Raw genomic sequence first — 72,089 nt, forward strand, 5'->3', positions numbered from 1 at the left:
AGATGGAAAATTGTTCCTGGAATGCTACATATTTCAGTGCAGCTCTTGGATGTGTTACTAGTTCCTTCTTCCGTTGTCTACCCAAAATATTCCAAATCCTCATCACATCCAAAGAAATAATGCCTTTCATTCTACAATTATTTTGAAGAATAGATGATTAAAAAAAAAAAGTATAATGTTTGTAGGAATTGTTAACTTTCAACATCCAAATTATTTTACTCAGACCAAAAGCAGGACACTTTAGAGCCACCCATGAGCAGGTTTCTTTTCTGTTTAGACCTGTGAAGAGGAAATGCTTAAGTAAGAAAAAGCCTGGAGGTGGCTCATATTATTTTGATAAACTCCCAAAATGCATAAATAGCTTTTATAAACCAGAGTTCTTGTGGCAGGTATCTCCCATAGACTGCTTTCACCTACATCTAAAGCCACTGATCTTGATTCTCATTACCTATTTTCAGAAGGATGCATAACCATGGCCGACTACAGTGGTGTATCACAAAACTTCTACTCGCATTGCAAAAATTCACCACCTCTCTTGTCACAGATTATAGAAACTTTGTTGAGCTGTCTGGGGAGAGAAAATAAGTGAAACATGAATGTAGGCAGTATAGAGAAACATTTAGATCCATTGTAAATAATGGCATGAGAATAAGCATGTCTTATATGGTTATGTAGGAATAATATATAAAAAGAAATATAGTAAGAGACTCATTGACAAGTCCCTAGGTGGCAATGCCTTCCTACATGTAGAAAGAAAGTTTGGTCAGAGGACTTCCTAAGGAGCAGCAATAGAAGAAAAGTAATTTCTTTTTTTATTTAGTATTGTTATTGTTGGGTCAGCTTTATGGACATTCTAGACTAATGTGCCTGATTTGTCTCCTAAATGCAATATAGTCCCAGACCTCTGCAATACTTGGGTGATAGATCTTGTAGGTAAATTTTCTTCCTGCACTCTGCATAAAGCTGAAAAGTCACGGCTGGATGCAAGAAAACACTGCATCTGAAAGTTAAATAAATGAAGAAAAAAAAAAACAACAAAAAAACACGATCCAAATTTCAACCTACTGTCACATGCTGAGAAGGTAGGCACACTTACTTCTTATTCTACATGTTGTTTCATTCACATTTAAAGAGAACTTGTACTCCAAGCAGCTTACAAAGGTCAGAGACTGGCGAAGCAGTGGAACAGAGACAACAAATTCTTTAACTCTATGACAAAGAGGGCAATCGAAAAGAGAAGACAAACTCATGTTTACATACCTAGGTGAAATGTAGACATTGATATTTGAAGCTCTAGAGATGAACTTTGGAACTGAAAGTCAACATGGCAGCGCACTTTCTCTAGAAAACCCACAATACCAGTTCTCGCATCACAGCTAGAAACCCATACAGAAATCCTAGAAGTGTCAACCTGCCTATGTATGAAATAGGCTCTCACTTTGTATCTTAATACTTGCATGTCTTCATCTATTTATAACACCATCAGAAGGTTTTCCTGCTATCTCATTAACATTCTTCATTATCACAGAAGCATACACTCTATGTTTAGATCAGAAGACCAAATAAGCTACTTAGAATTCTAAAAAGAAAAGTATTTCTAGTAAAACTACTGCTTAAAGTTGCCCTCTGCTACAATTTAAAGAGTAACACATAAGCATTTTTTTGTTATTGTAATAAACATTACAATAGACTGTTAATTTAAGGTTAGTAGTACACCCTGCATCCAAGTAGCAAGAAGAATAAGATGTGAATAACAATTTAAATAAATGAAGCCAGGAGGCCATCTGACTCTGTCACTCTAGGAAATTATAGGATTTCCAAAAAGAAATATCTGATTTCAGGATAAGAAAGTTATTATCATCAAGCTTAAGGATATTTGAAGATATCCACGGCTTTCCTGTCTCCTATGTAAAACCATAACCAGTTCATAAGTTAGATCACACAATGCTAATTAGGAAAATGGAAAATTTCCAGGTCTCCCATAATTGTGTTAGTTATGCCAATCAACCCTATGTATTTCATAGAACTATGTAATACCCTGAGGACAATCGTTTTTGGCAAGTTGTATGGTGCTATTTCATCATGGTGGCTAGCCACTGCTCTTTCCCTTAAGAAAAGAAAGCTATGTCATTTGATCCATTTGCAGATATAAGTCTGGTTTCTTGAGAGGATTGTGATTTTATCCTGTTCATCAAACACTGTCAGCACCTTAATTTCCCTAGAGTTTGACACAAGTAGCAGCAGGCAGGCAGTGAGAGTTTTGATTCATTAAACTCATTAGCATTTTGGGGACGTTCTGTTGAGCCTGAGCAATTACTAATAAAAGCAGAATAACTCTCCTTGACCAAAATTGTCTTGAAATACTGATGAAGCGAAGAAATGAATCGCATGGATTCTATAATGGCATTACATACAAATAGTCTATTCTGCTCACTTATTAAAATACTTCCCATAGTTATTGTTTTGGAAACAGTTTTGTGTGAGACATTTTTGGAGATTGTCTTAAAAACCATATACATAGGTTAAAATATCTCTATATTTGAATAAAAAAATAAAAATAAGAAAATCACAAGAATACTAAATTCAATCAATCAGTAAGTAGATATTCCATTTGAAAATAAATTCCAGAAAGTTTGACTTCTGTGAGGTTTAAACCAATTCATAAACTGAAAATGAAAGATACTTTCTTGAAATAGCTTTTTCATGAGCAAGAGACAAACATTTCTTGAATTTGGTAGGGAAAACCGGACAAGATCTACCATGTCTTGAAATTTGTGTAAATAACTCCTACATGTGAATTTGCTTCTTTGGGAAGGGGCTAGCATATCTCACAATCCTTTAAAGATTTATTAAAGTATATGGCACTGTACTGGCAGCTCTTAACCAAGCAAAGACTTCTAGCTTTAGCAGGATTGCCTTCTTACATAAGGTGTGAAGGACCAAGGCTTTTTAGTTCTGGTAGACTTCAGGGCACAATAAGGTATACTACCTCAGACTGATGTCTAGCCTTAGACTTGAACAAGTTCAGAGTTCAGTGATGGAAATCCTGCCCAACTTCCCTTGAGAGCATCGTACGTTGTCCTGATTATTTTTCTACCCAAAGTATTTCCTAATGTTAAACTGACATTTTCCCTGCAACATCCTAAATCCATTACTCTTGTTCTGCCCTTGATGACTTGAGAGAATAATTGGTCCCTGTTCTTTCTGTAATATCCCTATATGTATGTGTAGACAGTTATGTCTCCTCTAAGTGCTAGATGGTCAATCTTCTTTATCACCACTGCAATTTCCATTTTCCAAGTATTTTATCATTTTTCTGTCATTCCCCTCTGGACTGCCCTCCATTTGTCTGCAAGGACCCTAGTAATCCAGCATGTAGAAAAGAGCAGCCCTGACACATGGTTCTCATATCAAGTGATGGCTACAGGAACGCGCAGTCTTTCCCTTGCAAGATGGATACCCCTCTCAAGTGTGTGTATATCCACATTCTTTTTACAAGCCATAAAGATAGTCCTGTGCAAAATAGAAGCAACAACTCTACCCCAAACAAAAGAAACCTGTTGAGCAGGTTTACTGATTTTTGCCTTGTCAAATGGAGATACTGTGACCAGTATTTCCATTGTGACACTGAAATGGTACATTGTGAAAAGGAGATACTGTGAACAGACTATGTCCAGGCAAGTCAGCTCAGGTACACAAGCCCTCCTATTTCAAAGTGTCCAAGATAAAGCTTTACAGTAAACAAGAAAAGAACAGGAGCAACTCTCGCCCATTGAAAACAGAAAACTAAAAACAAATATGCACTAAAACCAGAGTAGCAATTCTCTTCTGTTTGTGGGTGGTTAACGCTGAATTTTAGTGCCACTCTTTTCCAGATCTGAAGTTCAAAGTCTTTGGCTGAAATCGTCACAATGGAGAAGGGCAAGTAAATGCATTAACCCATATAAATGAGTTAAGTTGTTCAAATCATATTTCATAATCATACCATAATGCAAAGCAACAGGATTTCAATCTTAAACTATTACTATTCTAGCAGAATTTCCACAATTTTCTCTAAAATAATTCTAATCTTAGGAAGACATTAACATCTAATTCCTCCCCAGTGTGAAATGCAAGTATTTATTTGCCATAAAATTAACAAAAATAAAACTTTTTATGAATTGACAGTGGTTTAACTACTGAACAAAATATGCAGAATGGTGCATATTTACAAGGTATTCTTTAATTTCAGTGAACCATGCACTAACAGCAATTAGAAGGAGTAGTAGCAACCACCTATTTGTGGCAAAGTTATGCCAGCATGAAATGCACTGGTTTATTCCTTGCATTCTTATACCAGATCTCAGAACACAGCCTCCTTATTTTCCAAGACGTGTTTCAGTTCAAATGTCATGGGATCTAAACTACTCCAGTATTATATTTGGTTATGTTAGAAAGGCAACCATTTGGAGCAAATCTTTTTGAAGAATCACTGTATCAGTGAAAGCATCCAAAGCACTTAGTGAACAATCAACCAAGACACAGAAATCTATTTAAAAACATTCTGCTATTTTCCTCTGTGCGGTGCTTCCCCCCAACACCCTGATTTGCATTGTTATTTTTTTGTGCTTTCTGCTGTAAGCAGTGATTGCCCACCCCAAGGGTTGCTTTTAGCAGTTTTTCAGATGTAAAGTTGCAGCAAAAAGAATTTTTAGAGGTATAAATCAAAGTCTGTAGGGCCTTTCAGCATTCCTTGAATATGTTCACCAAACTTCTCAAACCTTATTTCAGTGTGCATTCAAGGAGAATATCATTCCCTAAAATTCATGTATTTGTTCACTAATGACATATCTTTACGTTTCCCTTTCTACTACCACCCCCAGAGGGGCCAACTGCTTCTTGGTATTTTCCAAGTGCAAAATGTGAAAAAGGCTGAGTAAGTGAAACTTGCTGTACTTCAAGGTGCTGAAAATAGCCCTGACAAGCAATTTGAATGTCCACCACTGCTGCTGTCAGATTTTCTATCCCTAGCTTAGTCCAAAGAGACATGAACTGCTTGCAAGGAGGAAAAGCTGCTATCTGGTTATGGAACTCAGGGAAGATAAACTGAAAGTCCACCTCCATCCCCAAAGTCTTGTAGCAATGACACTATCTCATATCTCAGGCAGGAGGGCTGAGCATTTTGTTCATCGGGTTTACAGATTCCCAGAGGCTCTGAAAACCAGTGTTTTATCATGTGTGAGGAAGAACCGCTAATCTCAGCCTCCTGTTCAGCTACAGTGATCATTGCTACTGTGGTACATGGGCAACAGAATAACAATGATGGGACTGAAGCATAGAAGATGAATAGCACTTGCCAAACCACACAGCTTCTCTAGTCCCTGTTGGACAGTGAATTCAACAATCACACAAGGAAAGATCTGCAAAGCTATAAATCAATGGAAGCTATATTTTGTTAAAAGAAAGAGATTTGCCTTCCAGCCACAAGGAAAAAATGGAGGTTGTCTATACAATTTCCTTTATATTTTATAAAAGACATTTGATGATATAAATAATACATTTGCAGTATTCTGAAACTAGCCAGTATTCACACTTATTGCAATAGGCTGTGGCAGGACATTAAACATGGTTTAGCAAACTACAGGCTTGCAGTGGGATATAGTATTAAGAAACTTGGTCCCTAGGTGGCTTTGCTCATCATATCTCTATTAAAATCAGTGGAACTGCTACCATTTTTACCAGCTGAGACTCAGACCAATGCAAATATTTCCAATGTGGTTTTCAGAGTAAATGGTCAACGAAATTGACACTAATATTGAAGTATTCGGAGAAATGCTAGCTGTGATAACTGACATTTACTCTCATAGCACTAGTAAAAAAAGAAATTCAGCCATTTAAAGTTGTAAATTGGTAAACTCCTCATTCATGTTAGACGAGACTAACAAAGAAGATTCTCAGAAGCAGCTGTGGAGTAGCTACACTTTACAGTTGCCTTATCTTCAACTTTTTCTTCCTCATAAGCTCTGCAGAGATTCCACACCTCAGTATCAACCTTGCACCTATACGGCGACCCGAGCTGAGAAAGTATTCAACCTGCATGCCGCAAAATAGGGTGATTGGAGTTTCAGTGTTCCAAGTTCCTTTCCTTGTTAAGAACAGCAACCAAAAAAAATCTAGGTAATTCTTATTTTAAACACAATTATAACCCTCAATTATGTAGGATTTTTTTTGTTTTTAATAGAGTCCCTCAAAATAAAGGCAGTATCTAACGATTTTTTTCAGACAATTTCAGAGCTAAAATTTATTCCAAAGGGCTTAATGTAATATAATTAAAGAAACTAGATTTTACACTCTGTACTTTACTTACCAACTTGGTCTTTCCACAGTTTTATGGGTCCCTGTTTTCTTAACTTTCTATATCTGTAAGCAAAAAGTAGTGGAAAATACAATGTCTCTAAGTTATACATACGAGCAAAAACAACTTGGTCTAAATAGATTTAGTAACTGATAAACACTTGTGCAAGGCCCTCTGAAGACTACATCTATGATGTGTTTGCCTTGTGTTTCCAGAGGTGGCAATGTGGCCTCCGAGGCTCAGGTTTTACCTGCTTCTTTCCAGTTAAATGGGTTTTGTTCCAGATTTAAGTATACAAAGTAAAAAAAACCCCAAGGTCAATATAGCCTGTATTTTATATAGTCAACTCAGAATGTCAGACTTTCAACATAAGTTTCTGCATGTCTGACCTTCATATTATTATTCATATTCACTCTACCTGGACTTGTGCAAAGCATTCGACACTGTCCCACACAACAACCCTGTCTCTAAAGTGGAGAGACATCAATTTGATGGATGGACCACTCGGTGGATAAAGAACTGGATGGATGGCCGCACACAAAGAGTTGTGGTCAATGGCTCAATGTCCAGCTGGAGACCAGTAACAAGTGGTGTCCCTCAGGGATCGGTGTTGGGACCGGTCTTGTTTGACATCTTTGTCACTGACATGGACAGTGGGATTAAGTGCGCCCTCAGCAAGTTTGCCGATGACACCAAGCTGTGTGGTTCGGTTGATACCCTGGAGGGAAGGAATGCCATCCAGAGGGACCTTGACACGCTTGTGAGGTGGGCTGATGCCAACCTCATGAAGTTTAACCATGCCAAGTGCAAGGTCCTACACCTGGGTCGGAGCAATCCCAGGCACAGCTACAGGTTGGGCAGAGAAGAGATTCAGAGCAGCCCTGCGGAGAAGGACTTGGGGGTGTTGGTTGATGAGAAAATGAACATGAGCCGGCTTCAGTGTGAGCTCACAGCCTGGAAAGCCAACTGTATCCTGGGCTGCATCAAAAGGAGCGTGACCAGCAGGTCAAAGGAGGTGATCCTGCCCCTTCACTCTGCTCTCATGAGACCTCACCTGGAGTATTGTGTGCAGTTCAAGGGGTAACGGGTTAAAACTTAAGCAGGGGATGTTTTGATTGGATATAAGGAGGAAATTCTTTCCTGTTAGGGTGGTGAGGTACTGGAATGGGTTGCCCAAGGAGGTTGCGAATGCTCCATCCCTGGCACTGTTCAAGACCAAGTTGGATGAATCCTTGGGTGACATGGTTTAGTGTGAGGTGTCCCTGCCCATGGCAGGGAGGTTGGAACTAGATGATCTTAAGGTCCTTTCCAACCTTAACCATTCTATGATTCTATGATTCTATTAATGTTACTTGCATTAAGGCAGCAGGACAATTGAAGTTATTTCTGTGTGTATTGACAGTTTGAGGCAAGGTAAAGTGCTTCAAAAAAATACAGGCCATATTTTATTTTGACAAGTTGCTTTGGCAGAAGGAAAAAAAGAGCTGTTAAAGTAATAGCAGAACTTATGAACCTTGCCAAAGATTGCTCCTTGAGTGAGAGTTTGTTTCTTTGGGGACATGTGTATATTTTCTTTGTTGCAAGTGTGGCAATAAATCATTTTACACTGAATTCATTTAGACACTTGTGAAATAGCTCATTAACAAGACACTTTGTCAGAGGCAAAGAAATGAATTTTTTTAGCACATTAGATTGGTAATAATATTTCATATTTGTAATAACCCCTTTCCTGCCAGAATCTTCATCTGTGTTGCAAATATTTATTAAGCTTAACACCACATGTGGGAGTCAGGCACAGTATTTTGTATTCCTTCAGGGTAATCCACTACAGACTACAGAGTATTCCTGTCCCCAGTGAGTGCTTGCTGAGGATGCTTAGACTATTATTGCTAAGCAAGATATAAGTGCAGTTTATCCTGCTGTCTATACAAAGTTACCTCAGTTACATTAGGATGTGGATTTGTGTTTTTCAGTCTTCCCTCCTATTCCTCCAAATAATTTGGTCATAAGCAAGGCAGCACTGCCAAGTGGCATATGCGTGATAGAGACTGCAGTCACTTTGTTTCCCTCCCATGTGAAATTTTAGCTGTGAAAAACTAATGAAAATGGAGAAAATTATTACATGGACATCTGCCAAACCTAAACACACAAGATAAACCCCAGAAACTCTTGAGTTTAAACACAGAGGAAATTAGTATGATTATGTACTTACAAAATGGGTATTACACAGTCTCTCTATTTCTGCATATCCCCTCAGTAATAAAGGAAATAGAATGAAGATTCCCAAGGTTCTGCCAGATACAACCAGATACTAGCAAGAATAAAAAGGCTCTTCAAAGAATCGTGCCTCATGTACTAGAAATATACTTGCTAGGGCTTGAGAACCAGTCCTTAACCCCTCCTTAGAGAGAAATATTCCTAGCAAAGATCCCTGACGGTCCTCTTTTGAAAAAGAGGCTGCAAGAAGAGAAAAAAATATGTACCAGTAGAAAGAATCAGTGATGAATATTTCAACTCTCTAATCATAGAGATCTTTTCCTAAGATGTGAATACCAATTCTTGACCAATCACAGCTGTAGCCTCACTACAAGTATCAACCATCTCTTTATAGGAAGTTGGGAGAAACCTGAATCATCACCTTTCCTGCAGTAGACTTCCTCTGAGGAAAATAGGCAACATCAGTAGTCTCTAAAGATAAGGTTATGGACTACCCTGCTGCTAAGTGAAACACTTTTCAAGTACTAATAATTATACAGGTAAACTCTAGTCTAAATCATAAAATTTTAAAAATAAGTTACCATTTATGAAAACACTTGATACCCTAAAAACAAAAAAAATAAGCTCTTCTGAGTTACTCATCTCTTAACATCTTACAGCTGGACTAAATAGCTACTAGCTCTTTTTCTTTCCACCATCCCTTAGCTTTCTCCCTTCAGCATTTTTTTAATGTCTCACTTGTCTGAAGTACTGAAAATTAAAGGATGCTACAAAACTTGCTGCAGGCTTAATGCCAAAACAACACATACCCTTCATTTAAACATGTCTTTCTGAATAAAAACAGAGAAGTGCTTCAGAAATTAGGCTTATATAGGTTCCTTACCTTGTGTACCAGTGCATTCTGGGAGCCTATAAGTTTCAGGTATTGCTAGCTAAGGTCTTTTGTGTTTGACTACAAAGGAGGAAAGGAAGGACCAAGAAGGTAAGCATGGTAGGTACAAGATAACTGTTCATAAATCTACCTTGACAGAGAGATATATCTCTCTTTGAGAACTGAGGTTCTAAACTAAGTGAGATGGGTAAGGAAGTACATTTGATAAATAACAAATATTCATGTAAAAGGACAACAGGGGTTTGCGTGCAATATCAGGGGACTATTTGATCTCTTATTTTTGTTTGCAAGCTCATGTTTCAATTTACTGTAGAGATTTAGGAATAGTCTTACCAATACTCTTCAGTACTGCAAATCTTTGAAAATAGATGGATTAACTTAAGTATCGGGGCCATAAAAGAAATGCGTAGATGTCACTTATACAACCTCAGCTGTAGCTCACAGAAGCTAGAATGCTTTCCTTCTCAAAAGAGGTTTTCTTATAATGAATGTTGAGGAAGCTATCTTAAGGAGTTTACTTCTATGTGTCTTGCTCTGAGTTCTAGCTAGATGTGGAGCTTAGTTCTTCACTTTCTCAACTATGCGTTTTTTACCTTAACTTTTCTGTTTATACAATGTAGGGAACAGTATGTTTATCTCTGAGGACCAGCTCTCAGGTGCCTGATGACTGCTGCACCCAAAGCATATGTTTTGTGTTACTGCATTTTAATCAAGAAGAAAGCTCATTTACAGCAGTGTGTTGACTGGACTGTTTTCTTTCTTTAGAATAGCTAGCTGTGCACAGACATTGTACATACAGATAAACTTCATAAAGTGTGTATATGCTTGCCACAACTCAGCTTGAACCGGTAGTCTTTCTTTCCTGTGTGGAAATTAGTGCTTAATGTTATCGTAATACAAAACTGCTTGTCAGCTGAGATGTATCCTTTGAACGGTTGGTTTGATCAGGATCCCTCTAAATGTACCTTTAATAACCTGTTCATTAGGCAAACATGCAAAAATTTGGGAAGAATTGAAAGGAAAAAGGCAAAATCCTCAATTCAGGGCTCAGAGAAACAACATTTACTGTGTTCCTAGCGTAACGAGTGGTGCTGCAGAAGAGTGAAAAGGCTCCAAGAAAACAGCTTCAATACAGAGTCCCCCATATTTTCTCCAGGATAATTTCACTTGTTACACCCATTGCACTTGAAGCATGTTATCCTGTTCCACAACCCATAATCAATACTTTTTACAATTCAAGAATCAACAAACTGTAAATGCTCCGTTATGCTGTCATGCAAGGTACTGTAACTTCTGCCTTCACCTAACAAGCCACCCTGCATCACCCTTGTTAACTACCTGCTTAGCCTTGTGACAGAAAGAGAGCATGAAGGAAGCAGCAGGATGATGAAGTGCCAGGTGAGAAAAGAAACCTCCTGTGATGGCAAGAACCTGTCAATTTATAAGCGCTGGTGGTGATTTTTAGCTTTGAAGCAATATATTTCTGCAGTAGTTTATTACTACCTGTATCTATACAACCTTTCTATTGTCACACTTCTAGGTGGTTACCCTCTGTATAGGTGAACAGTGTTTTTTTGCAGGAAAGAGCCACCTGCTAGTGCTAGGAACAATCTAACCTTGTTACGAGAAACTACATGCTGCTTAGAAAATGTGCATTCAAACATGCTTTCTATGTCTTAAGAAAGGCCTTTCTGCGACGCTTAGATATTTTCTGCTGTATTTCCTACTTGCTGTCTCTTTGACCTTTGGATTGCAAACCCTTGGGGTTAAGAATATACCATGGTTTGTTGAGTTTGCACCAGCTAGTTCAAGGGAGTCTAGTCTTTCACTGAGAGTCAGATGTGATGCAGAAACATAGGTATATAAATACCTGGCCTGTTTCTTTTTTAGATATGTGACTGAATTCAGAGCTAGTACCTGATGACTTTGACAGAATAATAATTATGTGTGAATAGATTAATTTTCAGACAGGAGCAAAGGTGAATGAGCTTTAGTGTAAATGGAGGGGTTAAGTTACTCTTCCTGGAAGCACAACAAAAGGGAAAGATTGATGTGTTCCAAACTCCCTCTGTCAGTAAGCAACGAAGCAGGACCCCCAGAGCTTTCTCAAATCAGCTTTTTCTTTGCTGTCTTTGTGATGGATCTTGATCCTCCTTTCTCATCCACTTTCTTCTGCTAAAATAAGGATATACAATTTGAATGTTGTTTTCAATATCTGTTTTTAGAATAAATCCATTATTATATAAGCTCTAAACCTGAGCTGTTTCTTTAACATGCTATATATTCCACTTTCTTTGAAAATCTAGCTGCAGGTATTGAGATATGATGTGCAGCCTATTGTTTGTGGTAAATGAAAATTTAGTCTTTCTATGCTACAGAAAAGAATCAGTTCATTTTTGCAATTTTTTTTTTTATGGTGTTGGGGGCAAAAACAAAACCTCACGAGAATTTGACTTTATTCTGATCATAAAAAACAAGGTTATCGAGAGAGTGACTGAAGCGATGTGTTTTAGCACTCCATCTGCCCTAATCTGAAGCAAAATTGTGATTTCCCTGAGAAGCTCTTGGATTCAGGCATATGTCCCCGAGATCCATTTTTCTGAACAGCAGTGACAGAATGCAAAGATTGTTGGGGTCACTCAGTGGAAGAACGAGGCTCTGGTATATATTGTAGATCTCCATAACTACCGATAAACTGGATTTTTAACATTCTGGAATGTGAATCTTTACTGTCTGACTTGTCAAAGTTAGAAGCTCTTTCCCAGAAACATAAATGAAACATTAACAGAAATGTTAATGTACATAAGTGAAACATAAGTGAAACATTAACAGAAATGTTAATGTAGGGGATCGGAATAGCAGGGCCATTGCTGGAGAGATGCACAGGAGGTACAGCTCTGAGACCAGCCATCAGGAGTAATTTCTGCAGCATCAAATGATTGCTGTGAAATATTTTCTTGTAGGATCCCCAGGGTGTAACTGTAATAGCAAACAGTTTAGCACAAGAGGTGTTGCAGAGCAAAGCAGTACAGTTCAAGGGCCTGTCATCCCTAGTGATCATTTGTGTCACCTAGGGCTAGGCTGGTAATCTTACTTCAATGTCTGATTTTTACAAACTAGGGTTTGGAATATTGCATTCATGATCTTTGCCTGACTGACATGTTTGCTGGTGTGTAGCTTCCACATAGGATTCTCTGTGGTAGGTCCAGCTGGGGGAACTGCAAAGCACAATCTAAAGTACTTCAACAGTAGATACCAAGGAGCTTTGCATCAGAAAAGCACTGACACTACACAATAAATTGCTAAGGAATATGTACCCTCATTCTAATGTTTTGGTTATTTCCTGGTATGCTGTAAGAAAAGTATTTTATTTCATGGGTTTTGGGGCCATGTGGGAGGCCATTCAGTTGATGTGGTAGCTGAAACTGCAGCTATTTTCTCAAAAGCCTTTTAAATGTTGCTTACTGCATGCAGTATGCTTGCTGCTTTGACAGATGCTCTGGAGCTGTGTCAGCTTCTTTTATGCTACCAGTTCTCCCACTCAGGTATTTTCAGGCCCAGGAAAGCCTGTTCCTCCCTTCCATGAGTGTGAAAGGGTAAAACCCTACCCAGTAGTGATGCAGTTGGCTATAGCACCTTGATGAACCTGGACTTTATTTAGCAAATAATTAATTTAATTAACTTGTCATTGTCACTTAGATTAGAAAAAAGGTATGGACTAAACAGACGACTGATATTTTTTTTGTTTGTTTGTTTTTTGTTTTGTTTCCAACCAATTATCTATGCAGTGATGAGCTGTGTCTCTAGATACTTGGATGTTTGCTGGGTAACTGACATGTCAGCCTCCTGTTCTGCTTATGGGTGCAGATCTGTACTGCCACGTTGCACACAGATCAGCAAATGCTGCTATCATATCACAGTTCAGTCAAAGGAAATATTCACAACTGCTTTTTAATTTGTAGATTTACAAGCTGCTGCTTATGCAGGGATGGGTTACCTGTTACTCTGAGAGCAGGGGCAGGGTGATGTGGGATGTGCAGAGCTGCATGTCAGAAAATGTTGGGCTGTGGTGATGTCTGGCTGGTCACTGGGGGACCAGATGGGTAGTGCTGTGCTGATGAGCCCATGTATCACCCAGTTTGAGCTGCTGGATGAAACCCACATCTTGCTTTTAGCTGCCCTGACAAACTTTTCTTAATTGCATACTTGGTCTGATTCCTTCCTGAGTGGACGTATTAACACACCTTCAAACAGGACATTGGGTGGTCTGTTATTTTGTCATGGCCTTTTTGAGATTTATAGCTCTGAACCTGTACTTTATTGGGCTGACTGCAGCACAAACAGACTAAAGGAAATTATCCATACCTCAATTTATGGATTGCACACGAAACAGGATGCCCCTTGAGTATGTATATAACATGAAAATGCAATTGCAAGTTCAGAGGTTGAGGATTAAAAAGAATGGTTTGTCTTGTACACCTATTCTGTGTAGCTTGTCCTCCACAAAAAGAGCTGATGTATCTTTAAAGTGCAGTTTATTTTACCACTACAAGTTTTTGACCCTGTCCCTTTATAAGCACAAAGTGCTTTCATATCCTGTGCTTGGCATTTGAAAATATTAATCCCTAATGTTAATGAGAAGAGCTACTCCACAATGCTTACCTGAATTCTGGTTGTAGAAGCTGAAGGTAGCAGGAAGCATGGAAAAAAACAAATATAAATCATGTCATGAAGAATTGCCTTCTGGCTTTAGCAACTTCTTCCCTTTCTGGTCCTTCCATCCCTCCCTTTCCCTGATATCTCCTATGCTTCATTGAGCCAACCTGGAAAACTGGGTCAGTTGTATGTGATCAAAAGGCAGATTTTGCTTAAGTATGGGTAGATCAGACGAGCTCTTGCTTAATAGGCCTGACAGCGTGCACAGGTGCTGTGAAGCTCCGAAAAAATGCTTGTTTTGGTCTGCCTGTGCCTCACCCCTTGTATACGTAATTCCCTGATGTGGCTGAGTGCTGTTCTAAGGCCAGACCTGGCTGCTCTGACTCGAAAGCCATAGCACAAGTGAAGTCCGCAAGACTGCGATGGGCTGTGCTTACTCCAGCTGCTTCCTCATACCTGTCTGTAGGGAAACATGCAGCAGTTTGGTTTTGCTATTGTTTAGGAAGGAGTGTCAATCTGTGTCTAATATTACCTGCTGTGGTGCTGTTGCTTTGAGTTACACAATTGGTTTGAAACTTGTTTAAATGAAGCTATCCCACAAAATTTTCCTTTCGCAGCGGCAAGCTTTGCTAGGAAACAATGATCTTTTATCTCCAGTGCTTGACAGTGCTTTTGGTTCTTGCTTTTCTCATTGGGGGGGGAGGTGATTGCAGTTATATTTTTTAAAAAATATGGTTTGAAATTACAAAGCGGGGTGGTTTTAATGACATTCCTTGCCAGGAGTAAGCAGACTCCCAGATCAAAGTTATCTAGCTAACCATGTCTTTTTAATAGCTAACTATAACCACTTTAATTCTTCCCTGAGCATTGATTAGATGTGGTATAAACTGCTGTGACAGCCTCCTGCCTTGTAACCACTGGCAGAAAACACAGTTTTAAGGATTCACATAGGATTTGTCTCTAGGACTCTGCAAGATGAACTGAAAAGAGTAATATTCCACTCTTTCCATATTTGGAAATATATTTGCATATACTGAATATGCAAATACTAACTTTGCAAGCCAACATAGCTATTTCCAAGCAGAAATACAGACCAAACTTCGACCTCAGTACCTCAAGTAACCCCCAGTTAGGTCTGGAAATAGGTGACCGGATGTTGCCTTTACAAATCCCGAGAGCTGGTGGCTGCTGGACATTTCAAAATCTGCTCTGATGTAATCTGAGAACTGTTTCTTCACTTCTACCTCCCAAGGGCTGTGGGATTTCTTTTTTACTCTCCATAGTCTCTGTTTGTTACTTATGTCAGTGATAGTGAGGCTTAAACTAGTGCAGAAAGCTCAGAAATAAAGTCACAGCATGAATGTTGCTTTTTCAGTGTAACAAAAAATATTCCTGAGCACCTTGTTTTGAAAGATGAAACATTTTTAAATACTCGCATAAAAAGAAGGCTAAGCAGTACTGAGAAAATAACTGAAATCAGCTACTTCGTGTATAATTCATCTCCAGGACTGGGATACAATTAAAAAGATTATGCTTTAGTATTTGGAATAGTTTGACTAAATTTTTCAGCTTTGAAAATCTGTTTTGACTATGCCAGTTTTTCAAATTCTGGGTTTCTGGATCTAAGATTTGGAAAACTGATTTGCTAAAGTGAGGTGCAGAGGTGTAACAGCAGTTAATATACCCTCCCCAGCAATAATGAAATCCATGAGTGATGGGGATGCTCTAGTGAATGTTTTCAAGGACTGAAGGAAGAAAGATGTTCTTTTCTGTCCTGTTAACAAGACTACTCCCTGGCTTGCATTTGCAGAGTACATGTAAGGTCAGGCAGACTGCTATTCACTAAGCAGAATAAAATGTGCAGTTAAATAAATAAAATCTGTAAGTGAATTTTTATACTGACTGCATAAACAACATGAAGTCGATTTATGTAGTAAAGGATTCATCGTAGCCAGATCAGCATTTGTCATATGTGGTTTCCTTCTCAGTCGCTTGAGTCAGTAGAAAAGCCATCTATCCTGACTCCCCTTTTAACAAGGGTTTGCAATGCACTTTGAAAGCTCTTACATTGAAGACCTAAGGAGAGAGAGGAGAGGTAATTGCACTACACTGCCAATAAAATAATCAGCTAAGCATTTCTGACATTTGAGTTCATGAGCTTTTCATTGCCTTTGAGACTGGGAGGGGTGGTAAAAAACAGAGGCAGAGTACTGTTCCCACAGTGGCTATTCATAGTTATGGCAATCTTTGATTATGTGCTTGGTGTGCCTGTACTACAGGGTTGGAAATGCTTTGCTGATCTTAGCCTAGTCTTTCAACCAGGTTAAGTCTGAGGGCTGGAGGGTCTGTGCTGTGCAATCAAAGTGCAATGGCTGCACCCTGCAAGAGTATGGTGTCTTGTAAAACAGGCTGAAGAAAGAGGACTAGGGATCTGGAGCATCTGTTTTATGAAGAGAAATGGTGGGAGCTGGGTCTGTTTAGTCTAGAGAAGAGGAGACTGAGAGGGGATCTCATGAATGCATATAAATATCTCAAAGGCAGGTGCAAAGAGGATGATGCTGGACTCTTTTAAGTGGTGCCCAACAACAGGACAAGGAGCAATGGTCATAAACTAAAACACAAGAGGTTCCACCTCAACCTGAGGAAGAAATTATTTATGTTGAGGGTTAGGGTTAGGTTCTCCAGAGAACCCTTCTAGCCCTAACAGTTCTCTGATTCTCTGACTTCAGAGCTGACTAAATTCTGGCCTCAGATCTAATATTTTTTCTTCAGATAAAAATTCCTGTTGTGTTCAATAGTCAGCTTGTACTGTTTTAAATACTGTGCTCTAAGTTAGTCAATTTTATTGAAGAGGAAAGAAATAGAGACTTTTAAGAAGTATTCTGTTGCTGATCCCAAATCTCCTAGAGATCAATTTCTGAAAGCATAACTTTGCCTGCAATTATTGTGCTACATGGAAATTTCACATAATGGCATTTTTATGGACTTTTCCTTCAAAGACAAAGAACTAAATTATGTAAGTAAATTACTTGGATCACTAAAACCTGCCAGTTAGGATGATTCACAAAGATTAATCTATTGCTTTAAACCACCAAGCAGCCAATTAAAATTTTCATTCGCTTATAAGCTGCTGAAAAACTAAAATTCAACAATCCTAATTCTGTGGATAGTCTGATCAGAAAATAATCAAACAATTAAGAGTGTGTCATGACCAACATTGTGTTAAAACAAACAAAGAAGTTCTCTTTAGCTGCCTTTTTCTCCTGCACCCCTCACAAAGTAGGGAAGCTAAAAATTATGCAGGACTGTAAGTTTAAGGAGTAAGTAGCTTAACAGATGCCTGAAGGAAATATACTAGGCCAATTATCAGAACCTTCCTTCCAGTGAAAAGAACATTCCTTTTAATATTGAAGCAAAATGGATTGTGTCTATTTACTGGAAGCTTAAATGTGCTCCATATTTTAGCTGACAGAGAAGTATGTTTTCTACTGATGTAAATAAGTTCCACTCCTCTGGTTAAGTAAGAGTAAAGAAAAGAAATCATTGTTATGTTGGAAAGGAATGAAAATCGGGACTGGATTAGAAGTGGACCAAAAATGCCGACTGAACTCCATGGAAAACACAGAGGTTTCAGATATTCCTGTTAGATGCAGAATGAAAATGAATGACAGTGTCCTTAAAAATGAAAAAAAAAAGTAAGCTCTGCCTCAACATGAAAGTTTGATGTTTAGGTCACTCTTCAGAGGTGAGAGATTTTAGTCAAGTCACGAATAAGTTCTTGAAAAGTGACTAAGGTTTCATTTACTTGAGGTAAAGCTTTAGACTTGAAAGGAGGACTCCTTCAGCCTGGTTTGGGCAAGTTTGTATAGATGGACAACTTGTTACATAGTTAATTTCATACTGTTTATTAAGTATAAACTCCTACCAAATTCTGGGAACAAAAGCTCTGTCATGGGATCTGTGCTTTTTGCTTTAAATATAAAGGCTCCAGAATGTTAAGTAACAGCAGGAGTCCATTATTTTTCAGCAGTATTTTTATCCTACTGACAAGTACATGTCTCTGATCATGCCTGAAGTACCAGTTTAGCTGCCTTTGGTGCTGTCTTCCTGTGCATGAAGTCTAGTGACATGATTGTGGCCATGTTTCAGCTCCCCATGTCAGACAGCATGACAGGATGGGGCTGAACATCAGACCTTTCATGAGTTCTGGTGACTGAGGATGTGGAGGAAAGCAAGCAAGTGCTTGTGTTAGCTGGTGGTAGAGCTGTCTGATACAGGCATGGGGCTGACCCAGAGAGGTCAGGAGTTAGCCATGGCTTCACCCTTCCTACCATAGAAGTCTCTTAAAGGGTTTGCTGTACTTAACAAGCTGCAACACTAAACCTGTCTTCTGAATAAACTCTTTTTCCTAATGCTTTGAATTATTTAAATATTGAAGAACAATTGTGCATTCCTGCCCTTGTGCATTAGTCCTTAGTGGGGATTTCTCTGGTCACCTCAAGCTCACAGATGTGAACAGGTTTGTGTCAAAAAGTGTAGGAATCTTAGTCTTTTGCAACGTAATGATGTGCTTTACAGTTTTGTTTTTTTATGTTGTCATCCCCATTCCACCCCCATGCACAGCAACTAAATGTTCTCATTTCATTAGGCTTGTCTTTATAATGAATAGATTTTTTTGTGCAATAACATTCTTTCAAATCTGTTGTGCTCCCTGCCGCCCACAAACATGCAAAATTTTCTGTTTAGATCTTCAGCAGACAAAATAAAAAAGGTAGGACTTGCCACTACCTGTGAGTTTATGTATTCTTCAGTGATACCATGTCAGTTGTTACAGACAGATTGCATGTTTTCTGCATGGTAAAGAGAAGGTATCTGAATCTATTCTAGTATTGTCCCCTTGAAATGTCTGGAACCTTGCAATGGATTTAATATATATTTTTTTTTCCTAACAACTAGTTGTTAAATTTATCTATTTTGGATTTTCTTATAGCAGTTATTTCCAGTCCTATTTAACTGGTAAAATAACTTTTTGTTGGGTGATTGGCACAGTTTGGGTTTGGTCTGTTACTTGTGCTGGGAGCCTTTACCAAAGGTCATTTCTATGCTTATCAAAATCCACTGTGTATTTTTTCCACTGAGTTCTCAGTGACTTATCTCCTTCATTGCAAAAACATATTTAATTCTGACTTCAAAAGCTGACTGCAGAGATCAAAATCAATGTCGGCATTTGTGGTAGTTGGCCTATGTAAGTATGTCCTGGGTTCAGCAGTAGCAGTCATTTTTCTCCTTCTTGGTAGCTGGTGCAGTGCTGTGTTTTGACTTTTGGCCTGGGAACAGAGCTGATAACAAGGATGTTTTGGTTTGGCCAAGGACTTTGTGAGCCTCATGCTCTGCCAGGGAGGAGGGGGAGCCAGGAGGGAGCAGAGACAGGACACCTGACCCAAACTGACCAAAGAGGTATTCCATACCACAGCACGTAATGCCCAGGATGTAACTGGGAGTTACCCGGAAGGGCTGGGAGACTGCAGGGTTGGAGGAGGTATCGGTCGGTGCTTGGTTGGGCTTGGGGGGCGAGTTATCGGTCAGCTGGTGCTGAGGTGTTGTATTCTCTTCCCTTGTTATTTCCTTTATCATTATTATCACTGGTGGTAGCAGTAGTGATTTGTGTTATACCTTAGTTACTAAACTGTTCTTATCTCAACCCGTGGGAGTTGCATTCTTTTCGATTCTCCTCTCTGTCCCTCCGGGAGCAGGGGGAGGGCAAGAAAAGGGGGGGAAGTGAGCGAACGAATTACCTGACTGGGTTTAAACCACGACAAAGTATAAAATGGCATATTATGGTGGGGGAAGATTGGCTGGCGAAAATGACTGTAAAGTACTCTGTTTTTCAGACTAGGGTGGGGTAGGTTGGGGTGGAAACAATTTTTCAAAATGTTTCTAATTTTTCCCTTTGTCCTGCTTAAAAAGAAAAATTGTAAGGAAGCTAAAGAGAAAGGGAGGATTTTTCTAGGGAAACACTGCTTTTTTATTTCAAAATAATATTTACTTTCCAAAGGCTGAGAATTGCACATGGTTTAGAGATGTTTCCTACCTCCCAGAATGTTTGACCCAACACTGAGAATATTGTTTCTGGGTTGTTTTGTTTTTTTTTGTGTTTCGCTGCATTGATTAGAAGAGCAAAGAAAAGTGTTTTCCTTGAAATGCTCTGACACAGAGCAGTGCGGGGAACCACACCAGGACTTAGTTGCTTTGCTTTTCTAAAGAAAAGTCTTCCTTTTTTTTTATTTCTTTTTTTCTGAACAGGGAGTTGATGCAAGCAAAAACTGCTTCTGCTGCTGGGAAAGATTTCTTGATTGTTTTTCTGCCTTTTTGTCCTACAGAATGTGACCTTCCTGCTCTTACCATGGAAATAAAAGCCAGGACCCTCTCCTGTCACTGTTTCCCTTGCTTTTAAGATATTCACTAGAGATTGTAAAATTCAGTTTGTAGAGCTCCCAAAAATCTTTGCAGTGATCTTCATTTTGCCTTTGAGCCATCCTTCATGTCTTTGGCATATGCTGTCTTTGCAGGCTTGCATATGCTATTTATCACTCTGGGAATACCCTTATGTACAACAGAGACAGACTCTAGGTGGACATAATTGTTTGACTCCAGCTGCAGTGGAGCAATGCAGAGCTGCTGTCTTTAGGAAACAGCACCTTACTGTCTTTGGGTGGAGGGGGGGATGTGTTCTGAGTTGTGGCTCCTTTGGTACCCCTATCAGACAATGAACAAAATTTACTATGGATTTGTGAAACCTGTTGCTCTTGTTGTTGTTTTTTTGCACACCAGGACTTTTTGCCTAAGGTCCAAGAATTAAACGTTTCTACTCAGTAGTTAATACTTGATAAGAGCTCTTTTAAATGATTCTGGAAACCAAATAGGCCAAAGGCTGCAGTCCATCCAGAAATGACTCAGTATGTTACTTAGAAATGCCTTTGCAGGTGCAAAATCCTCACAGGATCAATGTTGTGTGGTGGCTGAGGAGAAAATAGAACTGAGTTATGAACACCAGGATTCAGCTATAAAATGAATTAGTCTAAACCACTGCACAGTATTCAATCTTAGTTATTGAAAAGTGCTGTATGAACAAGGCAAATCCATTTTTATTTTGGCAAAATATCTTTTTTTTTTCCTCTTCTGTATGGAGGACTTTGACACACAGTACTTCTCCCCATGCAGATGCATTTTTAGCTGACAGCTCCACTCTGATCTGTTCCTAGTAGACTTCACCCTCATGTTCTTATTTGGGTTGTGTGCATGGCATAGGCAATCTAAAGAAGATGGAGACATCATCATAGCTGATGTAATGTTGAGTGGTGGAATAAAGGGGGTTTAGTCTTTCCACTTCGACTGTGATTTTGGGGAATCAAGAAGGTAATTAACTTCTACTTGCTCCCCCTTGAGACAAGGTGGAGAAAGAGCAAAATCTGAAACCCCTTCCTGCAGTCCCAGGAGCTGGTGAGGTGTGCAAGAGGTAGAAAGTCTGCTTCAGGACCAGGTAATAATGTCAATATTACATGACTGGATGCATCTGTGGCATCAGTTTGACAATTCCTTCTTTGCTCTTTTTCTGGGGTAATGCAGAGACTTGCATTCTCCGTACTCATGGTAGCTTTCAGCTCAGTTCATCACCACATCAAATGATAAAAAAAGTGATGGTATGCAGAACTCTTTAGCATCCAAATCACTTTTTTTGAAAGTAAACTCTGTTGATGTCTCCTCAAGGAAAACAGATATTTTGAGGAGAATAATGTGCTGGGAATTTTTTTCAGAATGCTGTTTGATCCTTCACCCAATTCTCCATAGACATTTATGAGTATGCACTCCCAGGCCAGAAAGCCAACCATATACTGCATCAAAAGAAGTGTGACCAGCAGGTCGAAGGAGGTGATCTGGACTCTCTGCTCTGCTCTCGTGAGACCTCACTTGGAGTATTGTGTGCAGTTCTGGTGTCCTCAGCATAAAAAAGACATGGAACCGTTGGAGCAAACCCAGAGGAGACCACGAGGACGATCACGGGCTTGAGTATGAAGACAGGCTGAGAAAGTTGAGGCTGTTCAGCCTGGAGAAGGGTAGGCTGCGTGGAGACCCCATAGCAGCTTTCTAGTAAGGGAAGGGGGCCTACAAGGATGCTGGAGAAGGACTCTTCAATAAGGACTGTAGTGATAGGACAAGGGGTAATAGATTTGAACTTAGATAGGAGAAGTTCAGGTTAGATATAAGGATTGAAGTTCTTTACTGTGAGGGTGGTGAGGCACTGGAATGGGTTGCCCACAGAAGTTGTGAATGCTCCATCCCTGGCGGTGCTCAAGGCCAGGCTGGACAGAGCCTTGGGTGACATGGTTTAGTGTGAGGTGTCCCTGCCCATGGCAGGGGGGTTGGACCTGCATGATCTTGAGGTCCTTTCCAACCCTAATTATCCTATGATTTTTAGTTGGATTGTGCCTGCAAGAAATCTCTTGTGTCAAAGGCTGTTTTTCCTTCCTCAGAACTGTTGCTGTCATTTCACAGAGAATAGGAAACTTTTAAAATCTGTATGACTTTGATAAACCGATTATCAGGTGGAAGGATTCCATTTTTTCATTTTGGTGTTTCCTGGGTTTATGATGTTTCAAGAGCCAGCATGTTCTTACCAAAGCTACTGTAGTGAACAGAGCTCTGCTTTAACCATGGAATGTACTAGGAATAAACAGCCCTTTACTGATATTCTAGATAGCAGACCAATTATTCTTTTTAAACTCAAGACTGCAATTTTAGTCAAGAAAAAAACAATAGGTAGTTTTTCTTGTCACACAAAAATAATTGCAAAGTGTATATATATTTATAATATGGTTTGTTCTGTAAAAATGTACAATTAATTGGCAAAATGTTTATTTTTTTCTTGCACTTTGTGTATGCATAATTCCTATTATCCAGTAATTGATATATGCTTATATTTGATAGAGCTGATTCCCAATGAAAGTAATATAATTTATTTTTCATTGGACTTTCAGGTGTTTGGTTTTTTTTAATAAGATACATTTATTTAGCATGTGTCACCAACAGGTCTGACTAATCAAGACATTCCTCACCGACGAACTTCCAGATCACTTCTGAAATTGCTGAAAATGGAACTTACCTTGAATAACTGAGAAGGAAGAAGCTATGAGAGTACCGAAGTCATTATCAGCTCAGAGGATATCCACAGCTCTGCTCAGAAAAAGGCAGCAGGTATTAACAACAGTCTTATTCACCAAATAGTTCCAGCTTTCTTTGAGCTTTATTAAGGGGAATTACTGTTTCTACTACGTCTTCTCACCACTGCTTGAGGTACCTGTAATTCTCTATAGTACTCACTACACCTACTTCATTTTTTTTCCTGAGGCATAGGTACAAAAGCAATCCTGGCAGCCATACTGGTTCTCATTAACAGCTTTTTATTTTCCCTATAACAGCAAAATTTTCCATGCTGGAATGAAGATTTGAATGCATGGATAGTTCATAAAGCAGTACTAATTCTGACTTTCCTGGCCAAATGCAAGATAGCATTTGAGAAACTGGATTAACCTTTCTGTGTCACTCACAGATCCACAGTGCTTACAGCAGGGAACAATTAATAATCTGATATCAGTGAGCATGCTTAAATCAACAGATAGGATTTTGGCAAGACTATAGGTCTGACATATCACTACCTGGTCTAATTTAGCCAGTAAGCTGTATTCCTTTTTTGGAAATGCTGTTTATGGGAGACAGAAATTAGAATTAAAAAGCAAAGGCTTTTCCTGAGCTTTGCTCATAATTTTTTTTTTTTTTTTTAATTTTTGTCTCTTTGGATTTTTTTAACACTTAAAATGCTAGAAATGCATCATTTCCACATATAATGTTGTTTATGCAAGTGAATGAGATCAAAGTAATTGGAACAGGTATTTGTTTTAAAATTTGACATCCTCTTTTTCTGAGGTTGTTACCAAAAGCAGCCAGAAATATGAAAGCTAATGTGATTTGATTTTGAATCCTGAATCTTGAAATTTCAAGAACATGCTGCTTAAGCTGAATCTTAGAACCCTGTTGCTGTGGGTTCATGACTGAGGTTTTTGTCAAAAGGATTTAGGAGTCCAAGAGATTGGTGCTTTTGTCTATCGAGATTTTTCCAATTGCAAAAAATTTTTGTGCTTTTCAGCAAGAAAATGGGTGTTTGCGACATAATAAACTCTCATGGAAACATTTCAAAGAATTTGAAAGACGACTGCCCCAGCATGGGACAAGACCAAACTGATGTTTCTAAACTGGCATCATTTGGGCTACCCGGAGTTTTTCATGAACTTCTCAACATCTTGGCTTTACTGATGACTCTTCTTTCAGAACTCTTTTTGTACCATTTTGCGTAAACTACTCTTGGGGAAGTGTCAGCGCAGCAAATGAAATATAAGGCTGAATGAAAAACAGGCTGTATTAAATGCAGTAGATTTTGTTTATTAATTAATGAGCACCACAAAAAGAACTACAAAACAGCCTGTGAAAGGTAAATGGATTTATGTTTGAGTCAGAAATATTTGAAAGACAGTTTACCCCAGTAGAGAAAGTCTCTTTTTTTAATATATAACTAATCCTTTCTAAAGTGCTGGAAGGACTTTTCATAAGAAGAGAAGAAAATTGCAGAGATTTGAATTGCAAATATTTGCTACAGTCATTGTTTACCCTAAATATATGTTAAGGTGTTTTCAGATTTTGACTGCTATTTATTTCCAGGTATGATGTGTAAGCCTACTCCTTCCCTTACAAAGTCTAAACAATGCAAAAAATGTTTGATTTTTTTTTTTTTTGGTTTTTTTTTTTTTGTTGTTGGGCTGTTTTTCTGTTTATTTTTTTCTCCCCCCACAAAACTTTTATGCTCTGATGTCCTAAGCTATTGAGATCAGAAAACCCAAGGGATGTGGTTGCAGGAACTCAGTTATAAATTAGCTCACAGTAGCCAGGAGAAGACAAAACACTTTTTTTCAAAACTAATGATACTTTATTTGTTCTCACATATACATTTTTATCACAATTTACATTTCTTACGCTTGTTCCAAGAATAAAACCTAATGTTCTGCTCCTGGATTTTTGGTTTTGCCAGTGGACTAGATGTGGTTGATGTTTTCTTCTATCTGAACCCAGCAATTTCAGTTATGTTCAAGGGATATCATCTTTATTTTTGTGATAAACAAGATTGCTAATTTAATCAAGGCAACCAGACTTTGCTACAGGGGAGCTGAAGTGAGCTTGCTACATCCAGTTTTATTTTGTCAATGTCAATGGGCAATCATGAAATAAATGGGAGATTAATTTAATTAATCCCTTACAGGTGATTATGTTATTTTAGTTAGTACTATTCACAGCCCAGTTGTGTTCACTTAAATAACTAGTGATTGAGGCTTAATGGGCTGTTACACTGGAGAACAAGGCTCACAGGTGTAGGAGCTGGCATTCCAGAGGAGGAACAGGGATGTGGGTATTCAGCTCAGAATCTTCAGTCTGTGTCTTCATGAGTATTTTAAGTTGGAGCAGGAAGGTGTTTTGAGGAAGTGGCTGCTCTACCTTGATGCAATATTGAACCATAGTGCCAGCAGGGACCATCAGCAAATTCTAGTCCACCTAGATGCCAGTAACCACCAAATCTTACCAGGCTTAGATTACTAGGAGAGAGAATGGGGAGGTACCCATAGTTTTGTGAAGAGAAAGGTATGAGCAGTGATCTGGAAGCTGGAGAACAGGTATGGGTTTATTCTACAAGCTGGATTTATGTGATGAGCCTGGTGCCAATGCATTTTCACTACTTGGCTATTTACACTTCGGTGACATGAAATCTTCATTTCCATACTAAAGATAAAGTCCACAAACCATTGAGATCATAACCAAAGAAAAAGTAAATATTTGTCAGCAATTTAAATATTTTCTCAGTGTTAATATCGGGAGTAGTAAAGGCTCTTTCATTTAGATGGCAATGTTAATCCAGCTTCCCAGCCCATACAGTAATTATATGTTTCTTATAACTGAGTCTATTACATAATTGCACTTAAATCATGAAGTTAAATACAAACCAGCTATTTAACCTATAACAAGATGCAACTTAAAATATATATTCCTGCTATTAAACAGGCAACAGTTATTCTCTGTATGAACACTTTTATATGTAACTTTTTATGAAGACTTTAATATATTTAAAGACTGGGCTGGGCACAGCCTTGGGTGACATGGTCTAGTGTGAAGAATCCCTGCCCATGGCAGGGGGGCTGGAAGTAGATGATCTTAAGGTCTTTTCCAACCCTAGCTATTCTATGATTCTGTATACTGATAAAATGTAATTTTAATGCATTACCGTTTCATTGTTATGCCCTTAATTTTTAGGGACTTTGACAATGGATGTGAATGTTAACTAAAGTCCTGTTTTCAGTGGCAGTACAGAAGATTTTGGACTCCTGCTACAGATTGTCTCTGCTCCTTTCAGAATACTTGTGCTAAACTTGAAGAAACTGTGCCCTAATCCAGTGAAAACAGAATGTCCTCAGCTGCTTTATGGATCTTTTAGCCCACAGCTAATTTTTCATTAAAGGTAGCCATATAACTACCTCTCAGCATGCAGTGATTTTTCAGACCTTATTGACTTAAATTGGTATTTATTTAAGGGAGATGAAATCTACTGGTAATTTGTCTTCTGAATGTAATTGGTAATCTGCTGCTGTATACCAGCTATTGAGTTGAAATAGCTTTAGTTGTTATTTTATGTACTACCCTCAGTATCCCAATTAGATTGCTAACAGACTGGTGAAAATAACAGAAAAATTGTTCATAGTTGCTTAATCAGAGTAAAAGTCATCATATTTAAAACCAAATAAACAATTGGGGAATTATTAAATGTTGTATTATCTAATTTTATCTAAAAGCATAACCTCATTTTTAGAGAGAAGGCATATAACAGATTCATTGTACCAGTATTACTTTATGAAACTGTCTGAATGCACAACTGTAATTTCTCAGATAACAACATCACTGATATTTAGAGACACAATCACTGTCATTAGCAACATATTAGGAGAATTAAAACCCCCGGTGTTAGTCTCCTCTTTTATATAGTTACTTTGTATGTGCCAACATGTTAATATCTGAAGTGGTGTGGACTTAACTCTGTTACACTTGTGTTCTTAGAAATTTTAGTTTCATTACCTTAGTTGCAACTCAATCTCTGATAGCCAGGGTTAATACTTTTCTTTGTTAAGTCAGCTACCAAGAATATTTTCTCCTTAAGTTTTTTAATCCTTTAGTACTTCAAATATATATGTGCAGTCACCGATAATGGAAAATGCTGATTTCTACCATGCATAAAAGCCAGACTGAAGCTTTTGCTCGGCAAAGGGACATTGAGTTAAGGCAATTGGTGTTAACAGTCAAATATTAACAGTTAAGAGCATTCTCATTAGGTACTGAAAATGATTGACTTGAGATAGGGAACTACCACGTGTTTACTGGAATGTGTGAAGGTTTATTAACATTGGCACAGGGATGGTCCTATTTGTCTAGACATTTGCAAAATCTAGTGTGTCTGGACTGTGATTTGTGGGAACCTTTCCCCTCTGTAAACAGTATTTTGCTCTAAGTGATAGACATGGCCCTAACTACAGGCGAAATTGGCCTAGAGCGTCAATTGGTTTTGACAGAAACCTGCTAATCGCAAACAACAGGGTAAAACTATTGCCTTTTTAATTCCCTTCGAGCTAGAGTTCTAGAATGAGGTTTTGGAAATCTGCTATCTCCTTTGTTCTTTATAAAACATTTCTGATACTACCATTTCAGATTTATTTTATTTTTTTTTTAGGACATCTGCAAGAAAAGGATGTGAATATGTGAGTGAAGAGCATTTCCTAAATTACTGCAGAATGCTTTGTGTCCTGGGTGTCCTGGGAACACATGTTTCTAAATCTATCTCTTTCACAAAGTCATATAATGGTTAATAAATACAGAGTGCAGAAAATGTCCAGAACCCCTTGTTCTTTGCTGTTCATCTTCTTCCTTGCTTTAAGTTCTTTATGCATTCTCTCACTAGTCTGTATCTAAAAATGACTGCTTTCAAAACTTCTGTAAACAAAAGACTACAAACATATACTCTCACTTGCTATGTAGGTATTTAATGCTGTTACTCTCTTCTAAGTCAGACAATGGGACAAGTGCTTTCCAGCTTAAATATAGTATTCATGATTGATGAATGCATTGCCGGTGCCTCTTAAAGTCAAGTCATAATGTCATGGCAATTTTGTCACAAACCGGTGTGGCTCAGTTGTAAGAAAACCTTTGACTGTGGAAAGCTGCTGTGCGGGTTTAAACCAGGCTTGTACACAGCTTAAAGGGGATAGTCCAGTAATAAAGCAATGTAGTCATCATTCTAGGAGATGTGCCCCAAAACAGGACAATATCTCAAATAATGGGCTATGCTTGTTGCTTGCTTTCCACTTTGGAATCAGCATGGAGATATGTAGCAATACTAGTTTAGCTGTATTTAAATATACATACAGCAGAAAAACAAGAAGCAATTTTCCTGACATAAATGAAGTCCTTTCAGAGCTGTGGAATACCTATTGCTCGTCTTACCTTTTGCTGCACTCGGGTGGAACAAAAAAAGATTTTACTAGGTACCCTATTGCATTAATTTGATAAACAGACAAACCTGAACAACACAGAAAAAACCCAGCCCTTAGATGATTTAACAGATAAATCTCATTAAATGATAAGAATAGGCTATCTTATATTTTTCATAAGCTCCCAGAAACAGAAGTGGAAGCTGCTGCTGATTTGTGTTGGTTTTGTTTTGTTTCTGAAAAGATTATTTTTTTTTTTATGCAAATAAATAGAATTTTCTCTGAAACAAAAACCAGGTTTCAGGGAATTGGATATTTTCTGCCAGATTCTACCTCCCTATAGAACTGGACCCCTTTGTTCATTAGAAGTGTTTTCAGTTGTTGTATTTCAACCAGCCCTACTCACCAGTTTTTCCATCATGCATAAGCAGGAGAGTGCTCCTGGGCCAGTGGGAGACTTTGGCAAGCTTTGGATAGGCCTTATGTCATGGCGAGTTTCTTTTGCTGTAACGAAAGCTGATAGTTAGGAAAGATCATCAGAGACTTCTTTTTTTTTAAATGGCTACTTCATTACAGCATCCATTCTTTGAATGACACCTGGTAACACATTGTGCTTTTGCAATTTTGCTGTCAAAATGGATGGAGGCTTATGGATAGTATATCTCATGGAAATAGATTGCATAGCTCTCTGTAGAAGCAGTTAGTCAACAAAATGCACTCTGGCACTTGGTGTAGAGGCTATAATTATTTGACTGGTGGCCAGCCTAGGTAGCACTTGGGAGTCATAAATAGTATTTAGAGGTTGCTGTAAAAGCTTTTTAATTTGTTACACTGGAGTTCATTTACATTGTACACCATATGTCATGGCAAAAGCAACCTCTCTTTGTAGAACATTATGCACAACACAATATGTTATAAACACTACTTTTTAATGGCATCCAGAGTAGCTGTAGATAGCTCATCCAAAAGTCTGTTTAAAGATGAATCTTACATGGCTGGAAATCTGAGGTCACTTCATTTTGGTTAATGAAATGAGTCAAGATTTGCTCTGCATTTGAGATGAGAACATGGCCCACCAGCAGTTTAATCTCAATAATGTGAAGTCATTCATTACAGATTAATGCAGGAGTTGTTACTTTAATCAGAGTACACATCCTCTGAAAGCAAAGGAGAAAGTCTCTAGATGAACTTGAAGCCACTGCTGGGCAGCTGAAAGAAACAAGAGAAATGTAACTCCAGCGATGTACTGGGGAGAGGTTACCAGCACATATAAGGTAATTAGCTGTTGTCCAAGGCTACGTGAATGTACTCTATAATTCTGTCACTGAAGTTCAAGAAGCTGAAATGGGGAGAAGGGCAAAGAAAGACTACCAAAGAACGGAGTGTGTGTTTTCAGAAGATGAAAAGAGCGTAGATGGCTTAGCCTGCAAATTGAAGTCTGAGAGGAGGTAGGATTATTCTAAATAAGTGCATAAGAGAGGATTAAACATGAGGGAGGAAGAAGAACTATATAAACTGAAGGACAATGATGGTAGGGGAAAAAAAAGTTTAGACACTGTACATTAGCAAACCTAGTCAGTTGAATGACTCCTAACCCTTAGAGGAGTAATTTTCACCCACCCATCTGCATCATCTCAAGCTAATTAAGGAAAGAAAGAGGAGACTTCACTCTGGAAATTTGATCCTTTTTCTTTTTTAGGATCTTGCATTGTTTTTGTGACTTTTTTGTTTTCCCTTTCCCTTTCTGCTCAGTTATTTCTAAGCTTCTACTGGAAAAAAAAGAAACAAACAAACAATAATTTCTTTTTTTTTTTTTTTTTCTTTGATATAGTGGTGCAGGACCCAGGCTTGGTTGGGGGTTACCGTAATGCTAATAAGCATTCTTCTTTGCTGTCAGTATATTTCTATGTATTTGTATTTGTCTTCATCTTTGTTATATTTTCTTATTCTCAAGGCAACTTGAATTTCAGAACATTGGTAACCTTCTAAAGCACTGAGGGTAGAAAGAGATATTGTTGTGTTTTGTTTTTTTTTTTAAATAAGTATTTCTTTATCAGCATAATTCTGCTGTGGCCTTTGTTAGAGAGAGAATTATCCTGTTTGGGTCTGCCAAATCAGACATCAGAGATCTAAAACATAAAATTATGGCCAGTTTACATAGAATCTCACCCCTCCATGAGCTTTAGTGGTTTTGCGGTTCTTGTAAATGAATTGCAATTAGACTTGCGAAGCTTGTAAACATGCCTTATGAAACATGCAAACATAAAACCTCTTTCTGAAGTCAACCTGCTTGGGTTTCAGTGCCTTTTACTTTGTGTTTTAGCCTTTCTGTCACTATTCAGCCTCAAATTTGAGTGTTTGCTGCATTCTTCTAATAGTGAGAATTGCCATTGTTGGCACTGGGCAGTATCTCCATGTGAATGGAACTGGAGAAGCTGTCTCCCTGCCACTAGCCTTACATGTCTCCATGCATATATGTCTTGCTGCCAAAACTCTTGCTATCTCTTGAGGTGAGGTGAAACCCCAAGGACTTTCTCCTACCAGGGCAGTGGGAATCACAGAAGTGCGCACTGCAGGCACAGGATGAGGCCCTGCTCAATAAAAGAGAGGGGAATGTACAGATATGAGACAGTGACAGTAAACCCACTAAAGGACACATGCTTGCTATTCTACTGTCTCCTACATTCCATGAATCTTCCCCTTAGAGGCACTGTCTACCTTTCCAGAGCTGAATGGAAGGCAACAAAACAAAGGTTGTTTCTATCAGCCTTGGTGTATTCCTATGGCTAGAGGTGACTTTGCATATGACTTATCTTCTATTGAAGAGTGTATGTTACAGCCACTATAGCTTTGAGTTTGGATCTTTCTCAAAAAACATTTACTAGGTGGAAGAATGAGGAGTTATCCCATAATGCCTTGCAAAGACTGACAGTGCCTTCAAAGGTAGAAGTGGCTCTGATCATCCAGGTACATTAACCAATTTACGCTCGCAAAACTTCTCTGCCTGTAGAAAAGGCCTTTTTGTTTGAAATGTAAGGACTCCCTCCAGGGATGTGTGGTGCTTTTCTGCCAAGGCAGGGAAGTAATTAACTGCCATGATCTCTCACCCATGCTGTGCTTCTCACAACACTTTGAAAGAGCTTGTGAGATGCATATAACTTACCGTGCTCATCCCATGTTAAACCCATCAAGTGCTAAATCCACTTTCCCAAGCTTGGGCCAGAGCCAGAGAAATGAGTCAGTGATGTGGAGCAGGTGTGGCTTCCTGATTTCATTAATTTAGATAATTGCAGGTCCTCTTCAACAGCATCAATCTCGTCTGTGTCTTATGCGGTAAGTCCCTGGTTTATAAATCTGATTGCTGGGGCTGCTTGATGATCAGTTTCAAAAATTCTTCACTTTCCCTCACGCATGTTGACTCTGTCTGGCTGCCCACTCGACCAATCAAGTCCAATTTCTGTTTTAATGAGCTTTTGGAGATGTGATGAAGTTTGAATGCCAAGGGCTGGCAAGGAATTACAGTATTGCCCATCTTTACTCTCTGATTCTTTCGTTCCCTGAAGCCTTTGTTGCTGCAGCACTGCAAGTGGGGTCAGCTCTGAAGAGATTTTGATTGTGTAAGGGGGAAACATGCAATTTGTAAAAGTAAATAAATAATTACATGGGGAATATGAATGTTAGGTTGAATAACAGTGGTAAAAAGAGAATGCTGTGGTTCTGATTTGGAAAAAGGAGACTGATATATTCAGGGGCTTACTTCTTTTAGACTGGGTTTACAGATTCTCAGATAGCTACCTCTGTTTTCATACAACACCTTTGTACCTTGTTTTTTCTAACAACTTCAGCAGTCTTCAAAATGCAAAGACATGAAGGCTTTTGATGGATTTTTTTTTTTTCTTTTTCCCCAAATACTGATAAAGTACTGAAAGTCTATGCTTACCCCAAGTATTCACATCTGTAAATAAAAATTCTGAGCTGGAAACCCCATAAAGTCAAGAGTTGAAATCTAGCTGTTGAAGTCAAAGGATTTGTGTATGCATAACCCAAATGTGTGTTTGCTTGTGTATGTAACATCAAACAGTGCAGAAAGAAAATATTACTTTATGTGAAATTTTTTGAAGTGGTGCTGTTTTTTTTTTCACCTTGGAACTCCGGACTGGCATACAAACACGTTCATTCTAACAGATTTATCATTTTTCACTGCCACTGTTTAATTTTGGACTTCTTTCTTAGCCTTTGTATGGCTTTCAAATCTCCTTTTAGATTTTAGAAATGAATGCTTTTAGAGCATTTTCAGAAGTATGCCTACATTATCTGTGTGTTTCGAATCAGGAAAATCTGTTACATAAATATAATTCCTAAGTTTACTTGAAGAAATTTAAGAATAACAATAAAGCAAATAGATATATGGAACATTGTTTGTATCTTATTGAATTATTTCTTTCAGTCACTTTATTATTTATCTCTTTTAAGGGTATTGTATCATGCTGTAGCAATAACAGCCATTCTGGAATTCAGCCTTTATTCTGTTTAAAGATGAATCTTGCAACCTCTCTGAAAACGCACAGATATAATCAGAGGAGCTTTAATCTGGTGAACCAAGTAACAGACCTAGGGATATTTTAATCAATATGATTAGTTATTCCCAGAATAAATAAATGATAAGGAATTAACTGTCACCTGTCTTTGCTAAGTGTCAATTTCCAAGAAGGTGATTTTAGAGGTAAGCACAGTGTTCAAAAGTCTGCAGACTTGCTTTCTACAAGAAGCATTCCTTCTCCTTTTTTATGGATCAAATTCTATATACACTGAAAGTGCCTGCAGTGGTCCCATTTTAGCATAGTGGATCTTGCCTTATGAGGCCATAGGAAAACTTCAGCTGGCTTTGTGGGGTCTAATCCAGGCAATGATGAGTAGTGTGGCTCAATGAACTGCACTCTTATTGTGAGAAATAACAAATCCACTCAGATGCTTGATCAGCCAGTGTTCAACTCGGGGGTGATTTCATAAATGGAGGCCAAGGCCTTTTGCAGGCTGTATGACAGGAAGCGAGATAATGTAATGTGGCAGATTCTGCATGGAGGAGAATTGGGGTCATTTGGTATGCCCATGTATAATGCAACCTTATGCCATAATTAAGGCGCTGGATAGAAGCTGTTGAGAAGGATTAGCTACTGATCCATACATTTTATGTTTCTGTTTATTTAAGATAAAGCCTTATGCTAGAGAACTTTTTTTATATATATATTAAGCCCCTTTAAGGCTTTAATATCCTTTATTTTCTTTGTAGATGTTTAGGTTTTTGTTTTTTTTTTTTGTCTTTATCTCTGTTTAGGTTAAAAGAAGGATTTCTAAAAGTAGGTCTGTCTTTAGAAGGTGACCTATAAAGCAGGACAGAGATCTATAGAATTGAACCAAAACTCCCATGATTCATTGCAGCACAATACCCAAAAGGAAGTATGTCACTTATTTTCAGGGAAAAGTGGAGAAATCTCATTTTTCACGTATGCAGAAGTGATTGTGTGTGCTTTCTTTTTAAATAGTGAAATTTCCCATAAAAACTGGGCACTCCCACTGAAATATTCTTTTCTCAAAAGCCATTATTTCTGTCAGTAGATAGGTGTGACTGAGAAATGCCACCTGATCAAATTCTGGAGACAGAGAGGTGTGAAATAATTATGTAGAAGGAAATTGTGGACTGAAGGCCAGAGCAGACATGAGCTTTAAGACCCCTGTTGGAAGTCAGCTTTGATAGAGAGAGGGGATAGGCAGAACCAGGTTGCATTCAATTATTCAATTCACTTCTACCACTGCTTATTTCAAATCTTCAGGCTGGTGCTTAGGAACAAAAGGTTGGGGCAGCCATCTGTTTTGAATGTCTGCCAGTGAAAATAAAATGATCAACTAGTATCAAAGGTAGACTTTTCATTTTACATGCTTAAAGTTTAAGTTGTATTTGAAACTGATCTTTGTTTTCCTACCTAAAGAAAAATCATCCTGCTTCTCTTTCTTTGCTTTTCCAGTCTGTTTTCTGGCTCTCAGCAAATATCACTGTTGATTTCCAAGTTAGATTGTTCAGCTTTATCAGTTTTATACATGTTTGGCCCTTTGCAATTCTCATGGCACTTCACTGGAACTGAAGGTTATTTCAGGACATTTAGTCTGGAGATGATTTTCCTCCCATTTTAAAGAAATTGGGAGATGGAAAAAAGTCACAGAAAATGTGTGAATCAATTCTTGAGGGCTATATCAGATCGCTGCCAAGTTCCCAGAAGATCAGACATTTTCTACTTTCCTATGCTGGGTAGGACCAGAGACCCATCTGCACCATAGATGAAAACAAAACATAGTATGCCCTTGTTCATGGATGATTTGCCTGTAAGGGAATTAAAGATTTGCCTGTATTATGGTATATTTCCTTTTGGAGGTTGCATAGCTGTGGTTAGGCAAATTCACCATGTGGGTAAGAGTCCTTGTCACTCAGCTGAAACAAGGCTTAGGAATAGCCTTTCTCCTGCAGCCCAGAAAGCCAACCATCTCCCGGGCTGCATCAAAAGGAGCGTGACCAGAAGGTCGAAGGAGGTGATCCTGCCCCTTCACTCTGCTCTCATGAGACCTCACCTGGAGTACTGTGTGCAGTTCTGGTGTCCTCAACATAAAAAGGACACGGAACTGTTGGAACAAGTCCAGAGAAGGGCCACGAGGATGATCAGGGGACTGGAGCACCTCCCATATGAAGACAGGGACTGTAGTGATAGGACAAGGGGTAACGGGTTAAAACTTAAACAGGGGAAGTTTAGATTGGATATAAGGAGGAAATTCTTTCCTGTTAGGGTGGTGAGGCACTGGAATGGGTTGCCCAGGGAGGCTGTGAATGCTCCATCCCTGGTGGTGTTCAAGGTCAGGTTGGACAGAGCCTTGGGTGACATAGTCTAGTGTGAGGTGTCCCTGCCTATGGCAGGGGGGTTGGAACTGGATGATCTTAAGGTCCTTTCCAACCATAACTATTATATGAATACAAACATACAAGGTTCTTCCACTGGAAAAATCAGTCTCAGAAGCAAAGCTGTGACAAATAATCTCATATGCCACATAGGTTTCACCAGGAACAAGCAGCAGGCACAAAATGCAAGACTTTGGAATTAAAAAAAAAAAAAAATAAAGTAAAATCTATTGAATTTATTTGTATCTCTGAGTTCTCCAGTTCAGAAAATAGAACATAATTCATATTTATGAGGAGTAATTTGTATCAATTCATAATTATCTTGTGTAAAATTAATTCAGTGCATAAGTAAAATATTCAAAGGCAAAATGAAGCCTCCATAATAAACCCATTTGTAATAGTGACATGCATGCTGCACTCAGTAAACAAGTTTTGGATCTTTTTGCAAGATGGTGGCACCCAAATGAAAGACCTGGTGCTGTTCAGAGCAGGAAGCTTGGTCTTTTCTCCTATTTCCCCCTCATCCCACACTACAGGAGTTCATTTAATCTAGAGTCTTGAACGATAAAACTAATAACTGATTTTCCTGTGGATAAAAGTTCCAAGTTCAGCTGTTTCAAACAAAAGCCTTTTCACATTCCTGGATCCTTCTCAAATTCATGTAGATCACAAATTCTCTGTGCACTCTTGAGTACGCTTTTCTAGGATGTACAAACTGAGAGCTTCTTGGATCTCAGGAAAGGACAATTTTAAGAATACACCAGCAGGTACACCTCAGTTTTTGCATCTATTCTTCCTCCTCCCTCTAGGGTAGTACCTATTTTCTGCCATGTTCACTGTTTCCGAACACTACTGCTATTAATAGTGTTTTCCAAAAGACTAACTCATTTGCCTATCCTGGTCATTGTGGTCAGTCAGTGACCTTTAACAGATGAAAGCCTGAGGAAGTAGTGAATGAACCTTCGTCCTGCAATCAAAGCAAATTCAGAGGAATAATTGTTTCATTAAGCTTTAACTGAAGCTTTTTATGCCAAATTTACTCTTGTTGTTGTTATCACACCAAATAGCATCAATGAGAGAAATGCATCATTCTGAACTACTAAAAGTTTGAGGGTTTTTAACTCTTCATGTGAATCCCAAGGGACCAAGGGATGAAGGAGAAGTTCTACTAAATTTTAGGGATTTTTAGAATTAGTTTTGCCTCAGCTCTATCCATATCATGGAGCTGGCCATGAAGTAATGATTCAATGATTATAAGACATTTGAATATCACGTTCTGTGTGAGCTTATTAATCTGGGGATATACAATGTGTGCTGGGCGTGCTATAAAAATGGTTTCTCCAGGTGTGGGTTACTGTACAATAAAGTGTGAAAGGAGGTAAATTTATTAGTATGATCCACCTGGGACAAACGGCCATTGATGGGCAGAGTGCACCCCAGCCATCTTCCTCTGGAGGTGTGGTTAATTCACAGCATTCTTTTGAGGTTGAAATACAATTCTGTAGTGCTACCATTCTTGGCAAAAGCAAAAATTGTGAGGGTGAGAGAAAGCAGAGAGCATGCTTCAGCAATGGCTTTGGTTGCATGTCTAATTACCTCCATTTTTAGATGATATTTTATGTACATGTTAAAAGATCTCAGCATGTAAAAGCACACATTCAGGCAATTGAAGGCAGATACTCCCAAAACAAAGGTTCTTAAAAATTAATATAGACCACTGGAAAACTCAGGCCACTTGACTGCTTCTAGCAGAGTCAGTGGTTAATTAGGAACGGAAAAGGAGATTCCCAATTTTCAGTGACAGCAAAATGATATTAAGTGGAAATTTATCTGGCAAGGTGGTTTTGCGGTCAGAACAAAGGAAACGCTTGCAGAAAAACACTGTTTTTGAGAATCAGTGTGAAGCACTGAGGTGACCATAGTCTGACCCCTTCAAGATGATTGCTCCTAACAGTACTACTTTGTTTTTAAATTGTTACAATTATAAAGTTAAGCTTGTGTTTCAAGCACCCCCCTCCTAGCCTGCTTCTTGCCTAGGTAATCTGCTTAATCTTCTTCTGGAAGAAGCCTTTCCTCTCAGGTGGACAAACAAGGTGTCTGTTCCCAGCCAGGACAGTGAGTGTCCTGAGAGTCTGACTGTCTACTGTTGGGTGTATTTGATACTGGTTTATGGAGTTTCATGTTTCCCAATTCTTTCTTTGAAAGAAATAAGGTGCATGCAATGTGTCATCTCCAAATTATTTTTAGCACCAGGCAATTTGAGGTAAAAATAGAGAAGGCATTAATTTGATCTTAATGCAATGACTATTTAAACAGCTACTATATTTAGTAGAACAAAATAAGAGACAACTGTTTTCTAAGTACCTTCACAGTAGTTTTGCTCCAAGAGGTTCACTGTCTGCTTCATCCATTTAAAAAAGTCAACAAGATATTCATATCACTGTCTGTTTTCCTCTACAAAGACTCTAAAGAACAGGCTTGATATGGAGACAAACCTATTTTCTGTATGTATCTGTTTTTCTCTGAGATTCCATTCAAATAAAACTTCTCCTTCTCTGCTTAGGGATATGCGTAATAGAGTTCATGAATTACTGGAATAAAAATATCAGTTGTCACATTTCCCTAACATATTAATGGTTACCAGGTTGTAAATGCTGCTGTTGTCCCTTGTGTATTGACAGACAGTAAATAAAAACCTTTACTCAATGTACATGCAAAGCCTAAGGACTGTTTTTAAATAAACTGTAAGTGGGTAACTGATCCACAGAAAATGCAGTGCTGCATACTACACTAGTGGGGCTCAGGGCTGGACAAGAGATTTTCAGAAGAAAATATGGTAATAAAATGTTGATTAATTAAAGCCATTAAGGAATCTAGATATGTTTTGAGAACTTTTATCTGGAAAGGTTTATCTCAGCTCCAGGATGGGAAGAGTATTTTGAAAAGAAATACAGCTCAGTAAAAACGCTAGAGTTTTCCTCACCAGCTTTGTAGCAGCATCAGGTTTTATTTCCTACTAAGCCACTGTGCCACATATTTTACACTTTTGTTTATTCCAGACCAATTCTACCATGAATGTTCTCACTCTCTGAAGAAACAGATACTCAATGGAGGAGAGAAAACTGCAGGACCCCTGCAACCTTATGGCAGTGACTGGACATGCCCTCCCTATCTTCATATGAAAGACAACAACAGCAACAACAATGAAATCTCTTTAAAGGAGGAGGAAGGAATTCAGGCACTTTGGTCATCTGATGAAATTGCATTTTCCCTTTCAGATTGAGGCACCTTGAGTGCCTCAAGAGTACACGCTTGAGTTGTTTGCTGCTGGAGGTGCCTCTATCCCCGGGGAATAAAGGCAGCTTTGATTAGCCAGCTCAGTTAAGTTCTTCAATCTTCTTTTTACACAGCACCTACTGTGGGAGAACACGAGGCTCAGATCTACAGAGAGAATTCGATATCTAACTTTCTTGTTTAAAGAGACAAGCCCATGGATATCAGTAGGAGTGGGGCACACGGATATCTCTGGATCTTCAAATTTGCTGGGTATTGCTAACATCAAAGGAAATGACAATCTTCTGTCTCCTCAGATTTTTTGTTAATCTATGAATTGTCTTTATGATGTGAATGTAAATTCATTGTGAATAGATATGTTCCTCATTATTACTTTTTCTCGCTGAAATGTTAAAATATCAGGCTATTTTATCTGACTTCCACAAATACCCTTTAGATGTTGATGTAGTTTGCTAACCCTCTTCCTTTTTAGCATTATATTTCCTCTAGATCTCTTCACGGCTTTCCTCTTTGGCTAATAACAGTTTGGGAATGCACAAGCCAGCAGGACTCTTCCTGCTTCGCAGTCTTGTGACTGGCTGTCTGCTGTTGATGCACCTGGAATTACCCATTCCTGTTGCACTAGCAGAGAAAAGCTGTCTGGGATTATTAGCTGAGGCATTGCTTCTCATATTAATTTAAATGTAGGTGTTGCACTGAAGGCCCTGAAGCTGTGCTGTCAGTCCTTGTTTTGTGAAATAATTCATTAAAATGCTTGTTGTTGTTTTTTTTTTTAGGGATTGTGGTAATGACAGTTATAAGGTTAAGTAACTAAATCACTGCTACCTCTCTAGAAATACTGGATTCTTAAGAAATGAATTGGTCTACTATTATTTACAATAAGAAAGTGCAGAGACTGCGACTCAGTTACCATTGTCAGCAATGAGCACGTCAATATGGCAAGAGAAGGTCATGTTTCCAAGAAAATGAGATTCCCTATCAAATATAGCTGCTGCTATTCGAAAGTGAGGAATGGGTTTCCTAACACAAGGCAAGACATGTGCTTTTAAAATATTATTTTGATTTAGAGTCAATAGAGATTTTAAGAGAAAGTGTCCTCTAAATTCGAACTTTCACCCATGAAAACCTGAAGCGTTTTTATTTTGATAAAATGGGGATATTGAAATTTTGTGTCAACTTTGTGTGCATGTGCACAAAAATATAAATGTGTATAATCATCTAATCATTCTACACAGAGAGGTTGTTTTATAAAGTAAAAAAAAACCTTTTGGAAATTGTAAAAATAAGGTCTTATTAATTTTTTTTAAATGCTGCCTTAAAAATAAGCAGAATTGTTTCTAAAACATTTTGTCAGGAGGAAACCTGAATGGTTTTTGTTATATAAGCAGTAATGGAAGTTTCTGTCTTATACCCTTAATTTATAGCAACTTACCTAAACAGGATGAGTAATATGTCCAAGGCAAGACTACAAACTTTCTGGTGATGCAGAAACTATGATAAGATACTGTGAATTTCAGTCCGTAACCAATCTAATCAGAAAAACTTTTCTTTCCTTTCAGCACCTGCTAAGTCATTTATCTGCCTGGCAGTTTTTCTAATATTTTCCTCTTCTGTTTTAGACTGGTCAAAACCAAAATTGTATATATACACATGAAGGAGATGTGGGGCAGGCCAGATCCCAGGCTCACACTTTTCAGGTGGGTTTGCAGTACTGAGAAACCACCCAGAATGCTCGGAATATTCTGATTTCAATGAAAGCTCCTCTCTAGTTCTTCTTTGATATCAGCTTCACTTGGAATTCTCTCTCTTCTCTTGATCCTTTCAGTGCCTGGAGTTGACAAACTCAGTGCAGAATTGGCAATTTGGTTAAAACTTCCTGATAAGGTGGTTGTTAATTTTTAACTAGTAGATGCAACCATAAATCACCAGGAAAAACAATACTTTAAAAAATCAGTCTGCATCAGCATCTATCATTAATTCTACTACATCACTGAATTAGCAGCCATACCCAGCTCTCTGAGGCAGCTCAATCATACCGTTAGCAGGTTGTCCCACAGCAACCAGTCACTATCCATCTTATCCTGCATAAAACATCACCACCACAACCTTATCTTCATACCACTCCCTAAATGTTTATTACACCAAAATCTCTGGAACAATCTGCCCAGAACAAAAAGAGACACCGCCAGGATCAGAGTTGCTTTTCAATTGTCCAGATAATCAGCACCGGCATGTTTCACTGCATGCAAACTGACTTGGAAAAAGAGAGACAGTGTTTCCTCCCGGGCAATCAAAACTGCTAAAGCCGTCACGGCTGATTGGTAGTGAATCTGAGACTGCTCTATACATTCCCATTCTCAAAACATTTATATGGGATTGTGACCATATTACATCTGGTCTCTTAGGGAATGTGCAATAAGTTAAGCCATTTCCCTTGCAGATGACAGATACGATGTGGGGAGATGGACTGATGACTAACACAAAAATCTCTCCATCAGTATCCTTACATCTTACTGATACTAGAGCTAAAGCTGTTACAGGTTGAAGCAGAGGGAAGGCTGTTTCTGAAAGTATTAGGGAAGCAATATGGAGGGAGCAAGATATTTTCACCTTAAAAAAACCCCGCAGAGTTGAACAGCCTATTGAAAGAATTTAAGGGTGACAGAAAATGCTCAGATATCCTTGGGTTGTCATTGGCATAGTACAGAAGGGAGACATTAATGGGCGGTGTATCCATTTTCTGGATCAGAAGGAAGAGAGGCTCTCCAGTCATGGATACTAAGTCTGTATGGACTGATGCTGATGGTAGGCAAGTGAATATTTAAAAGTGGTTGCCCTGTGAAGCATCAAGGTATCAATGTATGTGTATATGGTATGAAATTACATTCATATCAGCTGAGGCTTGGACTCTGTATGTGTCAGTGCAGAGTAGAGAATGTCACTCCAGTGCTCAGAAAGATTATGCCATGGACACGGTGGCTTAGGGCCCTCTATTTGGCATGTAAATACTGTTTACTTTCTACACCATTGAACTGATGCATTGTTAAGGTGTCAAAGCATTGTACTTGTCCTTCTCCCTTGTTGATTTTTGCTCCTCTCAATCTCCTCTTTGGCCATCTGGCGTGCAAACTCTTTCATAGAACTGAGTCACGCTGGGGTGTAGCTGCCACGTTTTTAACCCCAAAGACCTCTGTAACCTGCTTGAAGCCTTGTGGTTGAGTTGGCAAAGGATGCTGTCAAGTGGATTGCTTCTCTATTCTCACTGAAAGCCAAAGCACAACACTTTGTCCCACTGGAAGGTGGTAAGTCAGTGTGGATTCAATGAAATAAACATTCATGTCCATGAGCTGAATCTTGTCTGAATTCCCCAGGTCTGATGGTTTGTTTGGATTTTGCAAGGAAGGATGAAAAACATGAACTCTGCTCCTCCAGAGGTAGAAAAAAAAATGATTTTTTCATAGATCTGAGGCCAATTTTTGTTTTATTTTCACACTGAATTCAGCTGGGTTCTACAGAACAATTCCTCCTTGCCTCTTACCCAAAGACTGGAGCTCGGAGCTGATGGCTTTTTTAGCTGTGGCTTGTAACCTTGCCCTCAGCAAATATAGTTCAAAATGCGTTTGCTGTTCTGTAGTCTTCTGCAATGGCAGGACTCCAACTCAGAAAGCTGCCTGCAGCTTTAGAGATACTTTAATGCTGAATGAAATGGGTTTTAAATGGGAGGAACATGATGCTGCTGGAATACCTTCTATGGTACATCCACCATGGGGTTGGGATCTCTGTGACTAGGTGATTAAGAGTGCCTGGACTTACTATACTGAAGTTAGGTGAAACCAGATCTCAAATTGAAGACATTCTGTTCACATGTATGTTTTCTCTTAGTAGAGGAACATTGTCTCCAAGTCAAAAAAAAAACCTATAAAGTTTGGAGGAAAAGTTGACATGTAAGGAAGATTGTATATCTCCTGTTTGTATTCTGCAGATATCTTGCCAATTAATATTGCTGCAGTTAAATTCACAGCAAATGGACCTTGGGTCTCAGCTAATGCAACAGCTCTTGATTCTTTTAGCAGCCTAGTTTTATCTGAGCAAATGTAGGCTTAAGCCATGTGAAGCATCTCAAAGAGGTTGAAAAGCAGTTTTATATAAAAAAATGAAAGGCAAATGACTTCAGATGGCAAACTGCATCAGGAGAGTTAAATAAGGAAAAAATATTGTTTTAGTGACAGTAATATTAGCTGCCACAAACAAAATAAGTCAATGAAAGCACTTTGGAAAGCTGAAAAGCCAAATGAATGAATAAGCCTCTCCCTAAATTCAATATTCTCTTGTATAAAATATTAGCACTTGGACTAAAATCACCTCCTGAGTATAGTATTTTTTTCTGTTTTATCAGCAGTCTCTCTCTTCCACCTAGTAAATTCATTTATTTGTTCAAAACTGCAGTGTGTTGCCAGCACTTTCCAATACACATATATAAGATAATGCACCCTTCATCCACCTTAAGTCTCTTATTCCACAGGTTATTGATTTAGCCATACTGCTGTAAAGACAGACAAATTCTCTGCCTTTCTCTAACTCAAGTGATCAAAGCTTCTCTTGCCTCATGAAATCTGCCTCTGATAATGAGAGCACTAGTGACTATGTTTGCACCTGGCCAAGTGCGGAGAGTCTCTGCTGAGAGTCACTTCCCCACCATCTCGGTGGCTCACAGTTAAGGTTATGCTCTGATGCAGCTCAGTCCAAGCTGCAGTGGATTTTTTAAGAGGGAAAAGCTAATCGTTGTAGACCCAAGAAGTTCATCACTAAGAACAATTAAAGGCAGGGAAGAGTTTTTCAAATCTATGCCTACTTGTGTTTTTCTAAGCAGCTGAGGTAATGAACTTGAACAGTGTGTTGGCTAATAGTCAGCAGTATGGGTAATGGAAAACACCTCAGGGACTGGAATGGTTATATTCATTTTTGCGTCCTGTGTTTCTGTTAGGAGCATAGATATCCAACCTAAACTATCAGCGCTATAAAGAGTTAACACTGTCTACATGAAGAGAAAGATTTTCTATCATAACAATGTGGAGTGATGTGTGTGACCCCCTCATGTTGCCAGTGACTCCAACCAAGACTATGAGCTAGCCAGCTCATCTCCTTTCTTGAGTAAAACCTCATAAGTTTCATTACCCTTAACTCCTGCTCTGCAGGAGATTGTGGTCTGTATATTCATGCACTTTTGAATGCACTTATATCAACAAGGCTTACCCTGCACTTTCTGTCTGCAAGATGCACTTGAATTTTGAGCTAAGTTTGACCTAAATGATTGGGAAATTTTGACCCTGCCTTCTAGGTAAGAATCCAAGTCAGTGATCCAGGCTTCCTCCACCTTCAGGAAGGGTTTTTGTGGCTCAGTATATCAGAAGGTAAATTCAAAGAGGATGCCCAAATCCCAGTAACAGACTGTGGCTGCTTCTGCAGGGTATCTTCCTTTTGTGGGCACACAAATGCTGCCTGGGTCATCCAGCCAAACTCTGCTGCTACTTACAGACTTCTGTGCTAAGCCATTGATTTACAAGCTCTCTGGTAGTCACCTAAAATTGTCACAAATGAGCAGGCAGAAGTAAAAGAAGAACAGTTCCTAGTTTGCAGCTGTGGCTGTGATTTGAGTCTTCACAGACTCATAGAATGGTTCGGGTTTCAAAGGACCTTAAGACCATCTGGTTCCAACTCCTCTGCCATGGACAGGGGCACCTCACACTAGACTATGTCACCCAAGGCTCTGTCTAGCCTTGCCTTGGACACTATCAGGGGTGGAGCATTTATCACTTTGTTGGGCAACCTGTTCCCGTGCCTCACCACCCTAACAGTAAAGAACTTCTTCCTTATATTTAACCTAAACTTCCCCTGTTTAAGTTTAAGCCCTTTCCCCCTTGTCTTGTCACTACAGCCCTTGATGAAGAGTGCCTCCTCAGCATCCTTGTAGGCTCCCCTTCAGATACTGGAAGGCTGCTATGAGGTCTCCACGCAGACTTCTCTTCTCCAGGCTGAACAGCCCCACCTTTCTCAGCCTGTCTTCATATGGGAGGTGCTCCAGTCCCCTGATCATCCTTGTGATCCCCCTCTGGACTTGTTCCAACAGTTCCATGTCCTTTTTATGTTGGGGACATCAGAACTGCACACAGTACTCAAAGCTGGGTCTCACGAGAACAGGATCACCTCCTTCAACCTGCTGCTCACGCTCCTTTTGATGCAGCCCAGGATACAGTTGGCTTTCTGGGCTGTGAGCACACACTGAAGCCAGCTCATTTTAAGTTTCTCATCGACCAGCACCCCCAAGTCCTTCTCCACAGGTCTGCTGTGAATCTCTTCTCCATCCAAACTGTAGCTGTGCCAGGGATTACCCTGACCCAGGTGCAGGACCTGGCACTTGGCCTTGTTGAACTTCATGTGATTGGCATTGGCCCACCTCTCCTGGATGCAAATATATAACCTGAATATTTAAGAAATACCTGCAAAATGTTCTGGGGTCAGGAGGAAAAGCCAAGAAGATAAGAGACTGTGGCACTTTGCTTTTTCCTTCTCTGCATGACCTGTTTTGTACCTCTTACAAGACAAAATTCAAAGCAAGCCACATAGAACAGGCTTTCGACTGAGTAGAAGGAGAACCTTCTGGTCCTCTGGCACATTGCAAATGCCCTGATGTCTGGGTCCCTCACAGCCAGGGAAATGCGTTACTTTCCCCTTATTTATCAGTATCTGTTTGCTCTTGGATCCAACGTTACTTCAGCCCATTCCTGCAGCAACCCAGCAAACAAAGGAGAACTGTTTGCAGTTCACTTCCAACTACCAGATAGTACCAAATTTGATGGGTTTTGTTTGTTTATTTTCTCCAACAAGGACATCTGTTAACTAGAATTCATCTGCAGCTTTAGTGAACATCAAAAGGGATGTCTGTGAGACTGCAGCTGGATTTAGATGGTACAAAGCCCTTCAAATGATTGTTTAAATCTCTTTTTCTCTTCTGCATCTCCAGTCCCCAAATAGTGATGGTCTAATTTTTAATGGATCTTCAGCTTTTCCAGATTAATTTAACGTGACTCTCCTAACTTGTTTTTAGGTCACCTTTGGGGTTAAGTATGTCATTTATTGATTTTAAGAAATCAAGCAGAAATTACATTCTGAAATACATACATGTATTTTTTCCTTTAGTAAAACCAGGTATCTGGAGAGGTGGAGGGAAGGGAGTAAATTGGAGAGCATTTTTCTTTGTAATTCCTCTCCTCCTCACACCTATCAGCATACCCTTAATCTCAGGAAGATCTGATATAGGAGTACTGTGTTTTCATGTTCTATGCCTATATGAGTGTTTATTTAGTTGTGAGTTGATTGATTAGGAAATAAATGCTTTTCAAGTTGACAGTATAAATAATGAAACTTTATTAGTGATATATGTGACACATTTAACAATGCTAATTTTCTGTACTGCTCTGTGTAATTCATTTGCCTTTTTCAGTAGGCTGTAAACAATAGAAGGTTTGAGGGAAATCGTTAATTTGTTGGCTTTTTAAAACGCAATGGAAAGGAATCCAGAATTTAGAAATATTTCCAGAGTGCCACCCAGTGGCGAAAGAGGTGAAATCACAAGAAAATTGGATTTAGCTTTGGAGGGTACGTTTTAATACTCAGAACTGTCTTTCCATTTTCCTCTACAGCTAAACACAGGCAGTTGATGCAGTTTAATGGTAATTGCAACACTGTTTATTTATTTACTTAATATTGAAAATACATGTATGGTAGAAATAATGAAAATTGATGCCCCCTCTGCTTTCAGCTTTTAGAAAAAATAACTATCTGGCCTGAACCCAGATTTAAGATTTGATTTAATCATCCCTTGTTCTCATACCTCAAAAGCTTTGTCATTAAATCTTGACTACATTTTCACTCTTTTAATCAAAATATAGGTCTTTACATTTAAGATGGTGATATACATAAATTGAAGACCACTTATGAAAAAGGCTTTAAAACAGAAGATCTTCAAAAAGCAGGTTGATGCCTTGTTGCTTACAGGTGTGATTTTATCACAGGTGGCATCTGGTGCTTCTTAGCAAAGACACAGCTCCCAGAGTCCTGTGGTTACAATAGGCTCATTGCTATCCTTGAAGCAGGTTTCTGTTACCACTCAACATCTCACTATGCAGGTAATATTGAGGGTGTTTTAAAAGCTCAAATTCTGCAGTCTTTTTAGATGTTAATTTTGCAAGTGTGGCCCCAGATTAGATGGGGGAGATACCAGGAACCCAACAAATTCTTCTGGCTTCAGGGGGGTGGGAAGGTGATCGGGGCTAAGCTGGGGCAGGCTGGCATAGCTAAAGGTCAGGGGAAACAGGCAGACCAGCCTGTGCATGCAAATATTCTTGCATCTCTCTACCTGTCCACTGTGGGTAGATTTGGTATAGCATTTCATAACCCAGAGAGCTCCTTGTTGTTTTTATAGACTCAAAGGATGGTTAGGTTTTTTGAGATCCAAGGCTTTTTGTAGCTTGAATAAGCCTGGGGCTGCAACCTCTACTGCCTTTAGTTGAGGTATGGAGCAGGACCATCGCTGTGCCATGCTAAAGGTGCTTTTCTGAGGATGGATTCTGAGAGTCTGGACAGGTGTGTGCATCTCTCTGTTCTTGCCACCTCCTGGGAGGAGAGTTTGGGGATCTGAAAATAACAATTTCTACTCCTGCAGTTTACTTTATTAGCAGTTCCTGTTGGTGCTGTGTTGGGGGTCTCCCCCTAGCTTCATTAACCTGGTAAGCATTTGCAGTAATATAAATTCTGAGAATTGCATTTTGCACCAGATATTTCTGTGCTAGATGTTTTTTCCAGTCAAAAGCAGAAAAATCAAGTCTGCTTCGCTTTCATTCCTACCTGCTTCGTAATTAGTGTTCCTCAAATTTCTCTTCTACCTGTGGCACGTTGCAGGGAATAATTTAAATCAGAGAAGAGACATAGTTACATTCACAATGACTGGCTCTGGGATTTAGAAATGTTTTCAGTAAGCATGTCATCTGGAAGGGTTGTGCACCTTTGAGAGGGATACTTTATCTATGGTAAAAATAACATAAATTGTGGAAGCTAAGTGTCCTGTATTGTTATGTCCATTTGGTATATAACTCTGGTAAATTTATTGATCTCAAGATGAGATAACACAAGGGAATGACAAAAAAACTCTGAGAAAAGCAATGTAAAACTGAGGCAGGAAGGTTTTTTTTTTCTCCTCTTGAATTTTGCATGAATTGTGAAGGATAAGACTCTTAGTAACAATGAGCAATTAGTAGGGACAATGTGGTCTGCGATGTCCTGTTTCCTGCCCATTTTAATCCAAGCTCTGCTCTTGCCTTTCTTGGGTAAAAAACCCAGCAAAATTACGTAGGGATCATACTTTCAGCCTTTCTGTTTTCAAAGCTAGAAGCAGAAAAATATGCCAAAGAAAATGTTTAATGGCAGCATGGAAAGTCCTCTTTCCAAATGTGTTTCTAGACTCTTGTTGGCAATAGAGGGAGAGAAACGGGTGGAAAAGGAAGGAGCAGAGGGAAGGTACTTTGGTACTAAGGGGAGGCTGTGGGTTTTTTAATGAGCTCAAAAAAGTAAATTGACTGTTATCTGCACTAGAATATATGATCAGCTGTACAGGTAGATATTTCCATATAGCTAAGGGCTCTTAAATTCTTCTGAAAGGAACATATTAATCATCTGCTTAGAGGTGTACTGTAGGAAATATTTTCCTCTAGTTTTTTCCTCTAGGAAATGTTTTCCATTCTAGTTTTCTGAAAGAGAAGCTCTAGTCTAATTACTCAGTATTTTTATGGTTCTCAGTACTGTGTAGAGTAGGTTTCAGTTGTGTATGTGACTGAAATCTGGAAAGAAAGGATTGGAATGGCAGCTGTGAATGGTTCAGACCTAAGATACAACTTCAGGAGTTCAAATAAACAATAAGGATCACGATCTTCTGAGAGTAAAGGTTGCATCCTACTTCTATGACTAATGTGCCTAAAGGAAATGACTGTAGGTGGGTGCCATAAATAACTTCCATGTCACAAGCACAGCTCTTGAAGGCAGAGATGTCAGTAAAGTTTTACTAATCCTGCAACATTTTTCTATTCCACTTCTGCTTTCCCCACTGAGGTTGATTCATTCTGCTGCAGTTTCAAACAGCTACGTGAGATCCTTGTAGAATGAGTTTGGAAACAGCTTGTTACAGAAATGTTTTCAGTTTCCACTTTTATTGCCAATTCACTCCTACTTGCATCTTACTGTGTTCCTGAAGTAATTGTGGAGGCTGACAGTGGTCTTTCAGAAGCAGGAACTTAAAACTTTATGGCCCTGGAAAAGAAAAAAAAAAATGCAGTTTTAGCTTAGTTACAAACAGTTCCTTAAACTCTGGGAGATCCTCTGATGGTTGACTCAAAGTATCTGATTTGTTTGGTTTTTATAGAAAGAAAACATCCTAAATCATGCCTAGAGATGTCTCCAGGTGATCAGTTCTAGGTATTTTTACTCCCTCTGAGCGTAGTTTTATTTCACTCATGGGAACCATTTATACAAGCAGAAGGACGTGCATGCTCTTGAATTATTTTTGTTTAGCTAATATCTCTAAAGTATTTTTGTAACTGGTTGAAATATGTGACCTCCACAAAATACATGTGCTAATACAGTGTGATCAAAAGATCTGCATGCCATTTTTGCATCTTAAGCTAACCCAGCAGGATAGTAAACACTTTCTGTTTCATCAGATACTCTTACCTTCCCCTTTCATTTTGTTGGTCACTGTCAGTGTGGATGAGTGCTACAATGCTAACTCCAGGCCCAGGAGTTCAATAGCATGTCTCAACATATTGCTTCTAGTCTGGTGTTTTCTAACATCCTATTTTCACTAGCCTTTACTATTTTTTTCTTCTTCATACCAAAATGGTCAGCATTGATTTTCATACTTTCCAGTGTATGTGCTCTGTATTCATTTCGGTGGACATTGGATCAATCCTTTCAGAATGTTAAGATTAGCCAAAAGTGAAAAGAAGGTACCATGGAAACAAAAGGCTCGAATATAAGATGTAGATAAGAATCTTTTCATTGCAAATGAATTTACTTAGTTGACCTTCCTACAAACACAAATATAAGAAAAGGCACATTAACCTATGTGTTAATATAATGGTTGTATCTTTTTCATAATTCTAGAATGTGTAAAAAATAAAAAAAATACTCTGGTAAATATTTCATAGCAACTATAATAAAATATTGATTCTGATTTCTCCATTAATCCATATTACTTTGATTCTGTACTTTTTCACTTTTAATTATTTAGCAAAATCTTTTAATGTACACTTCCCCCTCTAACTACCCCAGGATGGGGGCAGGAGGGAAAAATCACTGTGGAAATTTCCCCTACACACACCCTCCTTGTACCATCTCTTTTAATTCAGTTAATTGCATGTCATATCATAACCTTTGTTTTTATTTTATTCTTTAAGTATCAATTTAAACTAAACAGTTAATCTTTTCTTGAAGAAAATCTCCCCCACACACTTTTAAGCCTCCAAAATGACTGTTCATAACATGAGCTAATTAGCACTTAGTAATATTATTGTATGGATAGTATCCAAACGAATCCCAAGCCCTCAGAAAGAGGCTGGCCTATTTTGTTGCGCCTAGCAGCTTGAAAGAAAAGTGAAAGCAACAGCTAGATACAAAGGAGGATAGAGAAGAAGATATCAAAAATCTTTGCCTGTTAGCTTGTAAATATGGTTATGCCTCAGAAGTAACAATCAGGGCATCTAATTATCCTCATACAAATCTTTCCAATAATAGGTAGATATTTTATCCTTTAAAGCAGCTGAAGTCAAAGCAGTGGTTTGGCTAAATATGCTGACCATTTACTGCAAGTTGTAATTGCAAGGTGTGTGTTTAATCTCATTTTATTTTCAGTAGCGCATTAGTACAGAATCTGCTCATGGCTTCCAATTTCTTCTAGAAAGTCCGAGCATGGGGTTGCTTTATCAGTTTCTCAGTGGCAACAGTGTAATTGCATGTTAATAAACATATAATGGTTAAATACAAGTTGAATACTGAGTAAATGCCTGAAAAATGTGTATACAGCCTGATATTCTAAAATCTGGCGTAAATGGCTAGTGGAAATTCCCTTGTGTTTAATTTCCTTGGAAATATTAAGCCTGTTTTTTAATTCCTGTTGGTGGTGAAGGAACCTGCTTGCATCTGAAGTATTTACAGTAGAAGCATCATAAATATGGAAACAAAGACATTAACTATACAAGTGTCTCTGGCAGACTTTTGGCATAGTGTTTATGGCATGCTCCTGGTCATCAAACCAGTGAAAGTAGTAATTAATGCCCAATGTAGCAGCTAATTTCTGTCACATGGATATTTGTCTGAGAAATTAGCCTGGGACTGAGCCAGCAGTATTGTACTGTTCCACTAACTTTGCAGCTTTATTAGTTTGAAGTCAAGAGTGCAGGCATGGCCTTGACAAGCATATGATTCTGTGCCACACTGCCTGTCATGGGAAACTTTTCTATATTTAACAGATGAAAAACAGATGAAAATTTCTCCAGAGTTCATCAAACACATAGTCAAGATATCACAAGCTGTAGCTGGCATCTGTGAGCTCTGAGATTCAAGGTGAATAGGACCCTAACTGGTAAGCATAAAGGGATATCAGAGTGTGCAGCACCCAGTTTTTGAGCAGAGAAGACAAATGAACTTACAGTCAAGAGAAGGAGGGACCTTCTCCAGCTGCCTCCGGCTTCCCTGTGGCTATTCTCCATCAACTGGCTTCAAAGATGAATGCCAGAGAGATCTCTCACTGACACAGATGTGTCATCAGGGAAGCCTTTAATGGTTGGCTGGCAAGGGGGAAAGCCAGGTTACCAGTGGAGAAGGTCAGAGGCAGACTCTGGATTGTCTCCTTCCAACCAAGTCACACTGTGAAAGCCCTATAATGTGGCAGGTTTCAAAAATACTTGGTGGACTCCAGTTATGAAAATTATCCTAATGCCAGAGGAAACTAGCAGAGAGCAACTCGCAGCAGACAAGCAACCTCTCTTCTGGTGTCAGCAGATATTGAGGGTAGAAGAGAAGATAAGATTGAAAATTGCTGGAACACTGACTTGAATAATAACCAGGGAATGATCCTTCTTAAAGTGGGAAAGAGCAAGATTAATGTGCATTTTGCCAAGAGATAACTCTTTTGCACTTGCTATTACGTATCTAGAAGTCCCTAATTCAAAATACAGATAAGTTACTGTAAATCTTTCCACTGACTGCCATATTTTCAGTAACTGTTGGCTGTAAATTTAATAGCTGCAGGAAAAATTCAGTTCAATGCATGTAAAATCACACCCTTCTCAAATCTTCTCTTCTTTCCAACAGCCATTCTTTCAGAACTCAGAAACACATTTCTTTATGTAGGAATCCCATCTGTATAATTCTGATTTATCCAAGCTAAGCCTGGGGGATAATATTAAAAGCCAAGTTTGATGAGGTTAGTTCTTAACTTCCTTGTCATTTGGCTATCAGGGACATTGATTCTTGAGATGGCTTTACGTCTGACAGCCCATATTCCTTGTAAATTCAGAATTAGTAACTGTTCAACTGTTCACAGAGATCTCAAACTAATTTTTGTCAGAGGCTTCTGAAAATGTAGGTTACGCAAACGCATCTGTGGTTCAATAGCTTTACTGTCTCCTCCTATAGCTGGGCTTTTCATAATTCTGGATCATGAGGGTCCTGTTAAACTGTGCCCATGAGCAGTGCAAGGTAGTGTGCAGAGAAAGAGTTACTAAGGCCTCCACCACTGTCTAAGGTCTCAGTTTCCAAGTCTTTACCCATGAATCTTGTATCTCACTTTTGGTCCCAGTCAAGTGTACCAAAAGACCTGTCTGTCTTGTGGCTCAATTTTAGCCATTCTCACCTTCCCACATCATGGAAGATTTCCACTTTTGTTGACTGTTTGTCTGTCAAATCAGTTTATATAGTCATGGGCAGGAGCAGAGCTAAACACATCCAGGGGCTGTTATCATGCTGGCATTCCAGAAGTATGGGTGGGTTATAAGTAGAGCCATGCCATTCTCTGTGGGACGGATGTGGCTTTGAGCTTGAGGTGACTTTTAGTCCAGTTGATGTAGTTCCAGATTTGTCCTACTGAGCTTTAATTAGCTTCACAGAAATGCAGGCAGTGAAACTGCAAGCCCGAGATGGTTGCTTGATAAACCTTTGGGATGCTGGGATTCGATAACTGGAATGACCCAGAGACATTACATCAATTTTCTTTGTCAGAAAAACACAGCAGTAATATTCTCAACTTATAACATTGAGTTGCTTTTTAGAATGTCTCTCTAGTTAATACCAAAGTGCAAAGTGATGTTAACCATGATAATAAGATAGCAAATACTGATGGAAATTTGATTGCAAATGAGTGATTTGTGTAGCAAATAAGAATTTGATACCCTAATGTAGTAACCAAATAAGAATCAGGAAGCACTTGGGAAATTAATGTGTAAAGTAGACAAAATAAAGCATTGAAGGCATGCTGGTTCCTGGAAGTTTCTTTTTCTTTCCCAATTGTCAAGCCATAGAATGAGTGTTATAAGTAAGGGAAGGGAGAGCCCACTTTGTTCGTATTAGTGTCGTTCACAGGTGTTCTGGTTTTGTCTGGGATAGGGTTAATTCTCTTGCTAGTATCTGGTACAGTGTTGTGTTTTGGATTTACTCTGAGAATGCTGATAGCACAATGATAGTTTGAGTTGTTGCTAAGTAGCTCTTACCCTGATCAAGGACTTTTCAGTCTCTCATGATCTGTCAATGAGGAAGGGCACAAGAAGCTGAGATGGATCAAAGACAGGACATCTGACCCAAACTAGCCAAAGGGGTATTCCATACCACAGCAATATACTGTATGGTCAATATATAAATAGGGGGGGAGTTGGCCAGGAGGGGCTGATCCCTGCTCAGGGATGGGTTGGGTATGTCAGTGGGTGGTGCGTTACTTTTTTTCCTCGAGGTTGAGCTTTATTCCTTTCTCACTATTTCCTCTTATTACTATAGTTATTATATTTTATCATATTTACTTATATTTCAATTCTTAAATTGTTCTCTCAAGCTCCAGGTATTTTACCTTTTACCTGGTTCTCCTCCCCATCCCAGAGAGAAGTGTGGTGGGGAGTGAGAGTGCAGCTGCATGGTACTCGGTTGCTGGCTAGGCTTAAACCACAACAATGGGAAAGTCTTTTTAACTTTAGAAATAAACTGTGCTTGAATGTCCAGAATAAGCCTGTGGTTTGCATAACCACCTCAGACAGATGTATTCATTCCAGCATTAGCAAATATTAACCCCACAGCTGTAGTTTCTCAATGTTTCCAGCTATGTTACCCAATTTGGTTTAAACTATCCTATCACATCTGAACACCTGAACTACTCTGCAAACACATGCTGTTGGTTAGAGATTTCATTACCCAAATGTTTTCTTTGATAACCATCTTTCTTATTCACATTGTCTTGTTTATGCTGCGGCTGTTTTGAACCCTCTGAAGTACATTTTCTCATAGTTGTATCTTCTAATAGCAGAATCCTGCCACCCTGCTAGGTATGCAAAGCCTGCTGCTTGGAATGAGACCCTGATCTCCTCAAACAGGCTGCAGTTTGAAGGGACCAGGCAGAAAAAAAATCTTACCTTTGTCATGCTGAACACAGGATTAATTGCATGAATACACATAAGCATTGCCTTTGCACATAAGAAAATTAATCCTGAATACAGGATTAATTGCATGAATACATAGAAGCACTGCCTTTGCACATAAGAAATCTCTGGCAAGATGGACACTGCATGTAAACCTCCTGAGTCCCAGTCCAATGTTTTATCTATTTTTTAACCATGTATCTCATACTGCCTTTTATCAGGGGTCTTTGTTCCTTAGTCAAAAGCTGGGAGGAGCTTACATGACAAAGGCGGCAAGTCATAAGGTTTAATTTGCAGTTTCCCATTTTTTTCTTTTCCTTTTACTTAATAGTATATAAAAATTGTTTTAGAGCCTCTTAATGAATCCAATACTTTATATAGCACTGTAATTACTTTGATGTAAGCGTCTAAAACTACAGCCAATCTGTCTTTTACATGGTTTAAATGCAAGTGAAGCACTTATTTCTCCTGTAAATCTTCAGCTCCTCTAACAGAAACTGATTTTAAAATAGGAAAGAGAGAGAGAGAGAAAAAAAAAAGAAAAGTCATTGATATTCTTACAAGCTGTCTGCAAAGTATTATTATAAAAATAATTGCATCTTCAGCTAATCAAAGATGTGTTTAGGAGTACGTGGGCTGCAGGAATTATATGTTCAGAACTTAGACGGAGCTTTCAACAGTTGTGTGCCTGAATCTTTCAAATAAATCAGGATATGCTATTCAGTACCACAGATTCTTATTTTCTGAGCATGATTAGATTGAGAGTTGCTTTATGAGATAACCCAGTCCTTTCCGCTCCACACCTCTCTCTTTTCACTGTTAGTACTCAGAGTGCTGGGGGAAGTCTGCAGTGGATAAACAACAGAATTAATTTAATCCCATGTGATATCTGGCAGATGTTAATCAGCGGGTACATAACTCAAATTTCATACTGAGTGGCTCTTATTGTATTTTTGTTTTTTAATGTTCTAGATGGTAGAATTGTGTCCTCTCAGAGCCACCAAAAATGATCTACAAACTCTTCACCCAGAATTGTTTCCTTTCTCTTTTCCTGGGACCAAAGAAACTATTTCAAAGCAAGAGCAATCACTTTATTGACAAACTCCGCAGAAACATGACAGGAAAGTGTCATGGTGCTGGGCAAGGGAAAATTACAAGGCCTGTCTACCTCATTGCACACCAATACCAGGGCAGCCCAACAAAGAGAAACTCTATGGTGTTTCCTAGGCCCATCAACTCTTCAGGATCATGCTGCCATAGGATTTTGCACAACAGTAGCTCTGGAGTTACTTGTTCATTAATATTACTCAGAGATAAAAATGTAATACATGCTGATCAGAAGTTCACTTCCCTGTTGTTTGGTCTCTGACAGTTTAATAGCAATGATAATCCAAGCTTAGGCAGGCATTACAATGGAAATCCTCCAGATGAAACAGAAAGATCAGTAACTCCTCAACAGATAACAATGCAGCTATTCCCTGTGATTGTTAAAGCTACGCTTTCTATATAAGAGGAAATATACATTGAAGTGCTTCCCTCAAGACTTTGATGACAGTTCGCTCAGTCTGAAACATAAACTGTAAAGACTATTTGAACAATAACAGTTAATTTTATCTTTGTCATTATCATCATCTTCACATTAGCTTCTGTAAGATGTCTTCCAAGATTTGTTTTGCATGTCTGAAGGGCTTTGGAGGTCGTGGTGTCCACTGTGTACTTGAGCCTTCTTGCTAAGCTGAGAAATACTCAGTTTCAAAGAGGCTGGAACATGTAATAGTTGAATGGGAAAATACCCTTCACATGATGTTATTGTATGAAGCAGATTCTTCTTCAGAGACAATGTAATTTAGCAGAACTACTGCTTTCTGGGCTGTTACCACCTTCTAGTACAAAAGGATAAGATTTATATTCTGTCCTCTCTTTCATAAGAGGCAAAATATGAGAACACTGAAAAAAATGGGTGAGCATTGCCTAGTGCTTTGTTTGCAGTATTGTGAGAACTGTAGAAATGTTCCTCCTGGTTTTTCATGAACTATCTAGTTGTTGGAGTAACTCCATTTGAGACTGGTACCTTATGGAGCTCCACTTTTCCATGAGCTGCAAAGGAGTGATCAAACAAGCCTGAAAGGATGAGCCTTCTTTCTCCTCTTCACACATAAAGCAAAAGTCACCTCTGGAACCAAAGATGTAAGGAAGGGTTGAGAGACTCCCTCTGCAGCCTCTCAAGTGTCTCCAATGTGCTACCTTGGCATGCTGTGTGTCGCTGGCACATCTAGAGGCGTGTGAGCAGGAAGAGGGACACAGAGCTTTGCTCTGGTGAATGTGCAGCCCCATGAGCACATGCCCTGGGTGCACTGCTGCCCTGCCTTGCTCCAGTTCTCTTTATGGCCATTCAGTGGATCTGTTGATTCACTGGAACATAAAGCCACAGAGTCTAGCGAAGGAAGTAAACAAGCAAAAATTCAGGTGGTCCTGGAGGAAATCAGTTGTGAGCCTCTTGAACATAAAGGATCCTTCAGTTCTGGTTGTTGGGGGTTTTATTTATTTTTTTGCTGGTGACTTTTTTTTTAATCATGCAGTTCCTTCCATTGCAGAGGGACAAAATCAGACCTCAAAGGCCTGCTTCATGCAGCTAAGCTTAAGAAAGTATTTGCATCGGGGTAGATACCTCCTTACTGGTTTTCAATATGTATTTAATAAAAGTGGGTGGCAGGAAATCAGGAGATTGTCCCAGCTTTAGTCTTCTAGCTCATCTCCCATAATATGATGGATTTTATAATAAACATTCATGAGTCACCTTATTGACATTTCCCTTGTACTTGCTTACAAAAATACAGGGTACATCCATTTGTAATTAATTAACAATGACTATTATATAGAGCTGGTTGAAATTTATTAGCAGTCCAAAAATATATCTTGTAGATAACTATTAAATAACTATTTTCTTTCCTAAAACTTATATAGAAATTAATTTCAAGTGTCTTTACTTGGGGGGGGCAGAAATGGAAAGATATAATGTTCTCTTTGAATGTTCTGCTCTCTAGATAGCTTTCTCAATAGTGAGGAATAGTAAAGAGTAAAAAAATTTAGAAGTATTAAAAAGCTATGTTCTTTTTTACTCTATGAATTGACCCACAGAGGCTTTATAAGGTTATAGCAAGAATGATGAATGATCTTGCATTTTAGATTTATAGAACTATATTTTTTAAAAAAGAGATGGTTTCCTTTGTTATGAGTTGACCAGCATTTAGGGCTTGCAAAGCTATTTCTCGTAAGCAGAAGCACTGATGGTAGATACTTCTTTTTTCTTTTATTAACCTGAGTACATTGTGTGTGGAAAAAACATGGTAGGTAATTTATTTGTGCAGAAAACCCCACCTGTATGACTCCATTGAGTTCTGTGTAAGATGAAACATCCTCACTTCCTGTAATGTTCTTCCTAGTATCTCTTTCCCTGCCATCCAAGGTGTCGCTACTTTTGAGATGTTACCTGAATTACGTACTTCAGTGCACTCATATAACCAACAGTTCAAAACTTAAGTCGTGATTCCTTTTCTTTTCTGTAGGTTTTTCTACTGGACACAGGCTTTTTGAGCTTGAAAGCAAGATCTTACTCAAATCTTTGATGTATTAGTAGGTTCTTTGATTCTCCAGCTGCTATTTTCATAGAGGTAAACAGCAGTTATTTCAGTAACGGTTATCTAAATTTTGAACCTATTTGATCAAAGACTAATGTTAAACATGATGGGGGAATGACCATGCTGGATATAGACCATATGGCAAGAGAATGTGCTGATTTCTCCTGAAAAGTCTTCTTGTTGGTGGTGCTGCTTTTTTTGGTACTTGCGTATTTCATAGAATCAGAGAATAGTTAGGGTTGGAAAGGACCTTAAGATCATCAAGTTCCAAACCCCCTGCCATGGGCAGGGACACCTCACACTAAACCATATCACACAAGGCTTCATCCAACCTGTCTTGAACACTGCCAGGGATGGAGCATTCACAGCCTCCCTGGCCAACACATTCCAGTGCCTCACCACCCTAACAGGAAAGAATTTCCTCCTTATATCCAATCTAAACTTCCCCTGCTTAAGTTTTAACCTGTTACCCCTTGTCCTATCGCTACAGTCCCTAATGAAGAGTCCCTCCCCAGCATCCTTGTAGGCCCCCTTCAGATACTGGAAGGCTGCTATGAGGTCTCCACGCAGCCTTCTTTTCTCCAGGCTGAACAGCCCCACCTTTCTCAGCCTGTCTTCATATGGGAGGTGCTCCAGTCCAATGATCATCCTCATGTCCTCCTCTGGACTTGTTCCAACAGTTGCATGTCCTTTTTATGTTAGAGGACACCAGAACTGCACACAATACTCCAGGTGAGGTCTCACAAGAGCAGAGTAGAGGGGCAGGATCACCTCCTTCGACCTGCTGGTCATGCTCCTCTTGATGCAGCCCAGGATATGGTTGGCTTTCTGGGCTGCAAGCTCACACTGCCAGCTCATGTTCATTTTCTCATCGACCAACACCCCCAAGTCCTTCTCCGCAGGGCTGCTCTGAATCTCTTCTCTGCCCAACCTGTAGCTGTGCCTGGGATTGCTCCGACCCAGGTGTAGGACCTTGCGCTTGTCATGGTTAAACTTCATGAGGTTGGCATCAGCCCACCTCACAAGTGTGTCAAGGTCCCTCTGGATGGCATTCCTTCCCTCCAGGGTATCAACCGAACCACACAGCTTGGTGTCATCGGCAAACTTGCTGAGGGCGCACTCAATCCCACTGTCCATGTCAGCGACAAAGATGTCAAACAAGACTGGTCCCAACACCGATCCCTGAGGGACACCACTCGTTACTGGTCTCCAGCTGGACATTGAGCCATTGACCACAACTCTTTGTGTGCGGCCATCCAGCCATTTCTTTATCCACCGAGTGGTCCATCCATCAAATTGATGTCTCTCCAATTTAGAGACAAGGATGTCATGTGGGACAGTGTCGAATGCTTTGCACAAGTGCAGGTAGATGACATCAACTGCTCTACCCCGTCCATCAGTTCTGTAGCTCCATCATAGAAGGCCACCAAATTGGTCAGGCAGGATTTCCCCTGAGTGAAGCCGTGCTGGCTGTCACCAAGCACCTTGTTGTTTTTCATGTGCCTTAGCATGCCATCCAGGAGAATCTGCTCCAAGATTTTGCCAGGCACAGGTGAGACTGACTGGTCTGTAATTCCCCAGGTCATCCATTTTCCCCTTCTTGAAAATGGGGTTACATTTCCCTTATTCCAGTCGTCGGGAACTTCACCTCACTGCCGTGATTTCTCAAATATGATTGCTTCACAACTTCATTCGCCAGCTCCTTCAGGACCCACAGATGGACTTCATCAGGACCCATGGACTTGTGCACGTTCAGATTTTTAAGATGGTCTCAAACCATTTCCTCTCCTACAGTGAGCCCAAGGTCTTCATTTTCACAGTCCCTGCATCTGCCTTCCAAGACTTGGGTGGTGTGGTCAGAGCCTTTGCCAGTGAAGACCAAGGCAAAGAAGTCATTCAGAACCTCAGCCTTCTCCAAATCCTTTGTAGCCAGTTCTCCCGAGAGCTTCCTGAGGTGCCTACGTTCTCCCTAGTCTGTTTTTTATTTGCTATGTTCCTGTAGAATCCCTTCCTGTTCTCCTTAACATCCCTAGCCAAGTTTAATTCGAACTGGGCCTTAGCTTTTCTAACCTGGTCCCTAGCTTCCCAGACAACATCCCTGCACTCTTCCCAGGCCACCTGTCCTTGCTTCCACTTCTTATATGCCCCTTTTTTTCATTTGAATTTTCCTCAGCAGCTCCTTATCCACCCAAGGAGGTCTCCTGGCCCTCCTGCTGCACTTCCTTCTGGTTGGGATGCAACACTCCTGAGCTTGTAGCAGGTGATCCTTGAATATCAACCAACAGTCTTGGGCCCCCCTGCCCTCTAGGCTATATCCCATGGAACCTTACTAAGCAGGTTCCTGAACAGGCCAAAGTCTGCTCTCTTGAAGTCCAGGGCACTGAGCTTGCTGCACGTTCTTCTCACTGTCCTGAGGATCTCAAATTCAAGCATCTCATGATCGCTGCATCCAAGGCTGCCCTGGAGAGTCACGTTTCCAACGAGCCCTTCCCTGTTGGTGAGCACAAGGTCAAGCATGGCACCTCTCCTTGTCGGCTCCTCTATTACTTGCAGAAGGAAGTTGTCTTCCACACAAGCGAGGAACCTCCTGGATTGCTTGTGCGGGGCTGTACCGTCATTCCAACAGGTGTTAGGGTGGTTGAAGTCACCCATGAGAACAAGGGCCTGTGAACATGAGGCTTTTCCGTTCTGTCTGTAGAGTGCTTCATCCGCAGGTTCTCCTTGATCAAGCGGTCTGTAACAGATCCCCACCGTAATGTCTCTGGTGGATCCTGTCGAGGACTTGAGGCTCCCTCGGTGGCTCTTGTGGCTCTGAGTTGAGGCTCCTGGAAGCTGATCTCCCCCAGCTCTGGTGTTGAAGGCGTCCTCTCTCGGGCTACTCACCTCAGCAATTCATTTATTGCACCTCTAAACCTGCTGATCTGGTGTATAGTTTTGGAGGGAAGATGGAATTTTACAGTTCTCACCACAGACAGCAATGTTTTTCTTGGCAGGGAAAAAGAAAAATGAAACAGCACAGCAGCTTTTATGACAAAAATTTTGAGTTCAAGTAGAGCTTGCTTTGAACTGCATGTTCTTAGTATGGTTTAAGAGCCTTGGAAGCAAAAGAAGAGGCCTTTTCTGAAAACTGAGCACCTGAGATAACTGAAATGCTTTGGGTTTTGACATTCTCAACTAGAAGTTCAATGCAATACTTGTCTCAAGTCTCAGACAAAGGAACATCACAGCACACCACTTACTATTCTCTATTATCCAGTAAAAAAAAATAAAAATCTGTGTAATTTTATGAGTGGAAGAGATACTTTTAGATTTAAATTATCTGCCCCTTGTATCCCCTTTCTTGTTTATGAATCAATAAGTAATTTGAAAACTAAAACACTTGATCTGTTTGAATGGTTTGTATACAACAACAGTGACAAAAAGGCAAAGAACAAATGGTCTGGAAACAGCTGAAAATCCTGAACAGCAGTTCCACCTAATTGATTCCATTGGGTCTGTACTTGGTATAGGTTAGCACTAGAACTGATCCCAGGGAGTTTTTCACCTTTCATAGCATGTATTTAACCTTATACACACTATCAGGTTACAAAAGGACAGGCTGATGTGCAAACGCTGAACAGCAGGACAAAAGAGAAGTTCTCTTCCACAGGCAAAGTTTCATCCATTACCTGCTCCCCAATGCATATTGCATTCATTACTGGCAACCTTTAGGTCACGAGCCACCGAAAAGGTACAAGGATATGGATTAATTCTGGGTCTGCAGCTCTAACACTTTGGTATTGTAAACCTTCCAGATGATGGAGCAGCTTCTGTCATGCAGTGGTTTAAAGATCATGAGTTTTAAAATCTGAAAAATAGTTTCGAAGTCTCTTTTAATTTGTCTCTTCCTAGTATAAAGTGGATGAACCTTCTGCTCATATTGCTCCTTTTCAAGAATTTTTTATTCTACAGGTCAAGCAAGCTCAAAACACTTCAGTGGACTTTATTTATTTATTTTTTAAGAGGACAAAAGTTAATGCATTTAATCACATAATTCCAGAAAACATTGCTTTGGGGAAAAAAATACAACAGGAAACAAAAGACCTCTTTCTCAAAGGAAATAAAAGAGTTGACTAGATTGAGACAATGTTAGCACTACCAATTTAGCTCAGTCATATAATTCAAACATTTGTACAAAGAGCACAGTAGGAAAGTACGTTGCAAGATTTCAGTAAGATAGAGGAGGGGAAAAAAAGTATTAAGCAGAAGGGATTGCTGTGATATTTCTGTGTTTAACCTGACAACTTTTCAGGGTATAACTGAAGTCTACTGAACTAAAATTGATTTGAATTAACATAATCCCATTTTATCCATGAGCTTACTATTGTTATTGTCTGTCACCCTGTTATTCATTAGATCTGCTTAGGAAGATGTGAGTCTGGGACACCTGAAACCTGCAGGGTAGCATTGGATTATGCTTTTTTTCCTCATTTTTGTCTGTGCCTAATGAGCATCGGGATGTGTGATGACAGCAAGTATCTACCATGCATGGCCCCAAAGCTCTGCTGATATGGAGTAGTGATTAGCCTTGCTACAAAGAAAGGGCATGGATCTTCATGTCTGTAGCAGTGTGCATCACCTTGAGAGGTTTTAGGTAAAAAGTTGCATAGAGGAAACAACATGGCATTTTGTATTGGTCCTATAAAATCCTATAGCTGGATTTTGCAATCTGTAGTGGAGACTAATGGAAATTAATCTGTAAATGAAGTATTTAGAGAGAGATACTTCACATGCATGGGAATTTTTACACAGCTTGTGCCCTGTGGCAGCAGTGAATACATTATTTTTCTACGCTTCTGTAGAGTTCTCTCGGAGGCTTGTAGCTATTTTTTTTTTTTTAATAAAAATACAGCCTAAACTGTATTAAAATGTTGTCCAGAAGAGACCAGATGTATGTATATGGTGGAGAGTGTAGGCTGCTTTCTAGTCTCTCTGTTCTTTGTTAGGAATCCATATGATAAAGTGCAGCATTTAATGCTGGAGCTTTCTGTACACCTTAACCAAGATGATGAGAATACACACGAGCATATGGCCAAAGAGCTGAGAAGCGAATGCACAGTCTTGATTTTTGTTGACCTTGAAAGAGGTTATAAACAATCAAGTTGTGATTCTTGTTATGTACAAGACCCAGACTGAATTATGCAATGGGAAAGCACTATCAGAGTTGGAGATGAACATGTTGGTCTGCAAGAACACCTTTCTCAGTTTTTCTTCCTTCCTGTGAGTTTCCCTAGTCTCCTTCTTTCACACAGGAACATATTCAGCTCTGAGTTTGACAGACGGGGAAAAAAAAAATAGAAGTTACAAAGCTGCTGATGTTACAGCAGCAGTAAACACACATATAAATTTGGTATGCCCATCCCAATTCAAATCTCATCTTTGGACTGTGGTGGTCACTGCATCAGAGAAAAGAACTATTTTTCTCTAGAATGAATGGAGTTGACAGATGGAAGAAATTTATTCAGTGATATTTACCATTAGCTGGTTATAGAACTGTGTGTGGGACCATGGCATTGTTATATTCTCTGAAGAAAGAAGTAAATGCATCTTGTCAATGTGATGGATTCAAGGGACAAGAGTAATTCAGAGGCACCTAGATGTTCTTCTGCTGTAAGAGGTTTCAAGGAGCCTAGCTTAAATCTGGCATAAGTTTTTATCTGCATTATTTGGGGAAGGGAGTAAAAAGGATGCTTTATCTGATATTCTTTATTGTGGGAAATATAGTGACTTTAATTTCTAAATTAGCAAATAGTGGATTTGGGGTGGTAAAAATGAATAATGTGGGTAGGCTGTTGTTACTGCTTATGTCAGTCTCATTCCCATTTAATTTTCAAAAACTCTCACATTCTCTTTCTGGTTTCTTTTCCTTCTCCTGTAAGTGTTAACAAACCATTTCTCTCGGGGTCCAATCCAGTAAAGATCTGGGGAACGATCGTGCATAGAATTTCCCTTCTCATGGTTCAAATCTAACAATTCACAAGATCTGTTCCCAAAAGAGAAACCCAGCTGGGACATATCACTATGCATTTAAAATAAATATAGGGTAAAACTCCTTTGCATTGAGAAGAAGGAAAATAAATCATATTATGACAGATTTCAGGTGTTATTAGAATTTCCACAGACTGCATTTGTTTTTGTTTTGTTTTTTCCTAATCAGTACCATTCTGTGAATCCAGGAAGCACTTGGACAGACTTGCTGCAGCTAGAGATCACCTTCTGTTAAGTGTACAGGTGGCTACTCTTTGCTAACAGGAATGGTAATAAACAATTTTATCTCTCCCCAGGGACGTTCATTTCTCTATTTATTTATTTTGCAAGGAATCTGTGTTTTACTGATATCATTATAAATCCAGGCCTGTTTGAAGAATGCTGATTAAATGAAACACTGGGAAACCTATTAGCATAATAGGCATATTAGTTGTGAAACTGCTGTGGGACTGCTTTTAGGAACCTGGATAAATATTGTTTGAGGTGATTGTTGTTCTAGTATGTGAAAGCTTTCGCCCTGTAAAGATGATCTCAGAACAGATGAAATCTGTGCATTGGCTAGTGAGGTTGAAGAATTATGGTCAATCTTTAAACTACATCAGAAATGAACCTCTGCCCTCCTTTAAAAGCTCTGTTCATGATTACCTTAACACACTTATCCTTCATTAAGAAAAGTTTAGTGACTGGTACATATTCTTTAATCCATCACACTTTGCATGTCCACATGTAAGCACCATTTTGTTAAACTCGGCACAACCACGCCTGGAAAAGGGTTGTCTTAGGAAAGGAGTACAAATGCTTCCCTCAACTTATTACTTGGATAGCTCTTTTTCATCCATGTCTTCAAAGCCACAGAAGTATGTCATTGTTAGGACTTTTAAAAGTCACTCTTCTCCTGAGTAGGCTTTTAGAGAATGACTTGGCTACCATGTTTCCAGAGAAAACTGAAACCAACATTTAAAGGGTTTCTCTGATTGCCCCTAGAGGAATAGGGCAAAGACTTGGTCTCTGCAGACTCTTGTTTGAAGATGCCAAGCTTGATGATGAATGTTAACATTTAGCTTGCTAATGTAAAGTCCCATATTCTTTCAGCCTCTGAGACTTGTTTGCAAGCTCAGAGCCTGACAAAAAAAAAATTGGCCTCTCCTTACTGTTCCTAAACCTTTGCGCATGTGGTCAGCTCGTCTTTAGTTAGATCAAAATAATTGTCTGTAACTGAGGCCATTTTTAATTTTCTTTCTTTTCCTCCTTTTCTTCCCGCTTTTCCTTCTTTTATTTTTTTTCCTTCTTTTCCTTCTTTCCCCTTCTTTCCTTTTTTCCATTTAATTTTTGCTTTTTCCATTTTTTTGTTCTTTCCTTCCCCAGAGTTACTAGCTGGCAGCCTGCCTCCTCTCCTTTGTGCTCTGGGTTGAAGTTCAAGAGTGCCCTAGAGCTACTTAGCTGAATTAATGATATCCAATATGACCTGTTAGTTTGAGGGTGAGAGAGGGAATTTTCCAATATTATGTATATCAAGCAAGCTCTGCTCTTTTGTGCCCCATTATTATCTTAATTTAATGGTTATAACATCGTGGCTTAAAAAAAAAAATAATACATGTACCCCATTACTGTAAATTAAAGATTATTCCTTCTTTATACCTCTGTTACTGGGAAATGCTCAAGAACTTCCCTATTCTTGACCTTGTAGGCTCATATTGTGGAACTTCGCATGAATCAAGGGAAAATGTACAAGCAGCGAGCCAAGCAAGAAAATGGTCCTGTCCCATTTTTGCACATTCTCCTCTGTGTGAGGTGATGACATTGTACATTTTCAGTATGACAGGTTATGCACTGGAGAGGGGTGCCAGGTGTCAATCTTAATGTCGTTCAGAAGCAACCTTTCAAAATGCAGGGAAAAAAATGAGTAGAGAGTGGTGGATAACTGAGACTTTTAAAATACATGACAGTAAATGCAGTGGCAGTGAATGATCAGGAAGACAAGACTTCAATAGGAATTAAGGTCCCAGCTTTAAAGAAATATATATACCTACCATGGGAATGCTGATCTGGTTTTGCATAGACTTTAGTGACAGTATGATGGTCTTGCTCAGGTAATATCAATGTCAAGCTTTTCCACCTCTACTGATAACACAGAGCCATATTGCCTACAACATCAGCCTACTTTCTTAAACAAATTTATGTAGGAATCACTATGCCAACATCAGAGGAAAAGTTTGTAATGTTGCTGGTTTGGGGAGATTAGGGGCAGGGAGGTGTTTTTCTTCAGTCACCTTTCCTTCCTAAAAAGAAAAGTTTTAAGAGTCTTTAAAGCTTAGGACTCTATTTTTGCTATCTTGGGGTACAGGCCAGTGGACCACCTGGTCTAATAACTTACCTGTAACAATGTATGATTTCACTGGCTTCCACAGATATGCACTGAAAAAAATATTAATCTAGCATGTGCACAGAAGACTTAGCCCTGAGATGCAGTTAGGATGTGAGAGGTCTTCAATTCCCAGCACTGTGACAGCACAAATCATCATTTCCCACCTTTCATGTCTTACTGTGCACTTTGTACTTGAACTAAGCTACACCTTAGCTACAAGTGCTGGAGCTATTTTTCTTCCTGGTGCAGTGGTTCTGCTGCATGACTGTTGCTAAAGAGTCCTGATCCCAGCTGTCTAGCACAACCTATAGAAACACTTTCTATAGAAAGGCCTATTCAGTGTATGTATTCATTTGTACAAGAATTTGTAGAGCTATTAATGAATCAATTATTTCTATGGGAAAAATATTTCCTCATAAAAATTCCAGTCAGATCTAAGGTGTTGTTTTTTTTTCTTTTTAGGACTTTATCTTTCCTTGATTGAATCCTATTAACAATAACATCAGAAGTGTATTGATCACAGGTAGTACAGAATTTCAAATAGAGAATTGAGACTACTCAACTTAAGCTGATAGAACCAAGCAGCTGTTAAATGGTCAGGTCATCTCAAGCTAGTCTGTAGGCTGTTCAGATGAGAAAAATCTAGAAGGAGAAACTACTTTCCAGCTTTGGATTTGTTCCTACAATACAGAATTAAGAAATGTGGAAATCATGGATGCAAGACAGCCCAGAAAAAAAAAAGAACTATAAAAGGAAATGGGATAACATAAAGTATCACAATGAAATAAAAACAAAAAAAATCTGATTAACCTATTAAATTAGGTAAGTTACAGATGGACTGTTTCCCTAAAACTTTATAAGATGGTGGGGCAGACATTTAGCCTCACACAGCAGGTCCCGTTTTCTCCTCCACCACTTCATGTGAGAACCTTTTAGAAAGCCACATGCAACTCACTGGTGGTTTAGACCTAATTCTTTAGAAGTGCTAAGATTGATCAGTTACATTTTTCCATTTGGGAGAATGTTAATCAACTCTGCTGTGTCTAAACCAAAAGAAAAATAAAAAAACATACTGTGGGCTTAGACAGGCAGATGGCATTTTTACTCAGTTCAGCAGAGAAGGACTAGAATTTGCAATTGTGGAACAAACCTTCTGTGAATTGTCAACTTTTTCTGTACAGTCAAGTGACAAAAACTCCATTGATCAAAGGCAGTTTCTCTGTCCTCTGAAAGATGAGCTGATGGTAAAACACAGGAGTGGATGTGGTAGTAGGGTGCTACATAGTAGTATAAAACAAATCCAAAGTAATTCTGACTTTTGTTTCTTGTGTGTGTATGTGTGAGTTAATGCTAAAGAATGATGATAAAGTAAATTAATCATAGAATTATAGAATAGTTAGGGTTGGAAAGGACTTTAAGATCATCTAGTTCCAACCCCCCTGCCATGGGCAAGAACACCTCACACTAAACCATGGCACCCAAGGCTAAGTCCAACCTGGCCTTGAACACCGCCAGGAATGGAGAATTCACAACTTCTTTGGGCAACCCATTCCAGTGCCTCACCACCCTCACAGGAAAGAATTTCCTTCTTATATCCAATCTAAACTTCTCCTGCTTAAGTTTTAACCCGTTACCCCTTGTCCTATCACTACAGTCCCTAATGAAGAGTCCCTCCCCAGCATCCTTGTAGGCCCCCTTCAGATACTGGAAGGCTGCTATGAGGTCTCCACACCTTTTGTTCTCCAGGCTGAACAGCCTCAACTTTCTCAGCCTGTCTTCATACGGGAGGTGCTCCAGTCCCCTGATCATCCTTGTGACCCTCTTCTGGACTTGTTCCAAGAGCTCTTTGTCCTTTTTATGCGGAGGACATCAGAACTGCACACAGTGCTCCAAGTAAGGTCTCATGAGAGCAGAGTAGAGGGGCAGGATCACCTCCTTTGACCTAGTTATGCTCCTTTTGATGCAGCCCAGGATACGGTTGGCTTTCTGGGCTGCAAGCGCACACTGCCAGCTCATGTTAAGTTTCTCATCGACCAGCATCACCATTGATGAGTCAATTAAATTAATGAAGGTTTAGTAGGTCACAGTTTTCCACCAGGCCTTGTAGATTATTAGTCTTCTACCCAGGCTGTCATATTAGCAAATCTTTGTTATTTTAAGTGACAAAGCTTTGATTTGGTACACCAAGAGGTTTGCATTATGTGCTCAATGTACACGTGGAAATAACATACTTAAAAAGGAGGCACATGATTGAACACAGTATTTCATATAAAAGAGGCAAATTCAATTATTTCCTTTTGTAATATCTAAATTTTATGTATCCCTTTGTTTTAGCTATTTAAAGAAGGTATTGAAGTAGTTTTGGTGATCTGTCTTTTTGCTTGCATCTACATTTTCTCACTCTCATCATAACAATACTTGAGTACAGGATCTGACTCAAAAGCTCCCTGATATTAAAAGAGATCTTTTCCTTGGCTCAGAGGATCGCTGATTGGCTCCTGCAGCCAGCTGCAAGGACTGCTAAGTCCCCGTTCCTGTAAACAGATTAGAGTCAGGGAGCTAGTTTCACACAGAATCCCAGCAAATCTCAGTGTGTGTCAGGTTGTCATACTGAAGCATCAGAAATACTGGTAAAACCCACAAAGCTCTGCAGGTCTCAGGTGAGCTTACTGTTTGTATGATGGTGCTGAGGTTTCTGTCTTTGCTATTTTTCTATCTTTAGTGAATAAAAAAGGAATTAAAAAAAAAATCCTATGTAAAATAACATTAGAAAGAGCAACCATAAGAAACTCTGCACTATATATTCAAAAAAGCTTCTCTGACCTGCCTCTACCCTCCTTGCTTTTTTTAATCATATAAAGTAAAATATAATGATGAAAATTGAATAATTTGATTTCTCTATCAAAAGAACATTCTGCTGAATTTAATGCCAAAAACTACTAATGCAGGACTGACTGCGATTGTTAGATTTTCCACCCCAACACATGCACACCCCACACAAACATACACCATGTATGCACATATTTATCCAAAATGCAGTTCTGAGAAAATCCAGCTGATTTTGCAAAATATTGTTTTGTTTTGCGATAGGAAATGATTCCTTTAAAGAAAGTGAGTTTGCTTGTTTGTTTGTTTTTCTCCTAACTAGCTCTACTCAGACTGTGCAGAAAAAAGCACGTCTTCACTTTCCCTCGAGTAATTGAGGCTGTTCCATGACATCAAGGCCAATGTTTACGAAGAGCTAGCATTTGTCATCAGTTTTAGGTCTCAGCGTGGATCTGTGTGTCATTTCCTTAGAGAAGCAAAGCAAAGGGAGATCCGAGGGAGCTCAGGAGAAGTATAGGCAAAAGGCATTAACATCTCATTCACCAGCATGCCTGACCTTGGAGGAACATCTTCTTGCCCAGTGACCGAGAGACATTCATACTTATTCTCTGGGGCATGAAGGCTCCAGAATGAGCAGTAGCATGTGAAGGCCTCCACCTTCTATCTACCAGTATAGCAAACATTTACTCCCTATTAATATTCCTTGGAGAGCCTTCAATGTCTATACTTTCTCAGCTCCAATGGGAGAGATTTTATTCCTTCATGGCAGGGAGTAATGAGATGCATTTCTTGCCATCATGCATGTATAGCTAGCTGTGGTCTGTAATGTCTTTTGTGATGCATCCCAGAATGATTATGTGCTGTGGTTTTCATGCCAGCTTCATGAGTTGGGAGTAACAACTATAAACTCATAGGCATTTCATTTTACAGTTTTTAGTCTCAATTGCATAATTGGAATGACCTTCTTTTCTTCCTTTTAAAAATAAGTCTTTAACTTGTCCTGGATTTAAACAGTTTGATGTCTAAGACACTATGTATTTAATATATATAATGCTGTTAAGTGTTCAATGCAGAGGAGTGGTAGTGTGTGTCACTGGAAGGTTGCAGTGTCATCTATGTGGCTGCTCCATTTGCTCTCTGAGACTTGTAATAATTTATAATGCATACGGAAAAGCTTGGGGAGCAAATAAGCTACTCCATTATAGTAAATAACATAGACTGTGTTTGTGTATCTTATTGAAATCTTTGAAACATCATCTTGTCTCTAAAATAAAGAGACAGCTTAATTGTTACAGTGTAGCTTGAATACAAAGCCCAACTAGTAAGACACCCCCTAATCCCTGATATTAATGAGGACTGTACCTGGCTATTAATAAAGTGAAACAGACTTTAACCTGGCTTGATGTGGTAGAAATCACATTTTGATGGTAATCCAACCAGGTAGGTTTCACTGTTTTCTTTTTTGGATTTATGTTGCAGGAAGCTGAATGAGTTTTCTTCTCCCTCTGATCAGAACATTCATATCAAACAAAGCAACTTCCTGAACTCCAGATTTGAATCTGCTTCCAAATATATTGATTTTTTCTAAACCAATGCATTCAGTCTGACTGTGAAATCAAAGATCATTTTATTCTCGCAGATCTAATTTGGGCTGCTGGTTGTTATTACCAAGGTATCTTATCACTAATTTTTCTAAACTGGAGCTGATATGTTTGGCAGCAGTTACAAATGTCAAGAGCCTCCATATGTACGTATAGAAAAAGGGAAGCCTCAGAATGAAGCTCTGAGTTTGCCTCATTCACTTTCATTTCACCTTGGAAAAATTTTTAAGTTGTATTTCCCTGAAAATCAAGGCAGTCATATGCAATTTTTTGCTTAGGGATGCGTTTATAAGCATACAGTTACTTGGCATTCTGGGGGTTCAAAAAGTCCATTAGCATTTCTGTTCTTTCAGAGGCATTTTCATCTACAGACAAGATTACATCCCTATCTCCTAGTGATGAAATAAATATGACTTAATTCACATAAGCGTGAGCTTTGGAGCATGTTAAAAGACGGTGTGAGATGCTAAATATTACAGGTTAACACTTTCAAAATCTACAAAGCATTAGAATAGACAAATAATAAATCTACCAACTATACTAAATTCTTTGTCACCTTTGGTTTCTCCTACCTGCATCAGTTCACCCCGGGAACAAGCAGAAAGTTTGCCTTTTTAAAAGACCTGAAGTGGCTGGTCAAGGATAATAAAGGTTAGAAACGGAAAGATTAGCTAAACTCCATGACAGCTGTGAGGAGTCATGAAGATCTGTTTTATTAACAACCAGAACCACTTTGCCATTCAGGTGTAGCTGCTGGAAAAGATCCTTTCTTCCACAGTCATCCTGATGCTACTGCTTTAAAGGAAATCTGTCTTAGAGAAAGGCTGTGTAAATACTTTCTTTGCCTTATGCGGATCTCAGTTCATGTCTAAGTGGAAAGAGACTAAGTTCAGCCATTTCTAATACGTTACACGTTGTTTTCAAGTGCCCTTGTGATCACT

General features: G+C 39.1%; 1 long non-coding RNA gene across 3 annotated transcripts; it reads left to right on the top strand.

Moving 5' to 3' along the window:
* Nucleotides 1–3,332: 3,332 nt before the first annotated feature.
* Nucleotides 3,333–28,897, top strand: LOC134155095 (uncharacterized). 3 transcript variants are annotated; one of them, XR_009961426.1, is made up of 4 exons: nucleotides 3,333–3,469; nucleotides 23,187–23,351; nucleotides 26,508–26,712; nucleotides 27,973–28,897. It is a non-coding gene; the product is annotated as an uncharacterized LOC134155095 (long non-coding RNA). The 3 variants fall into 3 exon arrangements; XR_009961425.1 differs by having other exon boundaries at nucleotides 3,339–3,469; nucleotides 23,227–23,351; XR_009961427.1 differs by lacking the exons at nucleotides 3,333–3,469; nucleotides 23,187–23,351 and adding an exon at nucleotides 25,562–25,873.
* The last annotated feature ends 43,192 nt before the right edge of the window (nucleotides 28,898–72,089 follow it).

Source organism: Pezoporus occidentalis, unplaced genomic scaffold (genome assembly GCF_034315485.1).
Source record: "Pezoporus occidentalis ecotype Australia unplaced genomic scaffold, CSIRO_AGI_Poc_V1 ctg73, whole genome shotgun sequence".
Lineage (NCBI taxonomy): Eukaryota > Metazoa > Chordata > Aves > Psittaciformes > Psittacidae > Pezoporus > Pezoporus occidentalis.